This window comes from Miscanthus floridulus, chromosome 19, assembly GCF_019320115.1.
Source record: "Miscanthus floridulus cultivar M001 chromosome 19, ASM1932011v1, whole genome shotgun sequence".
NCBI lineage: Eukaryota > Viridiplantae > Streptophyta > Magnoliopsida > Poales > Poaceae > Miscanthus > Miscanthus floridulus.
This window is the reverse complement of record NC_089598.1, coordinates 12414107-12486195: the sequence shown is the minus strand read 5'-3', so window position 1 is coordinate 12486195 and position 72089 is coordinate 12414107. Positions and strand designations below refer to the sequence as shown.

Sequence of the window (72089 nt, the reverse complement as noted above, 5' to 3'; positions counted from 1 at the left end):
GTGGCAAAGCTTGCGTGAGGTGATGAGTAGAGCGTAGAGTAGTTTTTGTACATGCGGGTACCGGATTTTGGATTCTGACAGTACTTCGCTAATGTAGTATACGGGACGTTGCACTTTATACATGTGCCCTTGTTCTTCTCTTTCTATGACTATTGCCGTGCTGATTACGGTAGGAGTCGCCGCAATATATAGCATCATATCTTCATCTTTCTTTGGAGGGGTCAGGACAGGCGATGAGGTGAGGTATTCTTTAAGTTTTTTGAAAGCTTCGTCGGCCTCTATTGTCCACTCGAACTTGTCTGTCTTCTTTAGTAGTTTAAAGAAAGGTAACCCCTTTTCGCCGAGTCTTGATATCAAGCGGTTGAGGGCCGCCATGCATCCTGTTAGTTTCTGCACATCTTTGACACTTCTAGGTGGGCCCATTTCTGTTATAGCTCGAATTTGCTTGGTACTGGCTTCGACCCCGCGCTGACTGACCAAAAATCTGAGTAGTTGTCCTGAGGGAACTCCAAATACACATTTGTTTGGGTTCAATTTCCATCTCCATCTCTTCAAGTTTTTGAAGGTTTGCTTTAAATCTTCAATTAGGGTGTCTGGGTTCTTTGTTTTTACCACTACATCATCCACGTATGCCTCCACATTTTCACCGATTTGATTCCCAAGGCAAGTTTGGATAGCTCTTTGGTACGTGGCGCCAGCGTTCTTTAGTCCAAATGACATGGTCTTGTAGTAGTAAGCACCAAATGGGGTGATGAAAGATGTCTTGCTCTGGTCTTGTTCTTTTAGTGCGATCTGGTGATACCCTAAATAGCAATCGAGAAAAGATAATAGTGCAGATCCTGCTGTTGAGTCAACTATCTGGTCAATGCATGGTAGCCCGAACGGATCTTTTGGGCAATGTTTGTTGAGATCTGTGTAGTCGACGCACATGCGCCACTCGTCCATGTTTTTCTTCTGTACAAGGATCGGGTTTGCTAGCCAGTCTGGATGAAGGATTTCCCTGATGAATCCGGCTGCCATCAGTTTTGTTATTTCCTTTTTAATTGCTGCCTTTTTGTCGGGTGAGAATCGTCGTAGACGTTGCTTTATAGGCTTGGAGCTTTCATTAACATCAATTTTGTGCTCAGCCAACTCCCTTGGGACTCCTGGCATGTCGGCTGGCTTGCAGGCAAAGATATCTTTGTTGTCCCGAAGAAAGTTGGTGAGCGCGAGTTCCTATTTTGTCGAGAGGTGAGCACTGATGGTTGCTGTCTTGGAGGTATCACCTGTGCCTAAGTCGATTTGCTTGATGTCGGCTTCTTTTGGTGGTGCGATGATGCTGGGCTTTTTAGCCGGTATTTCTAATTCTTCTTGGCTTGTCTCTACAGCGATTGTGGCTATTTCTTTTCTTCCCTTGTCGGCTTGTGCCTTAGCTGCAATTTGGATCGCCTGAACATCGTAGTCAAAAGCACGCTTCAAATCGCTTCGAAGAGAAAGGATACCATTAGGTCCTGGCATCTTAAGCAGTAAGTATGGATAATGTGGTATTGCCATGAATTTGGCCAGTGCTGGACGTCCGAGGATTGCATGATATGATGAATCGAAGTCAGCGACCTCAAATTTGATAAACTCTGTTCGGTAATTTGAAGGAGTTCCAAAAGTAACGGGTAAAGTAATTTGTCCGAGTGGCATGGCTGCTTTGCCGGGTACTATTCCGTAAAAAGGTGTGCTTGTTGGCGTGATCATCCCAGCGAGTTGTAGTCCCATTTTCCTTAGAGTTTCTGAAAAGATGATGTTGAGTCCAGCTCCTCCATCGATTAGTACTTTGGTGACGGTCATACCAGCAATAGTTGGATCTAAAACCAGTGGATAATGGCCTGCGTTTCCCACGCTAGTCCATTGGTCTTCTCTGGTAAATTGGATAGGATATTGTGACCAATTGAGGTATCTTGGTGTAGCCGGTTCTGCTGTCATAATGGTCCATAGTGCTAGTTTTTCTTGATGTTTGCTTCTGCAATCCGGAGCCCCTGAGAAGATCACTGCTACCGTTCCCCTAGGTTTTTGGAATCCTTTGTCCTCGTGGTTGTCTTCATCTCTTTTCTGATTGTCCTCTTTGGTGTTTTCCTTACTATCTTTTTTTGTGTATCGATCATTGAAAGTGTAGCAATTTCCGATGGTGTGCCTCCCATTAGGGTGCAATGGGCAACGTATGTTTTCAATGTCATCATATCTTCTGGGTTTAGAAAACTTCTTTATTTTGTCGGCCATTGCCACAGTATTGTCTGGTCTACATTTTCTTTCTTGATGTCTGCTATTTCGGTGATTTTGCCTGTCCGAGTTGTCCTGGTTGCTTCTGTTCAGGAACCTCTCTCGTGTTTTTTCTTCTGCGGTAATCATATTTTCTACTGTTTGTCTGAATTCTTCGTTGTTTCTCGGATTTTCTTTGCAGAAGTCTTGAAATTGCCACCTAGCCATGATTCCGTGAGAGAAAGCTTCAATTACTTCTCGTTCGGTTATGTCATGCACTTGAGCTCGTAGTTCGCCGAATCGTCGATAGTAATTTCTGAGGCTTTCATCTCCCTTTTGCTTGAGTCCTTTTAGTTCTGCATGAGTGATTGGATGTGTAATGATTCCTGCGAAATTCTCACAAAAAGCTCTTTGCAAATCCTCCCAATTTCTGATGGATCCTGGATTCAGTTTGTCGAACCATTGGAGGGGCATGGCTTCTAGTGCCATGGGAAAGAACAGGGTTTTGATATCGTCATCTCCTTCGGCTAGTTCAATTGATTGTGAATATATTCTGAGCCATTGCCTTGGTTCAGTTTTGCCATCATACTTGGAGTGGTTAGACGGTTTGAATTTGTGAGGTAATCGTACCAATGCAAGCCTGTTCACGAAATAGGGGAATCTGTCGTGTGTCCTGGTTTCTTTGAATTCGGATTCGGCACCTTCTTCTGGCCAACTGTTGTTTTGATGGGAATAATCTTGCGAGGTTGTCTAGGTAGGCACCCTACTCTTGGTCTTCCTTGGTTGTTCAAATCGATGACCTTGGTTATGTTCCTTCCTACTTCCTCCGTCATGGCTTCCACCCGGCCCAAGTCTTTCGAAAGCAGATTTCCTTTGATTTTGATCTTCTTGCCGGTGGGTTGTTGATCTAGTGGGTAGTCTTGATCGAGCTCTCTCTTCATGCGTTCTCAGGATCGTCGAATGGAGCAAGTTCTGGAGCTGTTCATACTTCTCACCGGGGTGTGAAGTTGCTCCGAGTTCTTCTAATGCTTCTCGAATCTTATCGTAAGGCGTATTTGCCGTGCGTCTTCCTTTGACTTCTCGTTGCGATTTTCTTTTGTCGAACTCAGCCAACTCTGACTCATATCTGATCCAAGCTTCCCTGCGCTGCCTAGCACGGTGTTGGCGCCCTTGCTTCAACTTGTTTTTTCTTTCTCTAGCTTGTTTCTGACTCTTGGTTTCTCCATCGTAGCCCTGGGCAAAGGGTGATATGTTGGATTCTGATTCATCTGATGACCTAACATTGGGTGCTTCCAGGAGATTTAATGGTGACCGAGGACGTCGATCCATGAGCACTTCTCGCGTGTGAGCCATTCTGTTATTGGCGTTAGTTTTCATGCTGTCGGAGTCGCTGATAACTTTAGTGGATGCCTCGATGTCGCAGATCGAGTCTCCTTCTTGGTAAGGTAGAATAGCTGTTGTTGTTGTGCCGACTAGTTGGGTTCCACTATCTTCAGGAACGGAACCTGGCCAGTGGATGATACAGTCTTGCGATGTTATCGTTAGCACGAGACCCTCCTAGGCTCCTGTCAGTGGTATCCCAAACATTGGATTAAAGGATCTTTCGAACTGTCCCTGATAGGATTTTGCCATGTTGTTGATCCCAAATGGAAAAGGACTCGACTTCTTGAAGGAACTCTGAGGGTAATCCGAGTTGTTTTGGGTTGTGCTCTGGAATCTTGCCAAAAAAGAACTTAGTTTCTTGAAAGCACTCGGATAACACTTCGCCTTGGAACTTGAATTCGAATCGGATACGCGCGGCTGTGAAATCTGATTTGAATCGGATACTATGAGCTGTGCGAATCTTCTGGTGAGCTGATCTGTCATAGTTGTTGAAATAGGAAATTCTTTATGATGATCTGGATCTTTGAAGAGATGGCCCTGGAGCTTGCCGTTGTTGTCTGCCTCGCAGACCCATGAACCGAAGATGAAAGTTGATCCCGTCGGGAAGATTATGTTGTCGAGGTCCATCAAGCTCTTGGATGCAAAATCACCGAAAGCCCCTACCTGGCGCGCCAGCTGTCGATGTTTCACCACCGATAGCCTGCCACGGGAGTACCCGGGGCAGTATGTTCGGGCTTCGGCGTATGCTGAACTTGATGGTTAACGCAAGAGACAGTCGATTTATCCTGGTTCAGGCCCTCGATCGTAGATCGAGTAATAACCTTACGTCCAGTTGGCGTTAGCCTTTGCGTTGGATTGATCGTGATATGTTGTGTTGTACAATTGTCGTCTCTCTCTCTTAGGAGCCCTGCCCTCCTTTATATAGTCAGGAAGCCAGAGTCCTAGTCGGTTTGCAATGAGATTTCCTAGTAGGATTACTTAATAGTTCTACTACTAAGATTACATGGGAAGAATCCTAGTTGGATTAGATCTTCTCTCTCCCTTGCGGGGTATCCTATGGGTCCCGCATCGATATCTGTGATCTAACTACCATCCACAGCAACGGACGGTCCTCAACCAACATAGGCAGAACAAATGCAACCAGAGCCTCGCTCGATTGCCTAACCAAGTCCACATATGGTCCCGCCCGGTCTCCAATTATTGTCCATATATATATTCCATGTGATGGTAGTATGATAATAGTAACAATGATATCTTTTCCTATCTCTCGCGAGTGATAGGTAATCACTCAACTTCTATCGGGTCCTATAGCATAGCAATCTACACGATCCTAACATACTAGTAGGACTCATTGGATAAGGATATATATATATATATATATATATATATATATATATATGCAAGTGGACTTCATTCAACTCCTTTAAACTTAATGTACAAGCATAAAATAAAGTGTAGAATAATAGGGGTTATGAACCGAGGCTTGCCTGGGTAAGATATAACCAAAAGTTAGCACTCTATCATGGTGACACGATCATCAAGGCACCATCTTTTCTGCTACTCCGGTTGACTCCATGATCCATCATTATTCCTATTATGATGTACGTGGATGCAGCGCAGAGACGTAATTAATCAACGGCAACCGCAACTCTTAAAATACGTTTACGCCTCTCACGCTAACGAGCTAGCTCTAATGACTAACGTACTAGGCCACGTATCCATATTGTCGAATAAGGCATTATTTCCCAATAAGTGTTTTAGCTTTAGACTTTCAAGGTGTTTCTTTATTTCATTGATTATATATATATATTTGAACTAGGGCTCCTTAGCTATTTTAGCAAGCCACTTATTATGGAGCTACAAAAATTACAGTAAGCACCTAATAATATTAAGAATTTACTGTGAAATTTTTAGAGCCAAGCCTATTACCAATTTATTACAAAAAATTCTTACAAGTTTATATCTTAATAATATTAAGCATCTCAATTCAATTAGATAACTCCTAAAAAAACTATGAAATTATGTGAACAAGATATATTAACAGGTAGATCATGATTTTAGGAACCTAACAAAATTAGTTTCATAATTTTTGGCCAACTACACAAATTTATATTGAATTTACAAGTTTGCCTTAGAAACTAAATTATAAAATGCTTAGAGAAAGGAAAAGGGATAGCGGCAACCAATTCTGGCCCGGCAGCCTAGCGTGGGGCGCGGCCTCGCGCACAACGCGATGGACCAGCGACGGCCCAAACTGGGAGGCCCACGCGCGATGGCGGGTTTTGTAGAAACCCCCCCGAGCTTTTAGATATTAATACGACTACTATGCGCACTATTCTTACCGACAGCGGTTTCGCAACCTAGCCCCCGAACTATCCCGTCTTCACAATGGAATGGTCCCCGATGCCACCGCGCTCGTCGGCGCGGCCATGGTCGGCACTTCGTGGCTAAGTCGGCCAACTAAGGGCCTAATCGGCACATCTAACCAGCCGATGGGGACCTACAGGCCAACGTGCAGTGATGCGAAGAGGAAGGAAACTCGATGATGCATTGCCGAAGTCTATCCTCGACATCGGGCCAAACTATGCGGTGGCGCGACCGTTTCGACAACCTAGGACACTAATCGGAGAGTAGAGATGGCAGGGAAGCATTAGAGGCTCACTGGGGTCCGTGCTGAGGTGACGGTTGAAGTAGAGGAGGGTCGAGATGACCTGGCCACAGGCACGTGAGCCTAGCAATGACGCTTCGAGGCGGACACCGACATGTCACCACACCACCGACAAGTACCCTGGCCAAAATAGCGCAAGCACTAGATAGAGGGAGTCAAGGTGAGTTTGGGGTTATGAGCAATTGAACTACTATCAACCCTATGGGCCTTACCCCTAGACCTACCGGCTCGGCGGCACACATGACTGGTGGCGAGCAAAATGCCAAATTGTTGGTCGATAGTGCTCTATCGGGATTAATGGGAAAGAGATGGCTAGCTGACCTCCTAAGCTACCCACTGGAGCAAGGAATTTTGTGGCGAAGCTCGCTCATGCTAGGAGGAAACAAGGAGTGGTGGTCCCGTGCACGGTGCGGTCATGGAGAGGGCACACGAGCGAGCCCGAGCAGGTTAAGACAGGGCAGCTTTGATCAATGGCGGCAGCACAAGCACTTGCGCACAAATAATGAGACATGGAGGCTTGGCGCAAAATGCTTGGAATGTAGTGGTAGGACCCAAGTGGGGCTCATCGGTGTCGGCTAGCGGGGCAAGGCGAGGCAGAGAGGCATCACCATCGCCACCATGACAGGGGCCAGTCGACCTAGACACGGTGGGTTGTGGCGCATGCCTGAAGGCTCGACATGGTAGGTGAATTGGAGGGTGGAACGAGTGCCACGGTGGCCAAGTGAGGATAGCCGCAGCAGCAGCTCGCCCCTACATGTGGCACAACGGCCAGCCACTCAAGTGTAGCACGCACACTGAGCAATAGCAGGAGCCAGGCCATAGGCAGCCGAGACCTGCCAACGCAGGGCCAGGGACACCGCGTGGCACCAACCACGTGCGCGTGGCAGTGGCGGCCTTGATCCAAGCCAATAGTGGCATAGATGTGTAGAGAGAAGCACGGATGTGATGGTGAGGCAACGGCATCGGCACTGGCTGCATCGTGGCATGGGGCGGGTCGGTAGTGCGGTAGAGTGGGGGGCCGGTGGCAGCACCGCTTGGCTGTGCAAGCAGCGACAGCGACTCCATGCGTTAGAGGGCCAGTGGCAACCAGACCATAGCTGGGCTAGAGACAGCCACGGCCGGCCACCACGCGGTAGCGCGCGCGTGGCCAACACGTGGCGCCGGGTGGCCGGGCGTGGGTGATCACGCTCACCCAGCGAACCAGCCCAAGAATGTGTCGTGAACGAATTTTAAAGCGCCTATAAAAACTAAACGGTTGTTCTAGAAATCAACCCACCTTCATCATGCTCAAGAGGACTTATCAGGGGTACCAACTCAAGCTAAAACACGACACCATCCCTAACTCGATTTCATAAAATAAATTGCCAAATATGGCATTGTCTTGTTGTCTATAAACTTAAAAATATTCTAAGTCTTTGAGCTGAACTTGATTCCTAGTTGCATTTCTAGGCCATTAGAAGCATTAGCTAGCGAAGTTATTTTCCAACAGCAAGGATTTCATTGTCATCTATAAAGTCCATACTCCAAACTTATTGAAGTGTCACACACATGTTCTATAATGGTTTTGCTTAATAAAAATTGGTTTTCAACCCTACTTGATATACATGAGCTATTGAATCAACTTTCATTTAACATTTTTATTAGTCATTTTAGGTTACAAGAAATTGATCTACACACTTTATCACATGCTTTTTCACATAAACATGATGCTCATGACATGGTTTAGTGGTTTGTTTAGGGTGTAACACCGAGGGTGTTACATCGAAAATCCACATTTTTTATCAGGATAAAAAACGAGAGGATAAAGCTTACAACATTCCTAGTCATTTCTTACATCATTTTATTACAACATCAGAGTACTTGAACAAGTTGAATGCAATAGCAGAAAATTAAACATTTTACATGTAAGCGAGTTTATACATTCAGGTTCATAAGTTTTATCTTGCAGCGAAAAATAAACATATGATCAAAGTTACAGCGGAAACAAAGATTAATCTAATGACATGGTGAAGCATTAACGTAGTGCACATTTCTATAGAAGACATGCTAGCAGATTTTACATCTTTTCTTATAAAAACCTTTAGTGAGGGTTATAAATAAACACTTCGATCGTAGTATGAAAGGAATCCACTCTGAGCCCACCAGAAGGTTTCCACACACAAGAGTTGGCTCTAGTATCCACCTATCACCTACAACAGGGGAAATAAAACCCTGAGTACTTGATTGTACTCAGCAAGACTTGCCCAACAGGAGGGAAAATAAAAGACTCCAAGAATATGCAAGGCTTATTTGACTTGTTGGTTTATTGCATTTGCAGGAAGCATTACTAATGGTGCATCCTTATGTTCCAAGTTTTTAGAAGTTATTTTTAGTTAATTAGCTAATCATTATAAGTAAGCACCTAAGCTACTTTTCAAGCATGTGGTAAGCAATCAGAACCATTTTACCATCTCTTATATTTCAGTTCTTACTATGGTGCTAGACCATAGCTAAGTTGGCACTGTTCATAGAAACGACGATTCACGAATAAATGTATCCTGGTTGGGTACCCCAAAACACATGCCTCGCTTGTACCATAGGCACAAACAAGACCAACCCATTTCACTCCTGTCGAGGGGTCCAGGTCCCCGTCCAAACTTGGACTCCAAGCCCCCACACTTGAGACCTAGTCTCAGTGTGGTGCTTAGACCTCCACCTTTCTCCGCCTCCAATCAGTCAGTCTGAAAAGAGCCAGAACCTACGATAAGAGCGCAATGAGCCTTTCCGCTCCCATAAATAAGTATATGCTCAGGATAATAAGTCTATTGTCGATGTTTCACCACCGATAGCCTACCACGGGAGTACCCGGGGCAGTATGTTCGGGCTTCGGCGTATGCTGGAACTCGATGGTTAACGCAAGAGACAGTCGATTTATCCTGGTTCAGGCCCTCGATCGTAGATCGAGTAATAACCTTACGTCCAGTCAGCGTTAGCCTTTGCGTTGGATTGATCGTGATATATTGTGTTGTACAATTGTCGTCTCTCTCTCTCAGGAGCCCTGCCCTCCTTTATATAGTCAGGAAGCCAGAGTCCTAGTCGGTTTACAATGAGATTTCCTAGTAGGATTACTTAATAGTTCTACTACTAAGATTACATGGGAAGAATCCTAGTTGGATTAGATCTTCTCTCTCCCTTGCGGGGTATCCTATGGGTCCCGCATCGATAAGCCCCCGAGCACTTCATGGTTGAGCTCTGAAAGTCTCGCTTTGCTCCTTCAAGTCTTGTTGAGTAGGAACAAAATGTCATCCGAGTGCTTTCTAGGAGTGAAACCTTGTAGCGCTTCTTGGGATCTTCGAGTGGTGAGTGCTTTTTGAAGAAAAAGTACATCCATCTGGTTGTAGCCCCCGAGCCTCTTGCTATTTGGAACAAGGAGCTGGAGGATCTTGTCTTGAAGTTGCTCTTATTGTTCGTTGAAGTTTTATCAAAAAGAACTCGAATATGGCTTGTTCCGGGTTCTTTTTGTCGTAATGTCTTGAAGTGGTCTGCGTTGAGGGAAGTCTTTTGGTGACGTGCGCTTTTTCGAAGAAAAAGTGCACTCACTGAGTGTAGCCCCCGAGCCTCTTGCTATTTGGAACAAAAAGTTGGAGGGTCTTGATCCTTTATGTTGTTTGAAAATTTGTGTTCTTAAGTAGTCCCCGAGACTTGGATTATGTCATCATCCGAGTAGTTTTGCGGCATCTTTCCGTAGCGGCCCTTTAGTCTTGGATTAAACCATCATTCGAGTAGTTTTGCGGCATGTAGCCTCCGAGCTTATGTCCGGGTTCTTTTTGGGTGGGTGCATTTTTTGTAAAAATTGCACTTACTGAGTGTAGCCCCCGAGCCTCTTGCTTTTACTTGCAAAAGTTGGAGGGTCCAGGTTCTTGTCTTCAAAAAATTCTAGGGCTATGTGTCCCACAGCCCCGTGCTTTGTCCGAGTTCTTCCCTTTAGAAAAGAAGTCGGATGAAGAGTCTTGATGTGTCGTCGTCATTGTAGTCTTGAGTTTCTTGTATTCTTGGTCCTTTGTCTTTTGGTTCTGAGCCTTCGGGAGTAGTTGAAATGAAGGTCGAGCTCCCTAGCTTAGTGTTGATTAGGCTATGATGCTGGCCGAGCCCCCGAGCGTATATCCATGTTGTTTCGTTCACGAAGAACTCGGATGTGAGGTCTTGGCGCATTCTTTGATAGTCTGCTGTTGTCAGATGTAGTTGTATGGTGGTGGTTGAGTGTAAATGCTTTTTGTTCACGGGTTGTACTGTGCTGGTATATTCTTCCGAATATGCCTGTCTTCGAGTACTGCTTCCTCTCGCCTGAGTCATCCATTATTGAGTCCTGTCTTTTCACTGTGTCCTTTGTTAGGCTTATTTCATTGGTACTCCTAGTCCATGTGCGCCGCTCCTTTGGTCTATAAATACTATCCTGGAGTGCTTGTTTTCATCCATTGGACATTCTGTTGAAACCTTTGTGGTTATGAACATGGTAGTTTGTGAAGTAGAGCAGCCCCTGGGCATATTTTGTAGTTCTTGTGTGTCTTGTCATAGCTGGAGGAAGTCTTGTGATAGGGATTAGAGGTAGGCTAATCCCGCGACAGCATTGTGCCAGGATGTACGTGGTGGTAGTTGGAGGAAGTCTTATGATGTGGGCTTCGTTCCTTCATCCGGCAGTTCTGGGTTGATCCTCGTCGCCTGTCTTGAGACTGTCCGGTGCAGATCAACACCATATCCAGCATCACATCGGTCTTGGGTAGACAGATGCCTGCCGGCCTTCTCTGCTCCATGTTGCCCTACCGTGCTGCCGATTTCCACCTTGGATGCACTGCATCCGTCCTTTGAAGAAAACAGTGTAGCTAATGGTAGGTTTGTCCTTTCGAGTAGCAATTTAGGACACGTAGTCGTTCCAGAGCCTAGCCGTGTCTGTGTTCCTCTTTGCTACTTTGCTTTTCGTGGCGCCGAGTTCGTTGGGTCTTGTAAGATTTGTAATCTTTCATTTTTGAAGTTGCTTGTAATGTAACGAATCTTGTCTTCTGAGTTGTCTTTTACTTTTCTACTGTGATCTCTGTCGTTCATGAGGTTACCGAGTTCTTTCTCAAATAACCGGGTTACTTTGTTCCTTGCGAGGTAGCCCTTTCTTTCTTCTTGGCTTGATGAGTTGTTCTTGTAGTCATCTGATAACCCTGCCGTGGTGCTGTGCGGATAAGTATGAAATCTGCCTGTTGGTTTGTACCATTGTGTGGATTCGTGCCCTTCGTCGTTTTAGCTGCGTCGGTAAATGGACCGTTGTGTTCTCACACTGTGTTTTAATGGGCCTTGTGGACCGTTTTTGTTACCGAAAAATCTATTTAAAGACCTTTTATCTTCCTTTCCCTTGCTGCCTAGCTCTTGCCTTTAAACCCTAGCTTTCAGAAATCCGCCGCCGTCTTCATCGCCGTCACTCGATCACCTTCATTCCTAGCTTCATCTTCCCTAGTGCCTTCTTTGCTTCCGCCAGTTCATGGGAAAGAAGAAAACCGCAAGCAAGTCTCAGGCGACCTTCGTGGACGAGGAGTCGTCCCTTTCTTTGATCGAAAACCAGGAGTTCGTGGCCATGAGGGCTGCTCAGAAGGTTTGGCCGGCTCCAACAACAAGCGAAGACCAGCTGCGCGAGCTCGTTAGCGATGGCTTGATCCAAAGCAAAGTCATCGCTGAATGGAGAGTTCCAGGCGAGCATCGGGTTCTGGCTCTAGGTCCTGGTGAGATTGTCCTCTTTGTTTCCTTTGTCCGCGCCGGACTTTGTCTTCCTGCTTCCACCTTCCTTCATCAGTTTCTTGGTTATTTCGGGGTTAGTCTGAACCATCTAACCCCCAATGCCGTTCTCCATCTTTCTGTTTTTGTTCACCTTTGTGAAGCCTTCCTTGGGATCCCTCCTTCTCTATCTCTTTTTCGCTTTTTCTTTTGTCTGAAACCTCAACCCTCGCCGTGAAGAAACCAGTGTTCTTGGCGGTTGCGGGATTCAGTTTCGCCAGGGTCTCAAGATTAAGTTTTTTGACTATGACCTGGTCGACTCCATAAAAGATTGGCGTGCCGAGTGGTTTTACGCTGCCAATTTGATCCCTTCCCTCGTCGTCCACTCTGGATCTGGTCCTATGGTGAACGACCGATGGGACAAGAAGCTTGAGTCACCTGCTGAGATTCAAGTGATCCAGCTGCTCCTTGATAGGATTAGCATGCTGAAACAGCAGGGTTTGACCGGCTTCGGTATCGTTTCGAGCTTTCTTCGTCGCCGGGTTCAGCCTTTGAAGGAGCGGGAACATCTTGGCTTTGAGTATTCTGGGGCCGAGGATCCCTCACGCATGGTCCCAGCTCTTGAGCTGACCGGTGAGGAGGTACTCGAGCGCCTCTAGAAAATGCTGAAGGGAGTGAGCGTCATTCCTCCTGCCGTCTCCGAGTTCTCAGCCAACAACCCGCCCCCAGCTGTGAGTCATCTATCTTCTTGTTTGAGTGCTTTATGTACCCTTGCTGCATCCGTTCTTGCTTAGCCTTTCTTTGTCTCGGTGTTTTATTCTTTTTTGTAGGAGCTTGGGCGGAACTTTGTCGATCCGATCCCCCTTGATGCTCTCCCTGCCGTGGCGGAGACGAGGGATCGTCTAGCTAGAACTTCTGCAATTAGTAAGTCCCAAACCTCTACAGCCCTTCCTGGGGTTTCTTCTGGATTTGTTGATGTATATGAAGAATATGTTCCTCGTCTAGTCCCTCGCTGTCCTCGTAGTGTCCCGAAGAGGGGGCGAATGGATGGGTCTTCATCTGGCCTGCCTGTCTCCAAGAAGCCTCGCAAACCAAGTACTCCCTCAGGTACTCCAGTCGTTGCTAGCATGCTCTTAGGTGAGCACATTTAATACTCTTCGTTCCTTTATTTTCCTGTTTCTCTCTTGAACCGAGTAGTTTTTATCCTCTTTTCAGCAGGTAGCTCTGGTTTCCTTGGCTAAGGAAGAAGAGGATGATGAAGTACCCCTCGTTATGTGGCGGTGAGTTGTTTTTCATATTCCTGTTGTATTGAATTTCTCTTCTTTGTCTTGACTTTCATTCTTGAACTTTTTGAAGTAATCGGAGGTCGGGTGTGAGTTCTTTCCGAGGCTCCCACACTGACTTCTTCTGAAGCTCTGATGTCGAGTTCTTTGGTTGCCTCTGTCCCGAGCTCTACCGCTCCTCCAGTGCGGAGTTCTTTCACGGTTCCAGCCCCGGCTTCTTCTGCGGCTCCATTATCGGCTATCCCGCTCCCGTCGCCGGGTGGTGGGGACGTTTTCGCCGTCGTGGTTCCCCGTGCGAGGCCTTCTTTTGGCTTCGCGAAGAAGAAAGTAGTCGAGGTGAGTAAATTCTGGCTTTTATCCTTTTGGCTTCTTTCTTCCTTCTTCTGGTTCTTATCGGTGCTTCCTTTTGTCACTTTTCAGTGTTTCGTCTTCTCTCGTTTCTTCATCGACTTCTTCTCTGCCTCCCACCGTGCCAATGAGTTCCGAGCCTCTGGACTCACAACATTCTGTTGATGAAGTTGCCGCGGGAGCTTTAGAGCTACCTGGCAAAGTTGTGGATTTGGCCACTCCGGAGGTGACTGTGGCCGTCATGCTGGGTCCTTCTGAGGGTTTGGCTCTGGCTTCTCTGGAGGTTGCTTTGGTCGCTCCTTCTTCGCCCTAGCCGGCCTCTCCTTCCCCTTCTCTTGCTTCTAGCGGTCCCTCTTTTTCCGGTGGTGTGGTGCAACAGTTCGATGCCACTCATCGGTTATCGGAGCTGACCACAGCCTGGGGGAGCTTGTCGACCCTCGCGACTTCTTTTGGTGAAAAGCTCCAGGTAGGTTTTACTGCCGCTCTTTTTGTGTGCTTGTTTTTCTTCTGTTCTCACGCCTTGTTTCTCTTTGCCTCTTTTTGCTCAGTCTTTCTCTCATGATCATTCTGGCTTCTTTTTCTCATCTAAAAATGAGAGAAAGTTTTCTTCTAAGGTGGACGCTCTGAAAGCCGATCTCGACCTTCTCCGGGCTGAGTTGGAGACAGAGCGTCAAATGCATCGAAAGGAGGAGAAGACCCTTCGTGCCTGGGTAGTGGAGACGGAGAAGCAGAGAGATGCCGCGGTGGAGTCTGCAAAGGATGAATGCAAAGGTGCCGTGGGTTTTGCCTGTTTCTTCTTGTATTTTGACTTCTTTTTTCGCTGACTTGTTCTTGGATGTCTTGTCTAGTTCTCTGAGTTGAGAAGCAGAAGCTCTTGGAGAGTATCGATGAAATGAAGGCTCTTGTCCGCTCCAGTCATAATAAAGCTGAGGAGGTAATTACTCATGCTGAGGAAGAACTCGCCCTTGCTAAGCTGATTAGGCGCGGAGCTGACAGAGATCTTGTGCAGGCCCAAAAAACTATTGAAAGCTTGTCTGGGAAACTGGCGACGGCTACTGAAAATTGGAATGTTTTGTGGAAATCTTTTCGCTCAGTAGCCGATGTTCTCCGGACTCCAGTGGATGATGGGCAATCTTGGGCGCAGTTCATTCCCCAGATTTCGACTCGTTTCCAAGAGTTCGCGAAGAAGTGTGCTCAAGTATGTACCAAGAATGTGCTGGCCCAGGTCCGGGTCCTTGCTCCAGAGGCGCCTCTGTCCAAGATAGCAGAAGAAGCTGAAAGCCAAGAATACCTTGACGTCGTTGAGAGGATGGAACCTGAGGTCGAAGGTTTAGCCAGTAGGGTTGTAGATAGTCTAAATATTGACATTTCTCTTTCTGATGACAATGCCTGATTCGACTAAGCATCCCCTTGTAATATTACACTCCTCTTTAAATGAAGATTCTTTATTTTTGTTGATGTATTCTTTGCCTGGGTGCGGTTGAAGTTACTTGACTTGCTGAGTACTTTGTCCTGTTTTCGTCTCTGCTCCGCAAAACAACTCTGTGCGTTATTCTAACGAGACCCCTCAATTTGTCGAGTACTTCTCTTTTCTTCCCCATTTGTGATTCATCGAGTGCTTTGTCCACGCTATGACTTGTTAGATGTAGATCTTTGTGTTGATAACCTTTCGTCCGCGCTATGTAAAAATGACTCGGCATAGAATGTTGCCTTGATGAACTTGGTGCTTGTGCTTTTGTGAGGAAAAAGTATTCCTATCTGGATGTAGCCCCCGAGCCTCTTGCTTTTCAGAACTAAGAGCTAGAGGGTCTTTTGAAGTTCAATCTTGGTTGACTAGTTTTTAGCTTTTAGCTACCCTCATCGGCGGGCTCAAGCGTCTTTTCAGCTATTTTGCTCTCGGCCGAGATGCTCAGGTATGTTTTCAGCCATTTTCCTTTTTGTTTCGGGTGTTAGCTTTTAGCTACCCTCATCGGCGGGCTCAAGCGTGTTTTCAGCTATTTTGCTCTCGGCCGGGATGCTCAGGCATGTTTTCAGCCATTTTGCTTTTTGTTTCGGGTGTTAGCTTTTAGCTACCCTCATCGGCGAGCTCAAGCGTCTTTTCAGCTATTTTGCTCTCGGCCAGGATGCTCAGGCATGTTTTCAGCCATTTTGCTTTTTGTTTCGGGTGTTAGCTTTTAGCTACCCTCATCGGCGGGCTCAAGCGTCTTTTCAGCTATTTTGCTCTCGGCCGGGATGCTCAGGCATGTTTTCAGCCATTTTGCTTTTTGTTTCAGGTGTTAGCTTTTAGCTACCCTCATCGGCGGGCTCAAGCATCTTTTTAGCTATTTTGCTCTCGGTCGGGATGCTCAGGCATGTTTTCAGCCATTTTGCTTTTTGTTTCGGGTGTTAGCTTTTAGCTACCCTCATCGGCGGGCTCAAGCGTCTTTTCAGCTATTTTGCTCTCGGCCGGGATGCTCAGGCATGTTTTCAGCCATTTTGCTTTTTTGTTTTGGGTGTTAGCTTTTAGCTACCCTCATCGGCAGGCTCAAGCGTCTTTTCAGCTATTTTGCTCTCGGTCGGGATGCTCAGGCATGTTTTCAGCCATTTTGCTCTTTGTTTCGTGAAAACAACTCGTTGGAAGTCATGACAAGACGTGCTGTGGATGAATATCATCTTTATTGATCATTAATACATATGTTGTTGAAGAGTATTGTCTTTCATCGATTGTGAACGTTGGTCCCTTGTGGCTTGCATATTTGTTTTTTCTTGAGTTGTTTTTACGCATAGAATCTTCTTAGCTGGCTAATGTGCCATGTATTGCTGACTTCTTTTCCATCTTCGGTTATTAACTTGTATGTGCCTGGTCCGGTGACTTTTGTGACAATGAACGGACCTTCCCATGGACTGAGTAGCTTATGTCGTCCATCAGTCTTTTGTATCCTTCTTAGCACTAAGTCTCCGACTTGTAGCGATCGAGGTTGGGTACTCTTGTTGTAGTGCTGTCTTAAACCTTGTAGGTATCTAGCTGATTGGAGGGTAGCGTTTACTCTGACTTCTTCTGAGCTGTCGAGTTCTAATCTTCTTGTGTGTTCTGCTTCTCCTTCATCGTATTGTTCTATCTTTGGTGATGTCCAGATCAAGTCGGCGGGCAGTACGGCCTCTGACCCATAAACTAGGAAGAAGGGTGAGTAGCCTGTTGCTCTGCTTATTTGAGTTTGTAGCCCCCATACTACTTTCGGTAATTCTTCAATCCATTTGGACCCATAGTCCACTAGTTCTTCGTATAACCTTGGTTTTAATCCAGGCTAGTATGAGTCCATTAGCCCTTTCTACTTGTCCGTTGGCTTCTGGATGTGCAACAGACGCATAGTCTATACTGAAACCACAGTCTTGTGCCCAGCTCTTTGAATTCTGTAGCTATGAAGGGGGAGCCTAGATCTGTGATGATTCGATTGGGCATGCCGAAGCGGTGCAGTAATGTCTTGGATGAACTCGACTTGCTTTGGTTGCGCTGTATTTCACGAGTGGTTTGTATTCAATCCACTTGGTGAACTTGTCGATTGCTACAAAGATGTACTCGAAACCGCCTTTTGCTTTCTTCAGGGGTCCTACTTGATCCAGCCCCCAGCAGGAAAAAGGCCAAGCGGGTGGGATGCAAATAAGATTGTGAGCTGGCACATGGGCTTGTCTTGCGAACATTTGGCAACCTTTGTATTTTCTGACAAGTTCTTCTGCGTCTTTCAAAGCGGTCGGCCAGTAGAATCCAGTGCGAAATGCTTTGCCAACTAGTGTTCTTGAAGCGGCATGATTTCCACAGCAACCTGAGTGTATTTCATCTAGGATCTCTTTTCCTTCTTCAAATGAGATACATTTTAGGAGTACTCCTGATGATGCTCCTCTTCTATAAAGTCTATCTCCTACTAGAACGTAGTTTTTGCTTCTGCGAACCACTTGGGTGGCTTCTGCTTTATCTGCTGGCAATTTATTTTCTTTGATGTAGTCGATGAAAACTTGGCTCCATGAAGTATTGATTACCAAGATCTGAACGCCTTTAGCCTAAATTTCATGGGTTGTTTCACTGGATTGTTTGATAGAGGGAACTGATAGCTCTTCTATGAATACGCTGGGTGGAACCTTCGCGCTATCTGATCCAAGCTTGGCGAGGACGTCAGCTGCAATGTTGGAATCGCGCAGGACGTATAGAATTTCTAATCCTTGAAAATGTTTTTCGAGTTTCCGTATTTCAGCATAGTAAGCACTCATGTTTTCTTTGGTGCAATCCCAATCTTTATTGACTTGGTTGATGACTACTGCTGAATCGCCGTATACAAGTAATCTCTTTATTCCGAGAGTAATTGTCACTCGTAACCCGTGGATGAGGGCTTCATATTCTGCTTCGTTATTTGTAGCTTGCCATAATATTTGAAGGACGTACTTGAGTTGTTTTCCTTCTGGAGAAATGAGGAGAACGCCTGCACCGGCCCCGCCTAGTTTGAGTGATCCGTCAAAGTACATCTTCCAGTGGTCAAGGATTGTATCTGATGAAGGCTGTTGAATCTCTGTCCATTCGGCCACAAAATCGGCGAGGGCTTGAGATTTGATTGCTTTCCGTGGGGTGAAATCGATGTTAAGAGCTCCGATTTCAACTGCCCACTTGGATATGCGCCCCGTGGCATCTTTATTGTGTAGGATGTCTCCGAGTGGAAAATCTGTCACCACGGTAATCTTGTGGCTTTCGAAATAGTGGCAAAGCTTGCGTGAGGTGATGAGTAGAGCGTAGAGTAGTTTTTGTACATGCGGGTACCGGATTTTGGATTCTGACAGTACTTCGCTAATGTAGTATACGGGACGTTGCACTTTATACATGTGCCCTTGTTCTTCTCTTTCTATGACTATTGCCGTGCTGATTACGGTAGGAGTCGCCGCAATATATAGCATCATATCTTCATCTTTCTTTGGAGGGGTCAGGACAGGCGATGAGGTGAGGTATTCTTTAAGTTTTTTGAAAGCTTCGTCGGCCTCTATTGTCCACTCGAACTTGTCTGTCTTCTTTAGTAGTTTAAAGAAAGGTAACCCCTTTTCGCCGAGTCTTGATATCAAGCGGTTGAGGGCCGCCATGCATCCTGTTAGTTTCTGCACATCTTTGACACTTCTAGGTGGGCCCATTTCTGTTATAGCTCGAATTTGCTTGGTACTGGCTTCGATCCCCGCGCTGACTGACCAAAAATCTGAGTAGTTGTCCTGAGGGAACTCCAAATACACATTTGTTTGGGTTCAATTTCCATCTCCATCTCTTCAAGTTTTTGAAGGTTTGCTTTAAATCTTCAATTAGGGTGTCTGGGTTCTTTGTTTTTACCACTACATCATCCACGTATGCCTCCACATTTTCACCGATTTGATTCCCAAGGCAAGTTTGGATAGCTCTTTGGTACGTGGCGCCAGCGTTCTTTAGTCCAAATGACATGGTCTTGTAGTAGTAAGCACCAAATGGGGTGATGAAAGATGTCTTGCTCTGGTCTTGTTCTTTTAGTGCGATCTGGTGATACCCTAAATAGCAATCGAGAAAAGATAATAGTGCAGATCCTGCTGTTGAGTCAACTATCTGGTCAATGCATGGTAGCCCGAACGGATCTTTTGGGCAATGTTTGTTGAGATCTGTGTAGTCGACGCACATGCGCCACTCGTCCATGTTTTTCTTCTGTACAAGGATCGGGTTTGCTAGCCAGTCTGGATGAAGGATTTCCCTGATGAATCCGGCTGCCATCAGTTTTGTTATTTCCTTTTTAATTGCTGCCTTTTTGTCGGGTGAGAATCGTCGTAGCCGTTGCTTTATAGGCTTGGAGCTTTCATTAACATCAATTCTGTGCTCAGCCAACTCCCTTGGGACTCCTGGCATGTCGGCTGGCTTCCAGGCAAAGATATCTTTGTTGTCCCGAAGAAAGTTGGTGAGCGCGAGTTCCTATTTTGTCGAGAGGTGAGCACTGATGGTTGCTGTCTTGGAGGTATCAGCCTGTGCCTAAGTCGATTTGCTTGACGTCGGCTTCTTTTGGTGGTGCGATGATGCTGGGCTTTTTAGCCGGTATTTCTAATTCTTCTTGGCTTGTCTCTACAGCGATTGCTGGCTATTTCTTTTCTTCCCTTGTCGGCTTGTGCCTTAGCTGCAATTTGGATCGCCTGAACATCGTAGTCAAAAGCACGCTTCAAATCGCTTCGAAGAGAAAGGATACCATTAGGGTCCTGGCATCTTAAGCAGTAAGTATGGATAATGTGGTATTGCCATGAATTTGGCCAGTGCTGGACGTCCGAGGATTGCATGATATGATGAATCGAAGTCAGCGACCTCAAATTTGATAAACTCTGTTCGGTAATTTGAAGGAGTTCCAAAAGTAACGGGTAAAGTAATTTGTCCGAGTGGCATGGCTGCTTTGCCGGGTACTATTCCGTAAAAAGGTGTGCTTGTTGGCGTGATCATCCCAGCGAGTTGTAGTCCCATTTTCCTTAGAGTTTCTGAAAAGATGATGTTGAGTCCAGCTCCTCCATCGATTAGTACTTTGGTGACGGTCATACCAGCAATAGTTGGATCTAAAACCAGTGGATAATGGCCTGCGTTTCCCACGCTAGTCCATTGGTCTTCTCTGGTAAATTGGATAGGATATTGTGACCAATTGAGGTATCTTGGTGTAGCCGGTTCTGCTGTCATAATGGTCCATAGTGCTAGTTTTTCTTGATGTTTGCTTCTGCAATCCGGAGCCCCTGAGAAGATCACTGCTACCGTTCCCCTAGGTTTTTGGAATCCTTTGTCCTCGTGGTTGTCTTCATCTCTTTTCTGATTGTCCTCTTTGGTGTTTTCCTTACTATCTTTTCTTGTGTATCGATCATTGAAAGTGTAGCAATTTCCGATGGTGTGCCTCCCATTAGGGTGCAATGGGCAACGTATGTTTTCAATGTCATCATATCTTCTGGGTTTAGAAAACTTCTTTATTTTGTCGGCCATTGCCACAGTATTGTCTGGTCTACATTTTCTTTCTTGATGTCTGCTATTTCGGTGATTTTGCCTGTCCGAGTTGTCCTGGTTGCTTCTGTTCAGGAACCTCTCTCGTGTTTTTTCTTCTGCGGTAATCATATTTTCTACTGTTTGTCTGAATTCTTCGTTGTTTCTCGGATTTTCTTTGCAGAAGTCTTGAAATTGCCACCTAGCCATGATTCCGTGAGAGAAAGCTTCAATTACTTCTCGTTCGGTTATGTCATGCACTTGAGCTCGTAGTTCGCCGAATCGTCGATAGTAATTTCTGAGGCTTTCATCTCCCTTTTGCTTGAGTCCTTTTAGTTCTGCATGAGTGATTGGATGTGTAATGATTCCTGCGAAATTCTCACAAAAAGCTCTTTGCAAATCCTCCCAATTTCTGATGGATCCTGGATTCAGTTTGTCGAACCATTGGAGGGGCATGGCTTCTAGTGCCATGGGAAAGAACAGGGTTTTGATATCGTCATCTCCTTCGGCTAGTTCAATTGATTGTGAATATATTCTGAGCCATTGCCTTGGTTCAGTTTTGCCATCATACTTGGAGTGGTTAGACGGTTTGAATTTGTGAGGTAATCGTACCAATGCAAGCCTGTTCACGAAATAGGGGAATCTGTCGTGTGTCCTGGTTTCTTTGAATTCGGATTCGGCACCTTCTTCTGGCCAACTGTTGTTTTGATGGGAATAATCTTGCGAGGTTGTCTAGGTAGGCACCCTACTCTTGGTCTTCCTTGGTTGTTCAAATCGATGACCTTGGTTATGTTCCTTCCTACTTCCTCCGTCATGGCTTCCACCCGGCCCAAGTCTTTCGAAAGCAGATTTCCTTTGATTTTGATCTTCTTGCCGGTGGGTTGTTGATCTAGTGGGTAGTCTTGATCGAGCTCTCTCTTCATGCGTTCTCAGGATCGTCGAATGGAGCAAGTTCTGGAGCTGTTCATACTTCTCACCGGGGTGTGAAGTTGCTCCGAGTTCTTCTAATGCTTCTCGAATCTTATCGTAAGGCGTATTTGCCGTGCGTCTTCCTTTGACTTCTCGTTGCGATTTTCTTTTGTCGAACTCAGCCAACTCTGACTCATATCTGATCCAAGCTTCCCTGCGCTGCCTAGCACGGTGTTGGCGCCCTTGCTTCAACTTGTTTTTTCTTTCTCTAGCTTGTTTCTGACTCTTGGTTTCTCCATCGTAGCCCTGGGCAAAGGGTGATATGTTGGATTCTGATTCATCTGATGACCTAACATTGGGTGCTTCCAGGAGATTTAATGGTGACCGAGGACGTCGATCCATGAGCACTTCTCGCGTGTGAGCCATTCTGTTATTGGCGTTAGTTTTCATGCTGTCGGAGTCGCTGATAACTTTAGTGGATGCCTCGATGTCGCAGATCGAGTCTCCTTCTTGGTAAGGTAGAATAGCTGTTGTTGTTGTGCCGACTAGTTGGGTTCCACTATCTTCAGGAACGGAACCTGGCCAGTGGATGATACAGTCTTGCGATGTTATCGTTAGCACGAGACCCTCCTAGGCTCCTGTCAGTGGTATCCCAAACATTGGATTAAAGGATCTTTCGAACTGTCCCTGATAGGATTTTGCCATGTTGTTGATCCCAAATGGAAAAGGACTCGACTTCTTGAAGGAACTCTGAGGGTAATCCGAGTTGTTTTGGGTTGTGCTCTGGAATCTTGCCAAAAAAGAACTTAGTTTCTTGAAAGCACTCGGATAACACTTCGCCTTGGAACTTGAATTCGAATCGGATACGCGCGGCTGTGAAATCTGATTTGAATCGGATACTATGAGCTGTGCGAATCTTCTGGTGAGCTGATCTGTCATAGTTGTTGAAATAGGAAATTCTTTATGATGATCTGGATCTTTGAAGAGATGGCCCTGGAGCTTGCCGTTGTTGTCTGCCTCGCAGACCCATGAACCGAAGATGAAAGTTGATCCCGTCGGGAAGATTATGTTGTCGAGGTCCATCAAGCTCTTGGATGCAAAATCACCGAAAGCCCCTACCTGGCGCGCCAGCTGTCGATGTTTCACCACCGATAGCCTGCCACGGGAGTACCCGGGGCAGTATGTTCGGGCTTCGGCGTATGCTGAACTTGATGGTTAACGCAAGAGACAGTCGATTTATCCTGGTTCAGGCCCTCGATCGTAGATCGAGTAATAACCTTACGTCCAGTTGGCGTTAGCCTTTGCGTTGGATTGATCGTGATATGTTGTGTTGTACAATTGTCGTCTCTCTCTCTTAGGAGCCCTGCCCTCCTTTATATAGTCAGGAAGCCAGAGTCCTAGTCGGTTTGCAATGAGATTTCCTAGTAGGATTACTTAATAGTTCTACTACTAAGATTACATGGGAAGAATCCTAGTTGGATTAGATCTTCTCTCTCCCTTGCGGGGTATCCTATGGGTCCCGCATCGATATCTGTGATCTAACTACCATCCACAGCAACGGACGGTCCTCAACCAACATAGGCAGAACAAATGCAACCAGAGCCTCGCTCGATTGCCTAACCAAGTCCACATATGGTCCCGCCCGGTCTCCAATTATTGTCCATATATATATTCCATGTGATGGTAGTATGATAATAGTAACAATGATATCTTTTCCTATCTCTCGCGAGTGATAGGTAATCACTCAACTTCTATCGGGTCCTATAGCATAGCAATCTACACGATCCTAACATACTAGTAGGACTCATTGGATAAGGATATATATATATATATATATATATATATATATATATATGCAAGTGGACTTCATTCAACTCCTTTAAACTTAATGTACAAGCATAAAATAAAGTGTAGAATAATAGGGGTTATGAACCGAGGCTTGCCTGGGTAAGATATAACCAAAAGTTAGCACTCTATCATGGTGACACGATCATCAAGGCACCATCTTTTCTGCTACTCCGGTTGACTCCATGATCCATCATTATTCCTATTATGATGTACGTGGATGCAGCGCAGAGACGTAATTAATCAACGGCAACCGCAACTCTTAAAATACGTTTACGCCTCTCACGCTAACGAGCTAGCTCTAATGACTAACGTACTAGGCCACGTATCCATATTGTCGAATAAGGCATTATTTCCCAATAAGTGTTTTAGCTTTAGACTTTCAAGGTGTTTCTTTATTTCATTGATTATATATATATATTTGAACTAGGGCTCCTTAGCTATTTTAGCAAGCCACTTATTATGGAGCTACAAAAATTACAGTAAGCACCTAATAATATTAAGAATTTACTGTGAAATTTTTAGAGCCAAGCCTATTACCAATTTATTACAAAAAATTCTTACAAGTTTATATCTTAATAATATTAAGCATCTCAATTCAATTAGATAACTCCTAAAAAAACTATGAAATTATGTGAACAAGATATATTAACAGGTAGATCATGATTTTAGGAACCTAACAAAATTAGTTTCATAATTTTTGGCCAACTACACAAATTTATATTGAATTTACAAGTTTGCCTTAGAAACTAAATTATAAAATGCTTAGAGAAAGGAAAAGGGATAGCGGCAACCAATTCTGGCCCGGCAGCCTAGCGTGGGGCGCGGCCTCGCGCACAACGCGATGGACCAGCGACGGCCCAAACTGGGAGGCCCACGCGCGATGGCGGGTTTTGTAGAAACCCCCCCGAGCTTTTAGATATTAATACGACTACTATGCGCACTATTCTTACCGACAGCGGTTTCGCAACCTAGCCCCCGAACTATCCCGTCTTCACAATGGAATGGTCCCCGATGCCACCGCGCTCGTCGGCGCGGCCATGGTCGGCACTTCGTGGCTAAGTCGGCCAACTAAGGGCCTAATCGGCACATCTAACCAGCCGATGGGGACCTACAGGCCAACGTGCAGTGATGCGAAGAGGAAGGAAACTCGATGATGCATTGCCGAAGTCTATCCTCGACATCGGGCCAAACTATGCGGTGGCGCGACCGTTTCGACAACCTAGGACACTAATCGGAGAGTAGAGATGGCAGGGAAGCATTAGAGGCTCACTGGGGTCCGTGCTGAGGTGACGGTTGAAGTAGAGGAGGGTCGAGATGACCTGGCCACAGGCACGTGAGCCTAGCAATGACGCTTCGAGGCGGACACCGACATGTCACCACACCACCGACAAGTACCCTGGCCAAAATAGCGCAAGCACTAGATAGAGGGAGTCAAGGTGAGTTTGGGGTTATGAGCAATTGAACTACTATCAACCCTATGGGCCTTACCCCTAGACCTACCGGCTCGGCGGCACACATGACTGGTGGCGAGCAAAATGCCAAATTGTTGGTCGATAGTGCTCTATCGGGATTAATGGGAAAGAGATGGCTAGCTGACCTCCTAAGCTACCCACTGGAGCAAGGAATTTTGTGGCGAAGCTCGCTCATGCTAGGAGGAAACAAGGAGTGGTGGTCCCGTGCACGGTGCGGTCATGGAGAGGGCACACGAGCGAGCCCGAGCAGGTTAAGACAGGGCAGCTTTGATCAATGGCGGCAGCACAAGCACTTGCGCACAAATAATGAGACATGGAGGCTTGGCGCAAAATGCTTGGAATGTAGTGGTAGGACCCAAGTGGGGCTCATCGGTGTCGGCTAGCGGGGCAAGGCGAGGCAGAGAGGCATCACCATCGCCACCATGACAGGGGCCAGTCGACCTAGACACGGTGGGTTGTGGCGCATGCCTGAAGGCTCGACATGGTAGGTGAATTGGAGGGTGGAACGAGTGCCACGGTGGCCAAGTGAGGATAGCCGCAGCAGCAGCTCGCCCCTACATGTGGCACAACGGCCAGCCACTCAAGTGTAGCACGCACACTGAGCAATAGCAGGAGCCAGGCCATAGGCAGCCGAGACCTGCCAACGCAGGGCCAGGGACACCGCGTGGCACCAACCGGACGCGTGAGCTGGCCAGCGGCAATAGCCCGGCCACAGCTTGGGCTCAGCGCCAGCAGCGCCTGCGCACACGAGGTGACCGTGGACTCAGGCCGAACGACTACAATCGGTGTCATGCATGCATTTTAAAGCAAAGCAAAGGCTGCTGATCAGCACGACCAGGGTTCAATCAATTCCACTAACCTAAAGCCGATACTAACAGCGACCTAGCAAAGCAATCGTCATGACCAGAGAGTAACCAGAGAGGGAGATAAAATGATGCCAGCATGAGTTCGTCACGCTAGACGCCGGTTCACGAACAGAGCGCTAACAACATGGTCTACAGCTCGTTTCAACGAAGTTTGGGCAATTTTTGCAACACCGACGCAAAACCAAACTAGTCCATGAACTACACCATGTCAAGGTACTCGTTATGGTGCAACAAATAGTACCAAAATATGGATCTAGTGTTTAAGAAATTTAATCAAAATTTAAATGCCAAAATGGCATCGTCATTAGGTTTTTAGACTTAGGTCATTTTAGTTCTAGAAGATGAAATTGAATTCCACATTCAATTCTCGAGCTATCAAAAATACTATTGAAAAAATTTTATTCACCAAAACAAAAGTTGCATTTTCATCTACCAAACTTGTACTTCAAATTTTATTTAAGTACTAAATACAAGTTATATTTTATTTTTGTTTATAAAAATTATTTTTCATGCTTAATCAAATAGGACAAGCCACTCACTATTTATTTGCTAGAATTGCTATCAGGCATTTTAAGCACTTTCTTCATACTTTTTCAAAACAAACCCTAAACAACTTTTGTTCCCAAGATTATTTAAAAGCTTTCAAGTACCAAAGAAAAAATGATTAGCAACACTTGTTTGATTCTTTTATTCACAAAAGTAAGTCACACCAGGTTCACCTTACCATTTCATGTGAGAATTTATTTTAAAATCCTAGAAAACGTATACGCTAGGGTTTATTAGGCCTTAACCTTAGTGCTAACTAAGTCCGTAACACCAGGGGTGTTACAATGCTCTTGTTGAATCCAATGCCACACATATCACCATAGCTTCTTTTGTTGCTCAACATGTGCTCGAAGGTGATTTTGGTGTTGTAGCACCTCTCTAACTTGTTGCTCAATTTCTTTACTTCTCTTTTGAGCTCATTGTTCTCCTTTAAAATGTTAGTCTCATAAGACATAGAAGTAGAACAAGCATCTATATGTGAAGAACATGTCATATCTAATAAATCATCACAAGAGGTGGATACATGCTTCTTCCCTACATCACAAGAGTTAGTCACATGTTGCAATTGATCACTTGACTCATGTGATGAGTTCTCATTCTTTTTAATTTTCTTTGTAAATACTTTAATGAGAGAAGTATGTTGTTCTAATAATTCTTCATGAGATGCAAGTAGTGTCTCATAAGTCAATTTTAGCTCACCGTGTGAAGATTTAAGAGCATCAAGTAAGTGCTTATGTTCTTCACATGAGTTCTTTAGAAATGAGTTTTCATTTCCAATTTCAATGTTTTAGCTTTCTCATTTTCTAAAGACATGGTCATGCTAGCAAGTCTACTAACAAGTTCATCATATGAATCAACATGACCAACCACATTAGCATTTGATACCTTGGTGTCACCTTGTGACATGAAGCAATGTGGTGTAGTGGATGGGCTTGTAGTAGCAATGTCATCCGAGCATGAACCATCATCATCACCATCAAGTGTGCATGGAGTAGCATCATCATTTGCATCACTTGAGGCATCATCATCAATCTTGTCAAGTGAACTTATAGTGGATCGATCATCATCATCACTTGACCAAGAGGTGGAGCAATCTTCCACAATCACCAAATTATGGTCATGCTCAACACACTCACGCGTCTCCACCTTGGGCTCATCCTCCTTCTTGAACTTGCCATCATCCCATGTGGAGTCACTGAAGGTGTGCTTGATTGATTCCCACAACTCATGGGCAGTTCCTTTGTGGTTCACCTTGTAAAATAACTCAAAGCTCAAAGCATCCATTAGAAATAAATAAGCATCAGAATCAAGTTCAAAGAGAACCTTTTGAGCTTTGGTTAGATTTTTATGGTCTAAGACATGGGTGAGACCACTTGTGACAATCCATCAAAACTTAGGTCCCTTTGCACAAAAATGATCAAGCATATGGTGTTTCTACCATGCAAAGTGTGTGCCATAAAAAAAGTGTGTCACACTCATCTATCCTACTAGACGTCATCCTCTTAGGTCGGTGAAGACCACAAAAGAGAGACCAAGCTCTGATACCACGTGTAGGGTCGGTATGGCGGACTAGAGGGGGGTGAATAGTCCTTTTTAAAATCTAATCGCGCCAGCTAACCAAAACAAATATGGAATTAAAACTATCGGTCTAGCCAAGACTACACCCCTCTACCTAGGTTCACAAGCACCTTATCAAGATCCTAATTAGGCAACAAAGGTGCCAGGCTAGCTAGTGCTCATCTAAACAATTCTAGCGCAAGGTCACACAAACCTAAGCACTAGTACTTCAAGCAAGGGGGGAGCTCCTACACAATTCTAGTAAGCAAAAGCACAAAGCTCCTAAGCTCACTAGCAATGCTCAATAACAAGGCTACACAAGCCAAATTATAGAGCGCAAATTACTTAGCTACATAAACTAAGCAATATGACTAACAAGGTTACTAAAACCAAATTAGCCACGCAAGGGAGCTACTTCTATGCTACACAAGCAAGAAGGTAACTAGCAAGCTACACAAGCCAACTAATTACAAGAGCAACTACACAAGCACAATGTATGTGAAAGTAAATACAAGCTTGTGTAATGGGGATGCAAACCAATGGGAAGACAAGGTTGACACGATGATTTTCTCCCAAGGTTCACTTGGTTTCCACAAAGCAATGTCCCCGTTGTGTTGACCGCTCACTTGGTGTTTCAGCGGCTAAGAGGTGTTGCACGAACCTCGTCCACACGTTGGACACCGGAAGAACCTCACAAGCCAAGTGAGGGTAGCTCAATGACATGCTCGACTAGAGTTGCTCTTCACAATCCTCGTGGGGTGAGCACAATCCCCCTGACAAATCCTCCTCCGGAGCACCACACAATCTTCTCGCGTGCTTCAACGGAGTCACAAGCCACCAAGCCATCTAGGAGGTGGCAACCTCCAAGAGTAACAAGCACCATCAGCTTGCAACTCGATCACCTAGTGCCACTCAATGCAACCTCACGATGCAATCGCACTAGAATCATTCACTCACTTGATTGGATGATCACTATCAAGCTCAAGTGAGTTAGAGGGCTCCCAAGCACTCCCCAAGCATGGACACTCAGTCCCAAGGGTGCTCAACTAGCCAAATGCCCTGGCTCCACCTCTATTTATAGCCCCCAAGCCAAATAGAGCCGTTGGAGCAAAGCTGCCCTTTCTGCGAGGGCACCGAACACGGCGGTGTGGTCACCAGACATAGGGTGGCAGTGCCCCTAACGGTCGAATTCTAACAGCTATTTCAACAAGTCATTGCACTGGACAAGGCACGGCGGTGCACTGCCCAGGGGTGGTGGTGCCACCGGACAAGGCACGGCGGTGCCAGCCCCCAACACCCTGCTCTCGGCCATGGCCAGCCGGGCACCACCACAGGGGTGGCGGTGCACCAGAAAGGGGGTGGTAGTGCCCCTAGGGCACCTCTCTGAGCTTGGTTTCACCTCCTTTTCTTCACTAACTTCTTCACCTTTGTAAATGTGCTAACACCACCAAGTGATCACCACCTTGTGCATGTGTGTTAGCTTTTCACAAACATTTTTCCAAAGGATTAGCACTCAATTCACCACGCCACTCGATCCGAACATGTATGCAAAGTTAGATTGCTCAAGTGGCACTATATGACCGATATGCAAACAAGTTTGCCCCTCTTAATAGTATGGCCATCTATCCTAAACCCAGTCATAAACTTCTCTACACACCTATGACCGGTGAAATGAAATGCCCTACAAATATACCTTTGCCTTGCGCATTCCATTCCATCTCCTCCATCGTTGATGCAACACATGCACCAACCAATCACCAAATGATATGATCCACTTCATATCATCACATGACCGTATTGGTTCATCGATCTTAACTTCACTTGCTCTTCACCGTTGCCTTGGTCCATCGGTGCCAAGTCATCACTCAACTTGCCCTTCACACTTGCAACCGGTCCGTCAAGCCAAATCTTATCTTGATCTTCTCCACCTTGATCACATGACTCCATGTCATGTCTCATAATGAGCTCCTTCATCACATGTGTGAACCTTGCAACAAATCCAAGCCATCTTCACCGTCATGCCATGAGTTGCTCACACACATATACTTGTGGACTAATCACCTGTGTATCTCACTCAAACACATATTAGTCCACCTAAGGTTGTCACTCAATTACCAAAACCAAACAAGGACCTTTCGGTCATGAGCCCACAAGAGCCCGCTCGCAACCCATCTGAGGTTCCCCATGCGCGCCGCCACTAGATCCATTCCCGACACGTGTGAGGCCGCTGGTTGAGGCCTCCCATGCGCAAGCCCGCCAGATCTGGACTCCTTATGCCTCTTGGATCTCGCTTGTCATTGCTGTCATCGTTGATCTATGAGGGAGGGAGGGTGAGGGACAGATCTGCTCAAGATCTAAGAGACGAGAGACATGATGAGGGGCATACCTCCTCTGTCGGGCCATGCATCCACTGCCGCTGGGGCACCGAGCAACCTCCGTTGGATCCACATTGCTAGAGCGCGCGGCCACCATGTTGGGCCCTCCACGCTGCCAGCCAGGGTGCACGGCAACCGGCACCGGGTCCTCCACTCCACCGGGGTGCATGACTCTCCATGCTGCCAGGCCCTTTGCCGCGTGTGACGGAGAGAGGGGAGTGTGTGGGGGAGGCGTGAGACAGAGGGAGGCGCATGTGGGAAGCATGAGAGAAAGGGAGGTGTGAGAGAGAGGGAGGAGTTCTCGGTTGAGGAGAGAAAGGGCTGAGTGCTGGTTCGAAACCCTAACTCTGTATTATATATGTGACTGTCGTATTGGGCCTGTTGGTGGGCTTCGGGCCTATTTTCAGAGGCGGGCCTCTTAATTAAGAGGTTCACCTCCGAAAATGGCCTGATTTTTAGAGGTGGACCTCTTAGGAGGCCCACCTCTATAAATTGATTTTACGATGCGGTCGATCTCTTGACCGCCTCCGTAAATTGGTTAACAGATGCGGACATTTTTTACCGCCTCCGTAAATCATTTTATCGAGGCAGGCAATCTTGACTGCCTCGGTAAATATAATGTCTGCCTCCGTAAATGCATTTTGTGAGATAGTTAATTGTGACCACCTCCGTAAATAAAAATGTCCGCATCCGAAAAACCCCAGGCATTTTAGGAGACGGTTGGTTTTTGTGACCGCCTCGGCTAATAAAAGGGCACCGCCTCACAAAATTATTTTTGTAGTAGTGAGAGAATATATGGTAAAACAAGTCATTGTTAACTCCATGCTTAGACCATGGTAGGGATCAAGCAAAGAATTAATAAAATAAAAATAAACTTATCTTTCTCATCTTTATAAGAACACAGGTATTCTCTCAAAAAGGATACAACATTGCTTTTCATTCCTACACATAGCTATTTAACAAGACACTCTCTCTCAACAATACGACATTGACCAGCTAGTTTTTCCATTATGGTGGTAGACTATCAATAAAGAATAAACCATAAATAAATAAATATGATGCTCTTTTGAATTTAAGTAAACTTCAAACCCTTACCTTGTTTCGTAAAGATTTTTTTTCAAAAACTAAAACATATCTAACAAAGTGAATTCTCTTGAAAAAAAATCTTGGAAACACTCAATCTCATCAAGTCACTCAATCTTATACTAAATTTTTCTCAACCTATTCCACTCGTATATGAAAGTGGAAGGTTTATGTGGAGCTTGTAAGGTAAAAACCGTAGCAAAGCATTATACCAGAAATATTGTCAAGCTAAAAGAAAGATCATTGGGAATTACTAACACATCTCAAAAACACCATGGAAAAATAATGTTGGCATATGGAGAGAGAGAGAGAGAGAGATTTTAGATAAGTGAACATGTGTAAGAGGCAAAGGGTGATCACAGGGCACAAGTGAAAGTCCTCGTTAACGGATTGCACTACATAGTTGGAAGGATATGAGTTTTAGCCAAAAGAATGCACTTACTTGACCAATGGTTTATGCACAATCCTTCTTTTGAATCACTATTCTTGTCACTTCACTTGATATATCTTCATAGCATGAGCACCTTACAACTTTTTTTCAGCTCATCAAAGAACTTTTAGAGATAATCTCTCCCCCATGCTTGAACAATGTCATCCTCGATCAAGGAAAGCAAGGTTAAACTCCAATTATTCTTTTTTATTTCTAGAGGATCTCTCTGTCCTCTTTTTTAAGAGATGTCTCTACAAAAATTCCTTATTTTGATGCAAGCCTCTATCTTTAGCAAGATTTGTTGATGATTTGTGAATAAATTCATGGATAAAATGCAATGGATCAATGAGAAACTCATGTCATAGGTTGTGGTCAAGGAATGGATAACTCAAAAGATGTTTGGGGTTTAGGGAGGATATCCAACAAGGTTTGTAAGTCTTCCAATGTGTAAAATTACTATGCAATAGCTTCTAAGTTTCAAACCACAAAAACAATCTTAATCCAACTCACTAGAATAAAAGTTTGTATACTAAAGGTTTCATCATGAATATATATAGGTAGTTGTAGGACAAAACTTAGCAAGAGATTCACAAATTTAGACAACATAAGGATAAGTTTTATAAAAACAAGACATATAATTGGATTATCAGAAAACTTAAATCAAAGAGCAACACAAAGTAAATCTGATGTGGGACTAAACCTAAAAGTCTTTAGGGTGGTCTCTACAACAAATATTGTAATGAGCATCTTTAATTACTACATGTTCCCTTGTCAGCATATTGATGGTGGCGTATCCTCAATATAGATAGCAATTTTAGGTCTTCTTTGATTCAATTAAACTCATTTATCACCCTTGATGACTTCAAATCATTTATATTTCAAATATTCATATTGTCTATTAAGGTTAAGCCTAGTGTGTATATAACAAAACTTGGTAGTTAACCTAAAGATAATAGCTAAGGTTGAGTTACTAAACTCAAATCATTCTTGACAATTCAGGCAAAGTGAATAAGGGCCAATGAGCAAGAGACACTATCTACTCCATGGTCACTTGTTTAAATATGTCAATCCATATATATGTTCATGGAGGCATTATTTAACCTTTTTTGTGACCATTCAAGTGATGAAGCATATTTGTTGTGGTAGTTGAGTTGTGTGCCTGACTCCTCGTGTATTATGGATGAGATCATTGTGTGGACACATGTTTAAATATGCCTTACTCATAATGTTTAGTTATTCTTATACTAATGTTAACTTTCATTGTTCCAAATTCAAAAAAACTAAACAACCAAAAGATTCATTTACTTTTTAATCATACACATGGATAATCCTTCCTGAATTACCAGGACATAATTCTACCATCATTTCTAATAGTTCCATGGATTATCTTTATTTATGAATGCATTACAACCATTGCTTTAGTGTGATCTTTAGTTAAAAGAGGAATTTGGCTATTTTTTATTATGCTTCTCTTTTCTTCTATAGGTACCCTACTTGGACTCAATCTATCATCAGGTTCTTAGCTGGACTCACTACACAAGTAAGTGTCTGGCATGACCTATCGAGAAGAATTGCAGAAATCAACTCAAGACTTGAAGATATCATCATAAATAAGGAGAAATACAATGTGGAAGTTGAGTCTAACAAATCTGCAGTGTTGTGGAAAACTTCTACAAACATCTCAACTGTTGCCACTAATTTGTAAGTATACATGATCATGCATTTCATATATTTTTTACATGCAATTTTTTTATTTCTATCATTATATTACTCATTGCACTCAATCAATCTCTACATATGTTAAGAAATCCATAGAATTGTCTTAACATATTCCCTTCTACATATTAGTACCTTTTTATTTTACCAAAATAAATTCAAGAGATAAAAAAGAATAGAACTAAATTATATATAGAACGACAACATCATCTCTAATTCTAAAATATGGTCCATGTTAGTGATGACTTTATTTCATACAAAGAATTATGGAATCGAAGGGAGTAAGCTGCTAATAATGTAAAAGTGCAAACCAAAAGGGCATTACATTCATGAAGACACAGAACAATGATGTCATGCCAACATAAGTACGAAAGCTACATCAACTTTAATTTGTGGCACGACCCATGCCCTGATTTATCTTTAATCCTTTATTAACCAAGTCTTAATCATTAATAAATGACCTCTTAGATAAGACCCTCTCCAAATTTTTTTAAGAAAGTTAAGTGGTCTTCTTGATCGAGTACGATGGTACCATGAGCTATCCTTTTGTCTTACTCCATGAAGACACAGAACAATGATGTCATGCCAACATAAGTACGAAAGCTACATCAACTTTAATTTGTGGCACGACCCATGCCCTGATTTATCTTTAATCCTTTATTAACCAAGTCTTAATCATTAATAAATGACCTCTTAGATAAGACCCTCTCCAAATTTTTTTAAGAAAGTTAAGTGGTCTTCTTGATCGAGTACGATGGTACCATGAGCTATCCTTTTGTCTTACTCAACCTTTATCAAGCCTTAGCTATGTTCAGTTGCCCCCTGTGTCAATGGTTGAGCCATTCACATCTCATGAGTCACCCCTTATTGAGCTTTGGTTTGTTCATGGCAAATCCTCACTTCACAATGACCTTCTCAGGCTTAGTACTTCTCTCGCAATTGTCCTCACGGGGGAGTGTATTGTCCCATGAGCCATTTCTCCATTGCCACTTCTTTTACCAGCCTCATAAATTTTTATCGAATCCATCTTTAGGCGCCTAGCCCTCCATGCTCATGAATTCTCTAGCTTATGATCCTTAACTATATCTTCACCTTGAGGTTTCCTTTATTGATCAGTCCACCCAGGTATATTGGAAGACGACACTACCCATGAGCCCTTGACCTAAGTAAGTCCACCTTAGGTTACCAAGTACCACCTTGACCATGCCTCATGAGTTGGTGCACCTACTAGTTGGAGCCATGTCCCTCTTCATCTCCACAAGTCAAGCTCATTATCTTAGAACTTGGTCCCTTTAAGCCTAGCACATCCCAGTAAAAATTCCAATGTTAGATCGTCTGACCTTTACCATGTTAGCAATTCAACTGGTCAATTAGTAGAGTCAAACATGGTCTTTTGACTATCTGGCACCTCATATCGGCTGATAGAATTGTAGTGACTCAGCCACATGCAAACTGTGAAGTGTCCACTCCTCACTTATCTGGCTATCCTAGCCCCACCTGTCGGCTTGTCTACCATTAATTCAGAAACACCCCTCCCCTCGCTTCTCTCCTAAACGCTCTCCATGCTTCATCAACCTATTCATCTTTACCTCTACCTTGGTGGATCATGGAGGTTCATTTCCTCCCATGGGTGTGGGGACTCTGTGGGAGGTTAAGTTGAAGCTCCCATTCTCACATGTGGTATCTCTAAATTCTAAGTTGTAGGATCAAGGGGCCGACTAAGGGGTGTGAGGGGTAAATAGTCATTTCTAAAACTAATTATGAATCCTAGCAGAAACAAATGCAAGGTTAAGCTAATGACCAGATAACAACTTCACCCCAACTAAAACAACCTTAGCACCCTATGCACAAGATAAGAAATGCAGTAACTAGGGTACTAACAAGAGCTCCTACATAAGTCTAGTATGCAAGGTCAATCAACCTAAGAAACTCGAACAAGAAGTAAAGCAATAGATCTCTTGCTTATGCTAGTGATCAAAGGTAAGCAACAAGGTTACACTAGTACAAGGAACTACACTAGCAAGAGATAGACCATGTAAAGAGCTACTGTACAAGATGCAAACCAGAATGGAGTGGTGACACATGATTTTTCTCCTAGGGTTTGGTGGCTTGCCACCCACCTACTCCCCATTGAGGCGAGTCCAAGGATCATCTGCTCCTCTGCTAGTTTACCAAGCCCACATGCTTGGCATACCCCTGCAAGGGTAGGCAGTAGGCTCTAATGTGGGCACTAGACTTTGAGCCAATCTACAAGGCATTTCACAACTCGATCTACTAGAGTTGCTCTTCGTCTTCCTCCAGCGGGGACTACCACAAGAGCCTCGAACAAATCCTCCTCTGGAGCTACCACACAATCTCCACGCGGTTCTTCATGGAGTCACCACCAAGCCATTTAGGAGGTGGCAACCTCCAAGACTACCAAGCACAATCTTCTTGCAAATTGATCTCCTAGTGCTACATGATCACTCTCTCAAAGCATCGCACTAGAGTCACTCCGCACCTCTCCAAATCATGCCTCACATGCAATGGTATGAGAGTGGGAGTAGGGATGGAGCTCTCTTCATGCATACAACATGCCTAATGCATAAAGAGAGTTCCCACAACCGGTTACTCCTCTATATATAGAGGGAGCCCCTTAATGCAGTCGTTGGAAGGCTGATCACGTGCCTCTGCTCCTTTGACGGATGACCACAAGCCCGAGCAGTCAGACTGGCCAGCCCCAACAGCTACTCCAATGGTTTGAAATCAGCACAGTGCAAACCTCTTGTGAGAACACTGATGACACCTTGCACTCTGTGGTACCATGCTAGACTAACTCTCTAGTGCCCTACTCTCCCGTGCTACCAGAAGTTAATGTGCCATGATTCAAACTTCTCGCATGTGCTGCTATTCCTAGACATGGTTGGCAGTTAGACCGCCCAAGGTGGCGGCTAGACCGCTAGGTTCTTTTCAGTGGTAAAACAGCCATACTCTTAGTTCCAAAGTCCAAAAATTGCGATCTTAGATGATTTGGAAAGATTATTCAGAGGGCTACAATCCCACCTGAAAACTGGACCCAAAACATAATGGATCAACATATAATTCCAATTCCAATAACCACCACATAGTTAGGTGCACACCGAAAAACCTTTTTCAAAGCATGCCAACTCCAAGTGATCTCCCTTGGGACGATCAACACTTTTAAGCCTTAGTTAGCATTTTCAAACAATTTTTAAAAAGGTTTTTATCTCAACTTAAAAACCGTCACTCATCTCCAAATGCAATGCATGCTAGACCTCTCAAGTGGCACTAGATAACCAATATGCAAAACGAATTTGCCCCTCTTGATATTATGTCTATCTATTCTAAACAAGGATAATGCTCTTCTCTAAACACCTTAGGCCAATGAAATGAAATACCCTACAAGTCATACATTTGTCTTGCTCATTTCCATTTCATCTCCAATGTGATGCCCGCAAGCATCCACTTCTCATCATCATCAACACTATCTTGATGTCCAGTGGTCATCACCATATTTGGCCAACCATGCCACTTGACCATTGTCTATGCAATGAAGCTCCTCCATATTCACTCCATCAAGCCACTTGATATCTTCACATATAATCTTCACTTGGCTTGATCTTCATGAAACGATATGGTCCTCTTCATAGCTTCACATGGACTTCATAGTCCATCAAGCATAGCCTTGCCCGCTTTTCTTCATTGCCTTGGTCCATCGGCACCAAGCCCTCTACTCGTGCTTCACCTGCCTCGACAATCTATCATGTCCTGAGTTCCAGCTTTCCCTTCACCCTTGCACATGGTCCATCGTAGCCAAGCCTTACCTTGATCTTCACCATCTTGCCATATGAGACTATGTCATGCCCCATATTGAATATGCTTCTCCTCTAATATTGATCTTCTCATCCTCCTCATCTTCAACTCTTCACTAGTTGAGCACTTGCATCACATGCACATGCCATCTCTCCTCCATGGCCTTCATGTTTTTCTCAACTAGCTTGTGGACAATGCATCACCTATTCATCTCAACATAAAAATCATTAGTCCACCTAAGTTTGTCACTCAATTACCAAAATCAAACCAGGACTTTCATAAATCCCCTTGGGTAAGCTTCCATTCTCACATGTGGTTCAATCTTTAGCTAGCGACTCTTTGGTGTCCTTGTCACCTACAGCTACCAAACCCTGACCTAGGTCAACATGGCTTTTCCACACAATAAGTTGCTAGAGATGAACACCTAGATGTGATAGTGAGTTGTTGAGTTAAGCTGCAACACAAGTGCACAAATCCTTCGCCACTAGCAAGATTGCAACACAAGTGCATGGCCATCTAGGCCGCAACAAAACAATGATTTGATTTAAGATTTATGGTTACATATTTTTCACTTAGGTGTCCTCTCCATAAAAAAAGGTGAATTCTGCTTAGTAAAAGTTGGGTGTGTGATTGATCAAGTATGCTTAGTTAAAATGAATTAGATTCGTATTTCTAATGTTGTTATACTATGTAGTTATGAGAGATATATTCGGGGGGGGGGGGGGGGGGGAGGGCAACGTCAACATTTGAAAACCAAGCCAAAATTTATAAAAAAAACACACAATCTGCAATCAGATATTACTTGTTGAGGGACAATTTATCGGACCCTACTATTAGAGTTATATATGTCATCAGATTCAGAAACAATATATATATGATGTATTTTTGCTATTGTTAAACTTTTCTTCTTGTATAATGATTAGTAACTAGACTTATTACGTATACAGGGAAAATGTTCGTCCAACTCTGATCCAACGAGACGAGCTAGTAGGGAATCTTGAAAAGGCACTTCACAATGAAAATAAGCATCTGTCTGTGATATATGTTATAGGGCAAAGTGGTGCGGGGAAGACAACTCTAGTCAGAGACATATATGAAAGTGAAAAGAACCAAAAAATCTTTTGCTGTCAAAGTTTGGCAAACCTTCCCCGCATTAATGAATTCTTCCACTATCCTACAACTAATCAATCAGCAGTTGGACGAAAGGGATATTTTGTGTTCCAGAAAAAGGTATCGATGTGTTGGTGCAGAACCATTTGACGAAAAAGTTCTTGGTGGTCATAGATGGTGAACTGAGAAATTCAGACTGGAATACCATTCTTTCTGCGTTACCAGATAAAAGCAACGGTAGCAGGGTTATTCGCATTGCACAAGGTACACATAAGCAACGGCGGAGCCACGTGTTGGCCATAGAGGGCTCCGGCCCCCCCTTGCCCCGATATATGCTGCGGATCGGTCGCCGCATCGTCGCCACTCACCACACTTCTCCCGTTCTCTGTTCTCCCCACCACGCCGACACAGGCCCCAACGGCGCAGCCCGTACCCTGCAGCAAGCCAGCAACGCTAGCACTAGCAGTAGCAGGACTGCACTCTGAATGACAGCAGGAGCACTGCTAGCCTACAGGTTATTTCTTCAATCTCCAATCTTTTGCTCTATTTCTTTTCATGTTTAGTTTTGCTAGATTCAGATTGAAATTGAATAGATGTAATTTCTTAATTAGGTAGCAAAACAATGGTTCGTCTGAAAACTCCTTCGAGATCAAGATGAATCAGATGTTGGGGAAGAGGAAGAAAATCGTCTACGTTTGAGAAATTGAATCAGATGTTGAGATCAGTAGCTGCTGTTATTCCGTTAAGTGGCTAATATGTCAGACATGTGTGTTGGGGAAGAGGAAGAAAATCGTCTACGTTTGAGAAATTGAATCAGATGTCGAGATCAATAGCTGCTGTTATTCTGTTAAGTGGCTAATATGTCAGACATGTGCTTTTAGAGGTCACGATGAGACACCTCAGTCAAAAAAAGAAGAAGAAGAAAAAAACAGAGGTAACTTTGTTGAATAGACAATTTGCACCCACCCCCACCCCCACCCCCCCCCCCCCCCCCCCCCCCGCCACTGCACATAAGGCAATAAGTGCTGGCGGTGATGAAATCATTCCAGTGGAACCATTTGAAATGGACACAGCCATTGATCTATTCAACCAAATGGTTCACATGGATAAACATTTCGAGGATGAACGGACTACGAGATTATCTGACAACAGCACAAACATTGATGAGACAGCTGAGAGGGAAAAGAACAAAGAGCAGAATGATCTAACAAAAAGGTTTGGTGATGATATATGGGCTATAACAAGAGGCCTTCCACTTGCAGTTGTGCTCCTATCTGGCCTCCTAAAGACAAGGGAATATCCTAATGAGTGGGAAGCCGTTTTCAAACACCTCAAGTCCAAGCAATCAAAGAGGCTTGGTACTTTACTCACCACGTGCTTCGATGATCTCCCACAAGACTTAAAATCTTGCTTCCTCTACTTTGCAGCATTTCCTATGAACACACCTATCGAGGCTCGCAAGTTGGTACGCTTGTGGATGGCGGAGGGGTTCTTAAGACCCAGAGATGGGAACACCATGGAGAATGTAGGACGAATCTATTTGAACGAGCTGAATTCAAGGAATCTTGTGCAGTTTGTGAAGTTAGATAACATAAATGGAGATGACGAACTAGCAGGCACGGAGCCAGCGGTGGGGCTAGGGGGGCTCCAGCCCCCTCTACCGTTCGCGAGCAAGCGAAGCACCGTAGAGCCGCCGTCTAAAATTTCAGCTGTAGATGTACATGTAGGAGGCGCTGGGATTTTCTGAACCTCTTTTCTTGCTAATTGCCGTTGTTTAGCCCCTCCTAAATTTTTTCCTAGCTTCGTCCCTGCGAACTAGTGTCCGTCCACCATGAAGTGCATCATTTTGTACAGCTTGAAGCACAAGAGGCTAACTTTGTGGATATCCATAATGGCTATGATATCCCTTATTTAACATCTGCTCGCCGTCTCTCTCTACAGAATTACACAAACAAATATGCTGCTTTGGCAAACTCTATGCCAAAACTACGGTCTATCTTGTCCAACTTCATTGAAGAGGATGAAGAAGATACCAGGGGAAGTGTACAGGAAATGGTGCAACAGACGAAGGAATATGATAAGAGCGTTTGGATGGAAATGGAGAAGAGCAGAACATAGAGGTAGATGGGGAGGAAGATGACAGTATAGAGAACGTGACAGATGGGTTGAGGAAACTAAAGGATCCTGATGATGGCAACATAAGTATTAAGCAACAAGGAAAGCAAAATGAAATCAGTGAGCAAGCAAAAAGGGATGTGAAGCAAAGCAAAAAGCCATGGTTAGGCCCATGGTCAGGCCTGCTTAGCTACTGGGGAAATGGGAAGAAACGCCAAGACTACATCAAGTCATATATAAGTGAGACGTTGCAAGTTTCCAAGTTCCTACGTGTCGTCAAACTGCAAGGAATTGAGTTTGGCGAGAAGTTGCCAGCGACAATTGGTAATGCTGTACACCTGCAATACCTTGGTGTCACTGGTTGTTCCTTGAAATGGATCCCGTCAGCAGTGGGCAAACTGAAACATCTTCAGACATTGGATGTTCAGGATACATATGTCCAGGAGCTTCCACAAGCATTTTGGAGGATTAGAGCACTACGACATGTGTCGGGCACTAGCATTTACTTGCCCAAGAGGGTGGGAAACTTGAAGCATCTACACACACTTGTGAAGGTGCTTCCTATTCCTAATCCTAATCATAATTGTTGGGATTCCAAGACATTTGAAAGAATGTTACGTCTTCAATCGCTAAATATTGTGGATTCTTCAAAAGATGCTGAAAATTTGAACGAACTGTTCGCTGCTATTGAAAAACCCAATATCCTGGAATATCTTCAAACACTAGTTCTACAAGCTAATAAGTTTCCGATGTGTATATTCACTAGCTCTTCCCAGAGGAGACTCCGTGCTCTTGAACTATATGGCAAGTTGGACGTGACGATGCTGTCATCTGAAAAAGGAAAGGAAGAAACAAATATCTGTCTCCCTAACCTGACTACTCTATCACTGGAAGATACAGAGGTGACACAGGACTTCATGAACTATCTTGCCAACTTTCCATTGCTAGCGAACCTGACACTGAAACAAAACTCTTACAAGGACGCCAAATGTAAACTTGTTTTCAATTCTGGTGGATATAAATGTCTAACAAAGATGACACTTTGCGATTTGGAAGATTTGGAAGTTCAAATAATGAAATCTGGGCTTACAGTACTCACAGATTTGGTCATTTCACAGAGCACCCAAACCCAACTGACCCAAGTCAAACTCGTTGTCTATGGTAAGCATGAATTTTTGAAGACACTTCAACATGAGAAAATTGAACTTCATGCTGAAGCCCCTTAAAGTTCTATTGTTCAAAAGGATCAAGTTACACAGCATCATCCAGGGTGCTGTTGGTGTAAGACCACAGCTAAATTAAAAGGTCCATATCATGTACCAAACCATCATGTCAGAGTTACTATTTCAGTGTGCCTGTAAAATATTTTGCAGTGCTTGACACTTGCCATCATGTGCTTTATACACCGCTATGCATATTTGCAATGATGTCTGTGATAAGTGCTAATTTTATGAACTTTTTTATTAAAATGAGAGGATGACCCATGGAATCTAGGAAAACATGCCAAGCCTCAGATTATAATGAATGAACAATACTGAAAGAGATAAATTACCATCATCTTAAATAAAAATAAGCAGTGACTCTTTTTAAAAAAAAAATCTTTGAGACATCATGTTTCCTCTCTCTGAGTCAGAAATTCAGTACGGTATACCATGTATTTATGTACTGTTATGAAGAACAATACAACAATGATGATGCAAAGGAAGTTCTACAGAATCAACCAATTGTATGGCATTGCTTACAAGTTCCACCATTAATTCAACATCAAACCTGTAGTCCTAATTTTTTTTCATGAACATGCAGGAGAGCTGTGTATCTTTATATTAAGAAAAGAAATAAATAGACTAAAAGAGGCAAGGGAGCCCTTATAACACACACCCCACACCTGCTTTCTGTTGCTTCAACCGAAATTGGTCCCCCTGGTTTGCTGCAGTTTCTTCACACTTTCTTTGTTTTTGTGAAGTCATGCTCCATATAAATTATTATTAACCTATTGTTCATGACTTGTGTCACTCATGATTTATACTGCGTTATTGACTAACTGAATTTCTGGTACCTAGCTTGTTATATAACCCATATCATCGCATCATTTGTGTGTGTATGGTAATAGTTACTCCCATCACAACACGAGATGCAACTCCACCCCTAAGACAACTCAGTTACCTATACTGGTTGCCAACATCTGGCCCTTGCCCAAACAACTCCCGTGGATCAGGACTTGCCCAGAACACACCCAAAAGCTACTTTGTATTGAATCAATCGAGACCATACTCGACATAAATGGTTCAACAGAGACAGTCTATCAATGCCATACATACCCTTGTAGCATTTATGCGTGTTTTGTCTTACTAGAGCCACGCCTAAGTCCAACCATCTTGAGCTACTATATGTCAGATAGTCCTAAAAGAAACTTACACCATGAGTAAGAGTTGAGTTTAGAGGAAACTGAACATGAATTTTGACAGCAATCATTGTTGGATATAAGTGTCGCTGGGATTTGTTTGCATGTCAAGGTAATCAAATTATTCAATACACCAATAGTGAAAGAGTTTTACTTCTTCGAAACAGACGACGAAGGCATTATAGCTTTGTAACAAATCTAAGAAACCGACCAATTTTTTGATAGGAAAGTATAGGTCTAATTTATAGCGTGGATTATAATGTTTTGTCTATTCAGATACTTACAAAAATTCTAATACTTAAAACAACGTGTCAGTGAAAATATTGCTCGTGCTCAGTGTGTAAGGGAAACATACATGTGAAAATATTGCTCGTGCTTGAATGAATGTGTGGCTGCCATAGCATAGCACTGCTCGTGGATAAAGTGTGCTTTTATTAAACTAGTAATTTGCGCGCGCCCATGCGCACGTGATAACATCTTTGCGATTTTGTTTGAGAAATGAAATAATGCTGAGATAACAAATTATTTTATCTGGCAACCCAAACAGTATATAAAAAGATCGCCACAAAAATATAGCACAGAACGCAATCACAAACCAAGGAAAAATGACCAAAAAAATAGAAGCCAGTCGCTGAATCGCAGGAAGATTCATTGTTTTCCCACCATACATAATGTCAGCCGCAAGTGTATTTCTTACAAGACCATCTGAACCGCAGGGTCCATAGTTTTCCCCAGCCACAAGTCTATTAAACGGGATAATCTAGCCAACACTGCAGTATTGGGGGGAAATCATATAAGCAGAGGTGAACACGGGAGCAGTTAAATAAGACATCAACGCAGTCATTAGCCCATTATGCACAAACATAGGAGCAGCTAAATAACACTGAAAAATGTTGTAGGAAAGATTTCCTCTTATCACTTTAAGGCCACAGGTTAATTTTGGTTGCATGATGCACCAGACATCTCTCGGACCCATTTTCATTTGTATTATTTGAATGGAAGCTAAAAATAAATGTTTTGTACAAAGCAGAAGGTGCAACAGGCAACCAGACATACTGGCCAATCTAATGCTACTCTCCGAGAAATACTGAACAGAATAGTTGCTAAAGTAAAAAAAGCATGGAATGCAATAGAGGATAATTTGAGAACAACGATCACCTCGTGGAGACTGTCCTCCATCAACTTCAAGGTCCATAACACCTCCTTCTCTAGGATCTGCAACCATCAAAAGCGAACTTTTTAGCCTTCATGTATATAGCTAAAGGACTATAAAAATTTATCAACAAATTTGAAACAGAACTGCATTTGTAGCATGTGTTGAAGGACATCCGTACAAACTTTAAAATTACTAACCAAGGCTTAACAAATACCTGGATTCCTCGGTTGAACTACTTTACAACTGTAGCTCCATTTTGAAACAACGAAAGAACTTAGCAAACTTATATTAAGAAAAATTGGTTTCGAGCACGCAGCAACAATTTAAATGTAACTGAAAACAGTGGAACACACTATACTGACATTTCATCAAACAGTTCAACGAATCTAAACTGTTTGATGACAAATTGTCTAGGAAATAGCATATGCTACCTTTGGGTCAGGAACACATTCTTGCTAAGGCAAGATAACTTATAGGGGAGAGGCACAGGTGGTACCTTGAGCTGCAAATGGTGGTCGACTGCAAGTCACCACTTTCGATGCCGGGTCGCATAGGCACTGGAGTGATTGGTATTGGTATTACATAGTTCCTCCATGCATAAAGATTAGAAATCAATAAAAGATTTTTTTTATCTATCAAAGGAGAGCAATCAATTAATCTTACAGCCTTTCTGTGTTGTATAAAGCGAAGCTTGGAACAAACAAACTGAAAATTGCCTACATCTGTACAACTCGGATTTCGTGTGAGGAACGCAACAGTCAATGTAACATTTGATGGGACAAAACTCCTGGCAAGGCAAACCACAGTTTCCATCCATTTGAACAATCCAAGAGAAAAGAAATCGCAATGTATCTTTATTTTAGTAAGGAAAACATATGTTATATGACATAGAATAACTTTATTGGCAGGTAGGCAACATTTCTAAAATAATGTCTAGATATGCTTCTGCAAGAGAATTAAAATTTGAATTTGAATTCACCTTTTCACAGCAAGAAACTAAAGCTAATCCTTGTTCAGACAAAACAATAAAGTTCATCCTACGGATTCACACTTCTAAACCAACAAAAGGGAATAAAGTTCCTCCCTTTAGCTCATTAGGCTGCAAAATTGAAACAAAAAGAAAGAGGTGATATTAGCAGTCACCTAATCTCTTCAAATTTAGAGGAACAGTGTTAGCTGGAAGTCTCATCGCCTGTTTTTTTCTGTATTGCTTCATTGCTGTCATTCACCTATGGTTATAAATATTATTTAGAAATGGAAAGTAATTTCATAAATTGACAAACCAGCAAGCCAACTCCTAAAGTGCGACCAACAAAAAGCTAGTAAGAAATCCACTATGGTCATGCACAGAGGCTTTTCTTCCATAGGTGCCCAGTCAATGCAAAAAAAAAATGGATGCAACAAGCATGAGATTAGGCTGGTAAGAAATCAAGCGTGGTCCAAATTAATAATTGCTCCCAAAAGCATCATTAGCATAAACCATACCAGTCCACGAAGCATGGCACACAACCTGTAGCCAAATTGCAGGCGAAGCCTTTCTGCCTATGCATCAGGGCAAAGAAGCTTTAGCCGTATACATGAAAAAAAGTAAAATCAAAATACCTTGATATGGCAACAGCACTGCTACGCAGGCAGCGTCCATCAATTCGTCTGCCTAGCTTCTTCCTTGCCATGGCTTGCAAGCGTGCCTCCACAGCTAGCTACTCACCAACTGGGGCCAGATCGCGTACAACCCCACAGCTCGAATCTTGGATTAGCAAACCTCACAGCCTGGGTGTGCCCACCGCTGCACGGGGGGCGCCTTGGCCCTAGTCGACCATGGAAGACCGCCGGAGGCCGACCGCCGCCCCGATGCTCCGCCGGGCCAGGGGGTGCCTCGCCGGGTCTTGGTCGCACAATACAGATCTGGCGTCCTCCTTACCCCCAACAGCTACAGACGCCCCACGGAGAAGCAGGCCACCAGTGAGCTGCAGCAGATAGGCGGGAAATGAATGGAAAAGTAAGGATGGAGAGAGGGCGGGCGGCTCACCTGGCGCAGCCAGCAGAACGGCAAGGAAGACGGAACGGAGGGGCCGCTCGAGCCGAGGCTGTCCGCGCTGGTGCGCCACCGCGCTAGGATCCCAACAAGGCAACATCGCCCTCGTGCTGGAGGCCTCCCATGTTGGAGAACAGATCCGCTCGGGCCAGTGCGGCGCCGCGCCGGAGGCCTCCCGCGCTGGTCGCCACCCGCTACAGGGCGCCGATGCGCTAGGGTTCTCTCGCTGGAACTGTCTGTGCCGGGGCGCCGCCGTGCTAGGGATGTCGTGCGACTGTGCCACTGCGCCGCAGGCCACGGCGCCAGAGCCGCCGACGCCGTGGCAGCTCCACACGGGGCTCGGAGGCCACGGCGCCAGAGCCGCCGACACCGCGCCAGCTCCACATGAGGCCCGGAGGCCACGGTGCCGGAGCCGCCGCGCCTGGGCCCTCCTGTGCCGCCGCGCCAGCTGCACGAAGCCGCACGCGTGGAGGCCACTGCACTGGGGCCACCAGCGCCGCCGCTCGAGCCCTGGCTCGGGAGTCGGGCCTCCCCAGCCCCAGCTGCCGCTGAGAGAGGAGCGAGAGGGAGGAGAAGTGGATTTGGAATGTGGAGCTAGGGTTTCAGCCGGTATATATTTGGCATGGGAAGAACAGCAGCACCGTTGGATTGAGGATCTGACGCTCAGGAAAATTTTGAACGACGTGGCCACCTTGAGGCCGCGCCGTGGCCACAACAAATTTACTCTTTAAATTTCAAGCACTTTACATCAAGATGATACAAAAACTTGAAAAGCATTTCTGGACAATATATTAATACAAATTGATCCACGTCGATCCTCCATCAGTCATAACGAACACAAGGCTCCGCTGAATGAGAACACAAACGGAATAGCTAGCTGGCAAAAGTTGAACAACTACTCGGACAATGAGTTCAGGTTATAACATTTAGTGACAAGATCTGTAAACAACTATATTATATGTGTGAGCAAAGTGGAGAACGGATGACTGATCAGATGCGGTTATCTCACGGCAATGCTGAGTTGCTGACCTGCCGAAATATTAATACAAAATCCTTTTTTGCAAACTCATGCGATTCTTGCTGATATATTCCTACAGCCGGGTGTAAAACAAACCCACCTGACATATTGCCGTCCCTACTAGTTAATTCTTTATGCAACATGGGATTATATTCAGTATCGTTCCAATAGGTCATGGCTGCCATTATACTTTACCGAGTCCTAACCCATCACTGATCTCAGGTTACAAGGATACAGGATAGTACCTGGAAGAAACGAGCTTTCAGACTTGAGATTTGAGAATAGCCATAACCACCAGAAATACTCCGTTTCCATGTCCAGTGTGACAGAATGCAGTTCCCAGATCATCAGTCAATGCTCCATTTGGTTGCTGCTGGTGGCCTGTTTGAAGGTTCTGGAAGGAAAATATTCAGTGTTTCAGACCCGCTTCACATTTAGATGTTTTGTTTCCAACACCTGCGCAGTCCATTTCTTCATTCCGTGTCAGAGTTCGATCCAACCAAATATCAGATCGATTACATGGGGTCAAGCCCGTCAGTATTCTAAAAAATCTTCAGAGGTCAGAGGAAAGTGTATACTGCTCATTTTTCAGTGTATATAACCATGCGAAAAATGGAAAGTGTAGGGCCATGTTTTTTTTTTTTTTTGAGGACCAAGGCCATGTTAGTTTATCGTACTAGGCCATAGGGTTTCATAATATTTGAAATCAGATGCATTTGTTTCGGGTTCTGTCTTGTTCTGAATTCTTTAACTTCCACGTGTTCTGAACTCTGAACTGGCTTGTTCTAAAGTCTGAACGTTCTCTTGTTCTGTACTCTGGAATGTGTGGTTGGGCAGCTTTCAGGCGAGAATGGAGAACAGGGTACTTCAAGCAAAGTGATGATGTCTGTGATGAGTGCTAATTTACAAACTTCTTGCTTACAATGAGATGACGACTTATGGAACGTAGGGAAAAACATGTCAAGCCTCAGAATATTATGAATGAATACATTGCAATGAGCTATAATTCTGGGACATCCAATTTCTTCCCTAGAGTCGAAATTCAATGTACCAAATAAATAGCTTTTGCAGGACCTCAAGTACACTAATTACATGTCTTCCCTATACTGAGATGGAAAACAATATAACAATGAGGGTCCACATGAAGTTGTACCAAAATTAACCAATTTTATGGCATTGCTCATGACTCATGAGTTCCACCATTCAACATCACACACTGTACTATTGCTTCAACTGAAATTAGTCCCTGGTTTTCCATTGCTCTTAGTTTGCTTTTGTGGAAAATGTCATACTCATTCAATGTGCATTCTAGTTAACCCTACTGTTAACTAACTGAAATTTTGGTATATGGCTTGCTATATAACCCCATGCCATTGCCGCATTTGTGTGTTTTGCAGTGCTAGTTACTTCCACAACGACATAAGATACAACTCCACTCTCACTGCTATTTCATTTGGTCCCAAAACAAACTTACACCACGAGTTAGGTGAGGTTACACCACTTACACCATAAGTGAGGTTACAGCACTTACACCATGAGTTTGAGGCGAAAACTTACACCATGAGTTTGAGGCGAGGTTACACATGAGTTTGAGTTGAGATTTTAGAGGAAACTGAGATTGGATGGTGCTAATGAGTAGTAGCATTTTTGGATTGCCACATCGATTGTCGGTTGTGATTGTTTACATGTCCGGGTTTCTAATGTTGCGGAAGTTACACCTGGGCTATACACAGGGCAGATGTACATAGCACTCCAGATTTTAGAAGTAGCTATGATTTAGCTAGGCTCTAAACCAAAACAAGGCAACTCTACATGTTTAATTGTTTTAACTCTTTTCTCAACTACTAGATCAAGCAAAGATGAGAAAGATAAATGCATTTGAACAGAAATATTAGAGTGATTTTTCAAAAACTTTTTATGTCAAATGCGCAATACCACATTGTTTTTTTTCCTGCAATGACATAATTTTTTTGTCATATTAGCCATTGTTTTATCCCCAAAGACAAACTATATTTGTTTTTCCCCAAAGACAAACTGAATACATGATTCTTTCGTGGTCATATTTACATGCATCATCAATCACAACAAACACAATCTCTACTAAATAAAAACAAAATATCTACACAAATGAACAACCAAAAATACAAAAACTATTGTCTGTTCAATAAGCTTTGACCATGAATATGGGTTACAAATGGAGTAACACACAGCTTCTAACAATCTCAATAAAGATGCTATGAACAACTATATAATCTTTGTGAGCAAAGTGAACAATGGATAACTGAGGTCACCATGGCAATGGTGAACAACTGAGTATTCCTAAAAATCTTCTCTACAAAACCATGCACCTCTCTTGTGTCTAGATTGTATCAATCGGTTTGAGTCCAGGAGCTAGTATGAGCTAAATGTCCCTTAAGATGGGCCATCCTTTCTTTGTGACCTCATCAATCTTGGAGTTAATTCTCTTTTGGGTATTCGCAGGACAGAGCTCAGCGGCATATGCATTCAGTTTTGCAGCTAGTGTTGATGTCAGGAGCTCCTCCTCCGGCAAATTCCCAATCAATTGCAAGAGGAATGGTTTGCGCTTCAGTTCAAATTTCTAGCATAGAAATTCAGCTCATATAAATGCAAATAGGAAATAAAAAGCAGCATAATGAATTGCATTTGGATCATCAAAGGGAAGTATAGTGGAATTGCTACCTGATGTTCTGATTCAGCAGGATGAAACACCCCCAATGGTTGGATCTCTGTGGTAATAACGCTGCTACGATCTTTAGCTTGTTCTTTTTCTTTGCTAAGAGCAGCCAATCTGGCCCCAATGGTTCCATTAGTGAAGATAACAGACCTGCAACCACATCAGTGACTCCACAATTATGTTCATGTCTTTTGAACCTATCCAATCACATAACAGCCATAATGTTCATTCACAATTCATGAAAATCGTTTGCTTAAAATACGAGTGGCATGATACATCTACATCATAACGTAAAAGATGCATGCTAGCCCAATCTATTATAAATCCAGATACCATGAATTGAAGTAGAAATGGTGACTTTTTAATCTGATAAAAGCATCATGCAATCACTGTAACTGAAATTCGCCTAACATGAACTGGGCACAGAACGCTTGTCAATCAAATTTATTATCAGTTTCAAAATAACATGATTGAAGGAAAAACATCATGGCTTTAGTCTGACGATGGCACAGGACACAAGTACAGATTATCACAAACTTACTAGACAAAAGGGCCACCGCAAGTCATGCAAGAAAAAAAAAAGACCACTTTTGCCAGACGGAGATGACAACTCAATTACCTATATTGGTTGCCAACATCTGGCCCTTGCCCAAACACCTCCCGTGGGTCATGACTTGCCCAGAACACATCCAAAAGCTGCCTGTAGTGAATCAACCGGGGATCATACTCAACCTAATTGGTTTAAGAGAGACAGTCCGTCAGTGCCAATCATCATTGCTCAGGGAACACTTCAGTGCACAATACTTCCAAACTAAATCAATAAACAAAAATGAAGCATGAATGCACGATAAAGCAAGCCAACACGCCAAGACCAGTGTTGATGCAAAAGTGGATCTGCAAACACAAAGGGCTAATACCCGAATCGATATCCAAAGCGTGCCAGTCGATTTGACCTGTTAATCGACAAGGATGAAGATACGAGCACTTTGGTCCTGACAACAGCGATACGCCCGGAAGTCACGGCCAAGAGGTACTCACGCGGAACTCGAGAATCGCCGAAGGTCGCACTGAAGCGATGCAACTCGCCGAATCAATGAGAACTCGTAAAAAGGAAAAATATGCAAATTGATGAAGTCGCCGAAAAGTAAGTAGATGCAAATAGGAGTAAAAATTGGTTTTGATATTGATTGATATATATTACATTGCCCCTCAATCTATATTTATACCCTGATCTAAAGAGACATAACCAAATACGACTAGGACACCAAGTCCATATCTAAGGAAACATGTAACTCTTACATGAATCATACTCTAACAAATATAGAAAAGGAAATCAACTCCTATCTATTTCCCTGTCCGCCTCAATTACGATGGAATTCTCACCGACCTCCTTTCCATCGGCATACTTCCTGTTTCATCGGCAGTAGTTTTCAAGCCTTCCTTCATCGGCATCGACAATAACATCTCCAACCTTATCGGCAACGCCCGAGTTTAAATCAACCTTTCCATCGATCACCACCATTCATCGGCAACCATCTTTACAAGCTGATTTTCATCGGCTGTCAGCGTATACAGTAACTTTCCTCCTGCTGATTAGCCCACTCTGATCATTTTGACACGTGCAAAAAACGGTGTCAACACATGCCCCCCAATTTCGGAGTATAAAACCATTAATGCTCCAAAATTTACTTCAGATAACGTTTGCCTTCGCCCAATTACCGTAACTCATCCTCCAAGCCAAAACTTGATCTGTTATCAAATCTAATCAAATCTAGTCCTGATTCACGCACCTCAGTAAATATCGCACAATTTCCAACCACTCTTGCCCTGATTATGGTTAAGATACCGAAACAATAATCCATCGGCAAGATCCTAACATAATAATGCCGCCATTTTTAGAATTAAAATATCCTGTACCGAGATCTCTTCCAAGTCATGATTACTTGCCATCAAATCATCTATACAATCCCTTGATTATCGTGCGAACAGTTACCATATCCATCTGAACCACCTCGACCCACATGCGCGCGGCATAGAGATAAGTCCAAAATACCCCTACTCCGAGCGGCTTATAAATAGATTTCTCCGGAACGCTCGTCTTCTACCCTCAGACTCCAATCTTTGGCATTCTCTCTTTCCGGCGGCGACTCCGACGAACAACTGCGCGACCTCAACCAACAAGAACTTTTCTCCAGCGTCAACCTTGAGTCTCCAGCTCGTGCCCCCATCTACCTCAAGATAATGGCAATCAACTTCGACGTCCCTGCGGTTCGTTCCACTTCCGTTACTTTTTACCTCGATTCCTTTGGTCTTTGCGAGTTCATACAGTTGGTAATTTTTCTCTTTTTCTTTGTTCTTCGGATCCTCTAAACTTAGGAACTTCGCAACAAATTAGTTATTCCAACTGATCAGCCGCATTTCCAATGCCTAGGACCAATGGGCAACCCAGATCCAACTGATCTGATTAATGCAGAGGTTAACAGAATCCCTTTTAGAGCCCAAAATTTCTCTCTGAATTTATGGAAAGATACATTCCGATCTTGGCCCAAAACCACCAAAGGGTGGAAAGATTGGTACTTGAGGGTCAACAGGTCGATGCAAGTACACTGGGCAGAACGGAAGCTAGACCAATGCATTAGGCTATCCATTGCCGATATGCAAAAGAACGAGTCAATGATGATTGCAGCTGCTTACTTCTGGTCAGACACAACAAACACTTTTATGTTTGGACATGGCCCAGCTACTCCCACACTTGCCGATGTCTACATGCTCACTGGCTTAGACATTTCAACTGCCGATGAAGGCTCCATCTATGGCAGAAAATCTGAATATAGGGTGAATACCCGCAACATCGGCGGTTGGACGGGATATATTCAAGAATGCCAGAGGACCGGGACAGTTAACCAGAAGGAACATGCCACATTCTTGAATATGTGGTTAGAAAAATTTATCTTCTGTGGTCGATCAGTAGGACCAACCAACGCCTTCCCCCGCGGCTGAACTCTTGGCCAATGGTGTAAGGTTCCCTCTTGGCCGATACCTTCTGAGCTCCACTTATCATCTTCTTCATCAAGTGTCTCAGAAACTTTTGCTTGGCGAACCCATCGGCAACTTAGGAGGCCCGTGGTGGTTTATCAACATGTGGCTGAATGCCCATATGCACAAATGTTTGCAATGGAACTTCTTTGCCCAACAATTCCCACGAGAAATTGCTGAAGACCACGTGCTTGGGGATGAGGAATCAACAACACGCTCACCCCTCAATTTTGGTGAAGCCATAATTATCCTCCCTAGAACAGAGGCCAATGAAGACCAGATCGGCAGATTCTTCCAAAGCTTCTACAATGGTCTTTCTCGTGATCATAGGGCCTGGGTACCTTATATTGACGAAGAAAACAGATTCCCCCTTCTTTTCAACTTTGCCGATGACACTCTGAATCAGGATAATGAACTCATGATGGCCATCATTACTCCCAGGGCAATCCCAGTAAACACATTCGGTAGCGGGAAAAACACCAATATCACGTATGAATTTTACAATCCATCGGTAGTATCCCGTCAATTGGCTTTTGGGCAACTGCCAATCAAACTTTGTTTTGCCGATGTGATCAAACCCAGAGAAACAATCACCTACGGAATAGATTAGAGTAGGGTAGTGCGACTTTCCCCCGATGCCGATACTACAGATATCGATATATCCATCTGGACGCCAGCATCTTTCGTCACCGAATCATATAAGCAATGGTGGCGAGAGTGGAGGGAAACAACTGTTTGCAACATCTGCTCACACATATCGGCACATGATTGACCCTGAATACACCATCCTCGATGACGCAGTAAGTTTCTTTTAACTCCCTTCTGCTTTTTCCTTTCATATATCGGTAACTAACTTTCTCATGACAGGTTAACAACCCAGCACCATCTATGAGCAAAAGTGGGAAACCCTTCGATCTTCGGCCTATTTCCCCGATATCACCGATCGGCTACAACGCCCCCACCTTAGCTGCTTTGACTCACCAGAAGACCCGTGCCAAGACCATCACCTCCAAGTCCAAATTGGCTACAGCTAGGGCCACTCCATTGGCTGCTGCTACAACCCTGATCAAGGCATTCAAGGTAACAACCCTGTTTATTTCTACTCATGCCGATCACAAACTGTATTAACATTAATCATCAAGGTGTAAAAGCAGCTGCTGGATCGTCATCGGCAATTCCTCCGACATCAAGCACCACTACCTCTGACAAACCTTCAGAGGTATTCCTTTGATTTTACATTTTATCTATTAAATATCATACCTTACACTTGTTTTGCAGCAACAAATGGGTACATCAGCAAGCGTACCAGATGTTCAAGCTCCACAACCAATAAGTGCCGATGCCCCCTAGCCAACCATTGCTAAGGCCCAAGCAAAGCGCAAAGCCTTAACAGATGCCGAGGCACAGCCAAAACGACAGAAGTCCATGCCGATCCCCACATCTGCCCCAATGTCTGTAAGCCGGCCAGAATCAATCGATGCAACTGAGCAAGCAGTTAATCCTCTTGTACAGGACATACCATCAGTCATCATACCCCAAGGGCCAACCACCGATGAGGCCACAGAGGATATCCTATCGGCAAGCTCAGCCGATCCTCCACATGGCATACTCCAGGCTGCTTCCTCCAGCCAAGTATAGGAAATTGCCTTGAAACAGGTAAGCCGATTGACCTAGTCGATTTATAATATTCATACTTATCCTTAACTGACCTCTTTTTCTTTTTCTCAGGAACAAGACTCCCCAAACAGCCTATTTTCCTTTGCCATTGACATTTCTGACGATGATGGAGAGGAAACAAGTTCTTCCCTTGCACTGGGAACAATATCGGTAGAAATTAAGTCCAAGTTGGAAGCTCTCCTGGACTTGTTACAGCAGGATACTGCCCAACTGGTAGATGACTCGGACCCCGCAAAGGCAATTTTCAAAATAATCCGTGGCCAGGTCCCTGCCGATGCTGAAGAAGCACTCTTCCCAGCAGCCCATTTAGAAAGCCGCCAACTGCAATATCAACGGGCTGCTCAACGCATTGCCGATAGAGCAGCTCAGGCTCAACTCAAAGAAGAGATGCTACAACTGAAACAGATTGCCGATGAGAAGCACAAGGGCATCGGCAACTTGCAGACTTCGGGCGCTGAACTTAAGCAGAAAATCTTAGATTTATCGGCAAAGAGGATGGCTCTATTGGCTGAATTGAAAGAAGTCGAGGCAGCCTTAACTCATACCCAACAAGAAGAAAGCCAGCTACCCGATGCCATCAAAGCCCTTCAGCAAGAAAGAGACATCCAGGCTCACAAAGCCTTGGCCATGAAGAAAAAACTCAAGCCTGTGGAGGGTGCTGCCGATGAAGACATCAAAGAAATGAAGGAAGCTGACCAGATTCGCCTGCGTGCGATATTGGCTATCCAATCCTTGTTAAACATTGTAAATCTTGTCTATTGCATCGGCACTTTATGAAACATTGACATCCTTGTATAATTTTAGCCGATAGGACTGTTATCGGCACTTATACTTTTATGCATCCATCCAGATACTAGGGTAATATTTTTTTAAATATTTTCCATTTAATGCTCTGGGAAACACAACCCCTTCGAGGGTTTCTAGAATATATGCGTTACCAGGAACAGACTGATTTATCCGATATGGACCTTCCCAATTAGGAGACAACTTTCCAAACTTTGAACTTTTAGTCCCAATCGGTAAAATCAATTTCCAGACCAGATCTCCATCGGCAAACTCCTTTACCTTCACCTTCTTGTCATACCATCTGGCTACTCTTTTCTTATTTTCTTCGATGCTAACTAAAGCCCTTAACCGATGACCCGCCATATCTTCCAACTCATCCTTCACAAGAGTATCATAATCATCGGCTGTCAGCTGATTTTGACAACATATTCGCCTAGAGCCAATTTTAATTTCCTAAGGCAATACTGCGCCGTGTCCATATACTAACTGATAAGGCGTTACTTTGGTTGCACCATGACATGACATCCGATATGACCACAAGGCTTCATTTAATACTGTATGCCACCTCTTAGGATTTTCTTTAATTTTGCGCTTAATGAGTTTGATGATCCCTTTGTTAGAAGCCTCAGCCTGACCATTAGCTTGAGCATAATATGGAGAAGAATTTAAAACTTTAATTCCCATACCTACAACAAACTCATCAAATTCTTCCGATGTAAACATAGTACCCTGATCGGTAGTGATAGTTTGAGGAATATCAAATCGGTAAACAATATGCTCTTTCACAAAATCGATCATATTAGTCGATATCACCTTTTTTAAAGGAATTGCCTCAACCCATTTTGTGAAATAATCGATAGCAACCAGAATAAATTTATGTCCTTTGCTCGATGGCGGATAAATCTGACCGATGAGATCGATAGCCCATCCCCGGAACGGCCAAGGTTTAATTATAGGGTTCATAGCCGATGCAGGCGCTCTTTGAATATTACCAAACTTTTGACACCCCTGACATCCTTTAAAATATTTAAAATAATCTTCAAGAATAGTCGGCCAATAGTATTCATTCCTTCTGATCATCCACTTCATCTTGAAAGCCGATTGATGCGCTCCACACACTCCTTCATGAATTTCACCCATCAAGCTTTTCGATTCATCACTGCTAACACATCTGAGTAAAACTCCATCTATAGTTCGATAATATAATTCATCATCGAGGAGCACATACTTGGTAGCTTGGAACCTTATACGTCTTTCAACCTTTTTATATGGATCCTTTAAATAATCGACAATCTCCTTTCTCCAGTCATCGGTATCGACTGCCGATGTTAGCACTTCCTGAATAGGCTGATACCCTGAAGCATGCTGAGCTAGTCAATTAGCCTCTTCATTATGCAGTCGAGAAATATGTTCAAGACGAAAATCTCTAAACCCTTTCAACAATTGCAAACATCTTTCATAATACGAAATTAAAACTTCACTTCGGCATTCATAAATCCCAGCCAATTGATTTATAACTAGCATAGAATCACCAAAGATTTCAACAGTATCGGCACATATCTCCTTCAGCAATTCTAACCCTTTTATCAAGGCTTGGTATTAGCCTGATTGTTTGTCGATGTAGCAACAATCAGCAATGAAAACTCATACTTCCTTCCTTGAGGTGAAATCAACACAATGCCGATACCTGCTCCTTCACCACATGTGGACCCATCGAAGAAAAGTGTCCAAGGACCAACCTCTAGAGAGTCCACTGTATTACAATGCTGAGTGATAAAATCAGCCATAACCTGCCCCTTAACTGCCTTAGTTGATTCGTAACGTAGTTCAAATTCTAATAATGCTAAAATCCACTTGCTAATTCTACCACTTAATATCGGCATCAACAGCATATACTTGACTACGTCGTCTTTGCATATGACCGTACATTCGGCAGATAACAAATAATGTCTTAATTTGACACAAGAAAAGTATAAACACAGACATAATTTTTCGATGGCCGAATACCATGTCTCAGCATCCACTAATCTTCTGCTCAAATAATAAATAACACGTTCTTTCCCTTCAAATTCTTGAATAAGAGTTGAACCGATAACGGTATCATCAGTTGACAAATACAACCTGAAAGGTTTCCCGTGTTGAGGTGGAACTAGCACTGGAGGATTTGTTAAATATTTCTTAATTTCATCTAGGGCTAACTGCTGCTCAGCTCCCCATACAAATTCCTGATCGGCTTTCAATTTAAGTAATGGACTGAAAGCCTTGATCTTACCCGACAGATTAGATATGAATCTTCTAATGAAATTAATCTTACCGATCAAAGATTGTAATTCAGTTTTATTGGTAGGAGCAACCACCTTGTTAATTGCATCAATAGACTTCCTACTGATTTTCGATGCCCCGCTGATGCACCATAAAACCCAAGAATTGACCTGCCGATACACCAAATGCACATTTATTAGGATTCATCTTCAATCCATACTTCCTTGTGCACTCCAGTATCTTTCGTAGATCGGCTAGATGTTTTGTGATATCTCCAGACTTAATCACTACATCATCAATGTAGATCTCCACTAATGTGCCGATGTATTCATGAAAAATAAAGTTCATAGCTCTTTGATAAGTAGCGCCGGCATTTTTCAAACCAAACGTCATGACTATCCACTCAAACAACCCTACATGACCTGGACATCTGAAAGCAGTCTTGGGAATATCTTCTTCAGCCATGAATATTTGATTGTAACCTGCATTACCATCCATGAAGCTGATAATTTGATGTCCGGCTGCAGCATCAATCAACAAATCAGTAATCGGCATTGGATAGCCATCCATCGGTGTGGCTTTGTTGAGATTCCTGAATTCAATACAAACACGAAGTTTTCCATTTTTCTTATAAACAGGAACCACATTAGAGATCCACTCTGCATATCGACACTGCCGAATAAACTTTGCCTCAATTAATTTAGTTATTTCGGCCTTAATGTCAGGAAGTATATTAGGGTTGCATCGGCGCGCTAGGCTGCTGATGTGGCCGAAATCCAGATTTGATAGGTAACCGATGTTCAACTATCGATCGGTCTAATCCAGGCATCTCAGTATAATCCCAAGCAAAACAATCTTTATACTCTTTTAACAAATCAGTTATTTGCTGCTTACACTTGGAATCTAACTTAGCACTAATAAAAGTAGGTCTTGGCCTATCGCCATCACCAATATCTACTTCTACTAAATCATCTGCCGATGTGAACCCTTGACCTAATTTTCCATCATCGGCAAACCTATCCATTAAAACTCTTCTTCAGAACCGACTGCTTGGATCGGTGGAATTTCATAATCAGCAACTCTAAGGAACTCTTTTTCCCAAACTTCTCCTGATATGCATTTAGTTCGCTCATAAGTATCTGATTCTGCCGATGCGATGATATAAGAAGAATCACCAGGGACAAACTCAATCTTATCCCCAATCCACTGTACGAGGCATTGATGCATTGTAGAAGGAACACAACAATTAGCATGAATCCAATCCCTCCCTAGAAGCAGATTATATGCACCCTTGCCATTAATAACAAAGAACGTCGTCGGCAAGGTTTTGCTGCCGATGGTCAATTCAACGCATACTGACCCTTTAGCCGGTGACACATTGCCTTCAAAATCCTTCAGCATCATATCGGTTTTGGTCAAGTCTTGATCTCCCTTACCAAGTTTTCGATACATCACATAAGGCATAATATTAATCGCAGCCCCTCCGTCGATAAGTATCTTAGATACAGGCTGCCCATCAACTCTGCCTTTCACAAACAAAGCCTTAAGATGCTGTCTCTCGTCATCGGTAGGTTTCTCAAAAACAGCCATCATTGGATCTAGTGTCAACTGAGCTACTTGATCAGAGAGAACAACTTCTTCCTCATTATCAGATAGTGCCAAAAACTCCATCGGCAACATGAATACCATATTAACTATCTGCCGATGGACCCTTATTTTTGTGTTTTACCTACCACTGCTGATGACCGGACCTCTCATTGGAGGAATTTTCCTCTCGGTATAAATCCTCCTGATGCTCACGTTGCATCCTCCTTTTCTGTGTCTTTGTCAGACCCTCCGGGCACCATCGAGGAAACTTGGTTTTCCAAACCGGCTGATAACAGGTCCCAGTTGATTCTACACGGCGTATATTAGGGTCCCTGTAGAATATTTCTTCATCGGGAACTCTTGCGTTTGCCATCTCCTCAAGCTCCTCTTGATTCCTTGGAAAATATCCAGCGCGTTTACCAAGCCTTTCATGTACACTAAGTCTGCCCCCCAGCCGATCATGCACTGATGCTCTGCCTCTGATCGGCTCATTGATAAATAAACCCTGATTGCCAGGTTGAAACCTCCTTTCTGACCGATTGACCCCATAATAACCATTGCACTCAGGGCAATTTTCAACAGTTGGCAATTTAATACCTTCTTCCCAGCAATGGATGAAAAACGGGCACCTCCAATGATCTTTATGCCGATACCATTCTTCCCGACGTCTCTCTTCTTGCTGTTGTCGATATCGGTCCTTACGCTGACTGCCAACCCTCCTGCTGCCTTCGATGGGTAATCACAATGCCAGGTCGAGGAGGGTTTTTGGAACTACTGCTTTCTCCCAGCAAACCCTTACTTTTTGCATCATCGGTAGTTATCCGATGTTGGGGATCCACTGATGCGTTTTTCTCAGCAGCCTCTGACTGTCAATACCTTGGTCTTCCCTTTGGCCTCCAACATATTTGCTGGAAAAGGGTGTTGATCAATTTTCATCGGCTTCTAGGCCTTGGAAGTACCAAACTTAATTCTCCTAGATTCAATAGCCGATTGTAACTGTTGCCTGAACACCTTGCACTCATTTGTACTGTGTGAAGTTGCATTGTGCCATTTGCAGTACAAGATCTTCTTCAACTCTTCTGCCGATGGGATCACATGATTAGGTGACAGCTTAATTTGGCCCTCTTGAAGCAGAAGATCAAATATCTTGTCGGCCTTGGTGATATCAAAGGTAAACTTTTCTGGCTCTTTCTGACCAAAGGGACAAGATATCGGCTTTTTATTCTTAACCCACTCAGCTAAGCCGATAACTGGTTCTTCATCAGAATCAGAATCTCCTACTTCTTCAACAAATGATACTTTTTTACTCCAATTCTTTTTAGGTTCAAAAACCCTAGTATCTTGATCAGAGATCCTTTGCACAAGATGACTGAGGCTTTCAAACTCCTGAGAAGCATATCTGTCTTTAAGATGTGGCAATAACCCTTGGAAAGCCAGATCGGCAAGCTGCCGATCATCCAGCACCAGGCTGTAGCACTTATTTTTTACATCTCGTAGCCTTTGCACAAAGCTTTCTACCGATTCATCATTACGCTGTCTCAATTTTACTAAATCGGTAAGCTTCTTTTCATGGATTCCAGCAAAGAAATACTTATGAAATTGTTTTTCTAGATCAGCCCAAGTAATAATAGAATTTGGTGGTAATGAAATGAACCATGTAAATGCCGATCCAGACAAAGATGATGAAAATAATCGAACTCTTAATTCATCTCTGCTAGCTGCCTCTCCACATTGAATAATGAAGCGATTGACGTGTTCCATTGTTGATGTATCATCTTGCCCAGAGAATTTAGTGAAATCTGGTACCTTGTACCGATTTGGGAGAGGAATTAAATCATATGCAGGAGGGTATGGAGTCCGATAAGAATAAGTATTGACCTTGGGCTTTATCCCAAACTGATCCTTCATAATTTCTGCTATCTTATCGGCCCAAAAAGCATCAGCCTCCTGCTGACGAACTGGCTGAAATTTCTACAGGAGGTGCCTGCTGATATCCCTCCACATATCTTTGTGGCCCACGATCTCCAGCAATCGGCATATTTGCCGTTACTTGTGGTCCATTAACCTGTTGGAAAGGATTCATCGGCTGAGCTGCCGATGCTTGATTCTAGAAACCAGCTTGCATATGACCTTGTTGAATCCCTGCAACCTGCTGATTTTGCTGAACTGTATGTTGAACAGGTAACTGTCCTGACCAACCATTATTAGAACTCATCGGTACAAAACTTACCGATGGCTGGTAATTTGCTGACATTGTTGGATAATTATAACCAGCTTGAGGCATGAACTGAACCCTAGTTTGACTCATAGCAGGGGCTTTCTGCTGCATCGGCAGTAAGCTTGCCGATGGACTTGAATTGGGTGTTTGAACCAAAGGCATCTGGAAACCTCCTAGGAGTTGGTTGCACAGTAGTTGCTAGTGGCATATTGAGGCACTTGAGCCATCGGCGAAACAGCCGATGGTATAGGAGCTTTTCCTACTGCATCAAACACTTGAGGTAACCTAGGATTGAAAGCAGATGACTCCTGGAGGCATACCATATCCCCACCAATTAGCAGGAATCTGGCTATTCTGAGACACAGGGCCTGACATAGCTGATGCCGATAGATCTGTATTAAGCTGAACTCGTCCTCCTGGTAGTACCGGATCTGATCGTATCGGTGTAGATTGAATATTAGGTAAGCCTACCGATACTGGAGGAGAAGTAACTTCTGTACCCACAACGGCCGAGGGAGCCGATGGAGTATTGACAGATGCCGGCTCTAGGTTGGTGATAGGCAGGCCCAACGTAATGCGGTGACGCTTGTCCTTCTTTGAGAGTTCGAACCACAGCATTATGAACAGTATTGGACAGCACATTGGAATGATTAATCAAAGCATGATTTACTGCAGAATTAACCATCTCTTGAAGTTTACCAGGATTGGAGTCAAAGGTAACCTGCCGAGGCAACGGACAAATCTTGCTTCTGGATGACTTGTCCACTCTTGTTCAGGCTAAACGATTTCAGACAAAGCTGCCTGTATTCTTCTACAGCCTTTTCCATAGCCTGCCTCTGCTCTTCCTTAAGATCTTCTTCTGATACCGCGATAATGTTCCCTGAATCGATCTCGGGATTGAACATATTGATCGGATTGATTTGTCCCACCGGGCGTGCCAAAAGATGTGTTGATGCAAAAGTGGATCTGCAAACACAAAGGGCTAATACCCGAATCGATATCCAAAGCGTGCCAGTCGATTTGACCTGTTAATCGACAAGGATGAAGATACGAGCACTTTGGTCCTGACAACAGCGATACGCCCGGAAGTCACGGCCAAGAGGTACTCACGCGGAACTCGAGAATCGCCGAAGGTCGCACTGAAGCGATGCAACTCGCCGAATCAATGAGAACTCGTAAAAAGGAAAAATATGCAAATTGACGAAGTCGCCGAAAAGTAAGTAGATGCAAATAGGAGTAAAAATTGGTTTTGATATTGATTGATATATATTACATTGCCCCTCAATCTATATTTATACCCTGATCTAAAGAGACATAACCAAATACGACTAGGACACCAAGTCCATATCTAAGGAAACACGTGACTCTTACATGAATCATACTCTAACAAATATAGAAAAGGAAATCAACTCCTATCTATTTCCCTGTCCGCCTCAATTACGATGGAATTCTCACCGACCTCCTTTCCATCGGCATACTTCCTGTTTCATCGGCAGTAGTTTTCAAGCCTTCCTTCATCGGCATCGACAATAACATCTCCAACCTTATCGGCAACGCCCGAGTCTAAATCAACCTTTCCATCGATCACCACCATTCATCGGCAACCATCTTTACAAGCTGATTTTCATCGGCTGTCAGCGTATACAGTAACTTTCCTCCTGCCGATTAGCCCACTCTGATCATTTTGACACGTGCAAAAAACGGTGTCAACAACCAGACATGTCCCAATTTCTTCAAGCACACGGCTACACTACACATGAAGCTCCTTGGACGGCACCTTGACGCACTCGGCGTGGTCGGCGAGGTTGCGGTACTCGGGGTTGGCCTTGGAGCCGCCAGCGTAGCCAACGGAGGTACGGATCACGCCGGGGAGGCACCCGAACGCCGCCTCCGACCGCCAGAAGCTGCCCAGCGTGAACACCGCCGTGGCCGGCGCTCCCCCGCGCGGCAGCGCCGCGACCCGGACGGCGCCGCCGTGACCCAGGAGGCGCGCGCCGAGGCCTCCGCGGCAAGGAGGACGAGCACCCCTATGACGGCCACGACGGCGACGGCGGAGGGCGCTGCCATGGCGTCGGCCGGAGATCTGGATCGGGCAGGTGCGTGACCAACCAGTGGTGTGGGACTACTCGGAGGGTCGGACGGTTGGTGGTGGTGGGCTGGTAGGCAGTTGGGCCGTATGGATCGAACAAGTGGTCCCACTAATGGGCTTGAGGGCCACGTTTGGGCCTAATAAAGATAAAGAGAGACCTCTTCTGTTGAACAGTTAAAACAGCTCCAAATGTTTGCAAAAGCTAGATGTACCAGTGTTTTTTTTTTGACTGAATCAGGGGTCCCCTACCTATTTTTTTCTTTTCCATTAAATGAAAGAATGGTATTTACATGGAGGAAAGACAAAGAAAAGCACAAGGCATCCATGCCCAAAAGAAAAAAAAAGGAAGCTATAACATATAACTATCTGTCCAATTATGTAGGGATGACTCTATAGCTGGTTTGGCATTAGTACACACTTGGCCAAGTTCCTCTTTAAACTGCCTTTTCCACATATTGAGATCAGCTTGTTCATTATCAAAGATAAGTACTAGTGTTTTTTTATGCTTCATCAAATACTTCAAGTATCAAGTACAAGCTCACAAACTCACACCACAAGCACGCCCACGCACTGTGTATATAAGCTAGGCCTACTGCACCATACCTAAAGATACCTCCAAGCGTGACGGGCACATACGCGACTGAGAGGTACTTGAAGATTACTAGACTCTAAGCGGGCACAATATCTTGAACATTGTGAAACATCCGCTCTTGAGGCTACAGAAAAATAAGAAAAAACCCGATGTAAAGCCTATATCGAGTGGGCTCAAACCCAGACCGTGCATGCTCCACTAAGCAAGCCCCACCACTGAGCCATTGGCTCGTTTGCGGGATGTACCAGAGTGTTGATACTTCATGTGTCTCTCATATTTAATTATCCTCCTTGACACATAATAAATGAACTAAGTCTTCTTAGATTAAAATACACATTACCTCCTATCATAAAACATGGAACTTCTAAATGCCATTATGACATTATATAACTCTAGAGGTCAACCAGTCACTGCTCATATTGTATACTAGTGATTAGTGTGTGCCCTTGCGCGCGGGTTGGCACCACAGAACACACAGGTCATATCTAACTTGAACTCAACTCAACCACACATCAGAATGCATTAAAAATTAATAAATATATATGCCCACTGAGCCATAGGGACGACATTATCTAATATATGTAATGTTCTTATAAATTTGTATAGGGTAAACGGTACAGATCTAAAAGCCAACTCTAATATCTTCCCTTAATACAGAGGATATTAGAAGTTGTCCCACTTTGGTTTTACTCTACACTAAATTAGCTAGCATATAACAAATAATAATCTCTAACCTACAATGCAATCAAAAGATGATGAAAAATAACTACCAGGTACTTTTATGATGCCGGCCAAAAATTACCAAGATAAACCTAATGCAACATGCTCTTGTTGGCATTCCTCTATACCAATTGTTCATATCAAAGTATATTCTTGTGCCAGCCTGCAACAAAGTATTAGACAATAGTGAGACTCCTTTCCAAAATACTTTGCATATGCATAAGCAAATAGTAACGATACTAATCAACTTAGTAGTAATGCCTGCCACAGTTTGACGGATTAGACAAATCAAATGCACATAACGTGCTTTTGCAGCTATGCAGTCCATGTCACTAAAAAAGCTATAATGCCTTGCACACATATGAACCATGTAAACGTAGCACAGTGCAAAGCCAGGGCCCAATCAGTTTGGAACCATGATGAATGAGGGGAATGCACACATTCATCATCACAACCTGATTTCTGAAATAAACACAACAATTCAGACCAGGAATCAACGATGTAACATCAACCGATTGCAACAAGACACGAGCATCAGCACTCATGTTAGGCAACAACAAAGAATTAGACAGCCCACACCACAAATGTAGCGATGGACACCCAAATTGAATGATCAATTAAACCAATCAAGAATAATATAAGGATGTAGGGAACAAAAATTGCAAAAAGTGCTACAAACTGAAGAGGATCAAGGTAAATAATGATTAAAGAAATCAAAACTTCTACTTCTCGCTGAAAAGCATGCCATCACAATCTCTAATTTGTTGGTCACTGACAATGACACCTGATTATGACACATCTATGTCGTACTTTGAACCTAAAAATCTGAGATCAAGACAATAGAGTTGGAGACTCAGCTATCAGCCTGTTACACGGGGGCGAAGGGTCTCAGCATTTTTTGCCTGAATTATTGTTTTAAAAGACTTAAAAACCTAGGTGACTTTTAAGGACAGGATTGGCAACCAGATTTTTTTTGTTTGCAGAGGGGAACGTTCTTTTTGACCTAAATAAATCACCAAAAATATATTAAGCCTAAGGGCAATGCTAGAGAGCCTTAAAGCAAAACAGATGCTTCTGGAAGTAGGATGAAACTTTAAATTCTGACTACGGACATGATAGCGCCCGGACGTCCGATCCGGGGCGATAGCGTCGGACAGTACCCATCCGCTTTAGACTTGCGAGCGAGCGCCCTAGCAATGGGCCCACCCCCGCCTCGGACGTCACCCACGCCGCCAGACCGCGCGTGGGGGACCGCTCGTGCCCCCTCCCGCTTTCCACGCGCATCACATGTACAATTGAAATATTAAGATGCAACACTTGCAACAGTAACACCCTAAAATTTGCATCATTTTTAAATAGGTGAATTGGATTTATTTATGCATTAGTGTGTGCATGCCACATAGAAAAATAATAAATTTTATCAAATTAAAATCAAATATAAGGTTTACCTACGTGTCTATGCATTCATGCTGCTGCATATTATTTTTGAATTGTGTGGTCTGAAATCAAACTTTAAATTGATTTAAATTTGTATTTTAAAATTGGTTTGGAAAAAATTAGAAAAGAAAATGAGAGAATTTTTTTTTTCCCTCCCCTTCTCATTCTCGGCCGGCACGCAATGGTCGGCAATTTCTGAGTGGCGGAGTCAAGACGGTCGTCGTTTGTGGAAAACTGTTGGCAACTTGGCATCTCTAATTTGTTGGTGACTGACAATGACACCTGATTATGACACATCTATGTCGTACTTTGAACCTAAAAATCTGAGATCAAGACAATAGAGTTGGACACTCAGCTATCAGCCTGTTACACGGGGGCGAAGGGTCTCAGCATTTTTTGCCTGAATTATTGTTTTAAAAGACTTAAAAACCTAGGTGACTTTTAAGGACAGGATTGGCAACCAGAATTTTTTTTTTTTTTTTTTTGCAGAGGGGAACGTTCTTTTTCACCTAAATAAATCTCCAAAAATATATTAAGCCTAAGGACAACGCTAGAGAGCCTTAAAGCAAAACATATGCTTCTGGAAGTAGGATGAAACTTTAAATTCTGACTACGGACATGATAGCGCCCGGACGTCCGATCCGGGACGATAGCGTCGGACAGCACCCATCCGCTTTAGACTTGCGAGCAAGCGCCCTAGCAAGGGGCCCGCCCCGCCTCGGACGTCACCCACGCCGCCAGACCGCGCGCGGGGGACCGCTCGCGCCCCCTCCCGCTTCCCACGTGCATCACATGTACAATACTCTGATCTACTTTTGAAATATTAAGATGCAACACTTGCAACATGTAACACCCTAAAATTTGCATCATTTTTAAATAGGTGAATTGGATTTATTTATGCATTAGTGTGTGCATGCCACATAGAAAAATAATAAAGTTTATCAAATTAAAATCAAATATAAGATTTACCTACATGTCTATGCATTCATGCTGCTGCATATTATTTTTGAATTGTGTGGTCTGAAATCAAACTTCAAATTGATTTAAATTTGTATTTCAAAATTAGTTTGAAAAAATTAGAAAAGAAAAAGAGAAATGATTTTTCCCCTTCCCTTCTCATTCTCGGCCTGTTAGCCTAGTCGCCGGCCTGTTCTCTCTCCTCCGCAGGCCCAGCCATTCCCCTCTCCCACTCTTGGGCCGCCCCGCTTCCCTTGTTTTTTTCACGCGGCCCGCTTAGCCCGGCAGCCCAGCGTAGCTGCCTCTCCTCTCCTCTCTCCCATCTCTCGCTGACGAGCTGGTCCCGCCTGTCAGTCGCCTTTCCCCCGTCGTGTCCGCGCCGGACTCTGCTCCGCCACTGGGAGATCCACCTCCGCAACGCCATGTCCTGGCGTGCGCTCCACGCATGGCCCTCCCATAAATACTGAGCCCTGCATCCCGCCGCCTCCTCGTCTAGCTTTGGAAGCAAGCCATAGCCGCTCCGTGCCCTAAAATGGCACCGCCGCGAGCTCAGAGATCTGCCACCGTCGTCAGTTTGCCGCAGCCGCGAGACTCATCCAACCACTGCCTCGTTGACTCATCGAGCTATCTGCTACGCATTGGGACAAGGTAACGATGCCTCTAGTCTTTGTCGTGCCCCCTCTCTCGTTGCCTTTTCTTCTAGCCGCATTGCCGAAGTGTCACCGGAGCTCCAAGCCGCCCAACCAAGCCCGAGGTCACCACCTTGCCATCGTATCTCCCTTCAAACCCTCCATCGAGCTCGCCTCGAGCTTCTCTTGTTTCCCGTGGTCCTCGTGTGCTTAGTGGTGGCCGAAAACATCGAAGTCAACGCCGCCGAAGAGGTCCGGTCATGGCGCCGCCGCGCTCGGCCCTGTTGCTGACCCGCCATCCTTTCTCTTCCCCTGCCATCTAATCCGGACCACTCGAGTTTGATCCAACGATCTAGATCCAACCGTATCCCTTCGCCTGTCATTTTTGCAAAAAGGCCCTTATAATTATTTGGATCTCAACCTGCCGTCCTTGCTTTTATTCTAAAGAGCCCCTGCCTTTCTTTAAATTGTATCCACAGTCCTTAGGCAAATTTAAAATCAAAATTTAATTATTTTAAATTCAAAAATCAAATTTCATCTATTTACAGTTTTGCCACTAATCTTGTTTTAGCCATAAAATCTTCGTTTTAACTCTGATTTGATCCGTTCAAGTTGTGTGAGGTTCGTAATTAAGTAATCTACATGTTCATACTACTGTTAAGTATGTTTTCAACTTTTAAAATTTGAGGTTAGATTTAATCTATTATTTTAATAAAGGAAATCTTGTTTAATACATAACTTCTCTGTTTTAGCTCCGATTTTTGTGATCTTCACGTCTGTGTGTTCGTAGTGAGACGTAGATTTATTTTGCAAACTTTTCATCTTGATTTTATAGTATTAGTGTACTATTCTAATCTATAGCTTTTGTTTGCTATGCATGATTGCTTCTGGATGATTGTATGTTGCTGTGATTATCGACTATAGACGGTGAGCAATTCTTGGGTGAACAAAAGTACTACTTTCATGAGCAGGATTAGCAGGAGCACTTTGTTCAAGGCAAGTATAGCATGGGATTATTCTTGTTTCCTATCAACTTTAATACATTTAATTCATATTGCATGTATCACCTTGATAGGGATTCCTTAAAATTGAACTTATACCTTGACTCCTATGGGATATGCATTGGGTAGCTTTGCTAGTGCTCAACTAAATCATGATCTTGTAACTTAACTAATGGTATATGCAATAAATATTAAAATATGACTTTTTAGCAACTTGAAAACAGGGGGTTGGAGTGTTTAGCTCATTTCTAAATACTTCAGATTCCTCTCTCTAAGGACTTATCTGTAAGTGATCATCCGGGACTTACAGTACAGTTGTGAGGGCTACATGGCTCTAGCTTTAGCTCAGTATGAGGACCTTTTCTAGCTTGTTTGAGGTTACCTTTATTGGCGTAAGAATGGCTTGCCGAATCGGGTATAGGACAGCCTCTACTCTTATGTGTATAGCAATGATAGAATCATGCCATTCAACAGGGGGTTCCTACATCTGTTTGTCGAGTGAATCTAATGGCCCTAACTTATTAGAAGAACCTTTGAAAGGCTTTATAGTGACCCTTGCCTGCTCACCTTGGAAGTGTTTTGGGAGTAATTAACCCGGGCATATGGGTATCACGACTCACAGTGAAAGTGTACAACCTCTACAGAGTGTAAAACTAGTATATCAGTCGTGCTCATGGTCACGAGCGGCCTTAGAACATTTATGGAATAGATGATCACTAAGAATTATCTGTTTATACTATTCATTATTCATGTTTACATTGATCATGTGTTTTACTTTGGGATTGAAACAACTTGTTGCTACTCTTATGCTAAAATGGTGACAACTAAAACCTAAATGTTGTTAAACCTGTGTCAAGCCTTTTGAGCCTCATGAACCCCATGTTACACTTGTTGAGTACGACACGTACTTACACTTGTTTATTTTCATTATTTGGATAAAAATTCTGGATGGATAACAGATGGCTATGGTAATGACGACTTTCCTGAGGATTACTAGACTTGTGGTCAACCAGTTGACGTCCCTGTGATATGGAGCTTCCATAAGAGATTTTTCTTTGTACTTTCACTACATTTATGTGAAGACTGTGTCTCAATATTCGTGATGTAATAAACACTTGTGATGATACTATTTATAGTTTGTCGGCTTATGTGTGTGACTGATCTCTGGGCGCACATAAAATTTTGCATCCTATTTTATCCTTAAAATCGGGTGTGACAGATTGATATCAGAGTCGTGTTTACTATAGGACGCAAGCCTAGTTAGAAATGGTCGTTTTAGCCTCTTTTGCTTCACTCATTTCATGCTTCCCATCTCACCCTTGTTATTTGCTAAATTTTATGCTTCTTTTGCCTTACTCTATTGTGAAAATTATTGCTTCTAATCTGACTAAATCTAATTATATAGATGCCTTGTGCCAATAAGACCGCTCGCATCAACACCGGAGGCTACTACCTGCCTCGTGGCTTGTATGAGTCCATAGAGCCACATGAGGAGGAGGAACCCCAGGAGCAAGAAGTTGATTCGTCAGCACCTACACCCTATGCCGGAGCCATTCCAGGAAGAACCTAAAGAAGAAGAACCCAAAGAAGTAGAGGTCGTTGTATTGTCTGATGATGAGGAGGAGGAGGACGCCGTTCAAGAGGATGAGCCGATCCCTCCCCTAGGATGGACTACGAAGGTCTAGTACAAGTCAGGGTATGAATCTTCATTTCGCACCACCGACTTATGGGGATTCCTTAGACCTACTATGTTGATTGGGATGCAGCTGTGGAGTATGTCTGCAATGAGCATACGCACCCTCTGGAGGACACTTATTGAAAGACTAGGGTGTGCATCTCCATCCAGGATGAACAGAAGGAAGCATACCAGCTGGACTCGAACTATGCGCATCACGCTCACTGTGCCACCATAGAAGATAGCATAGAAGATGCAGCCACTGTAGCCTGCATGGGTCTCCGTGGTCGCCCGCTTTGATGATATGAAGGAAGATCAATATCGTTTCCTCCCTCGCCAACACCCTGACTTGGGATGGGCAATAATGCCTGTGAATTAGTAGACAAGAATTGACGGCTAGAAGATCAGTTGAAGGCACAGGAAGCGACCCTTAAGAGATACCAATAAGTGATAAACGAGCCAAGGATGTGCCTTAACCTACCAAGGATCTATGAGGAGCTTCCCCATGAATTTCTCCCATAGGTGTTGGAGTCCCTTCTATGTAATAATATGTTAGTAGCATGGGTCAAGTTGAGTCAAGTCGAGTCTAGTAGTGCGGTGTGAACTTTGGTGTGTCTAGTTGAATTATTATTATGTTTATGTGTGAGTTGGATTTTTGTAATGAGTGCTGGAACTTTGTGGGCATGTCCACAAGTTCCATAGTTAAGAATATTAAAGTTGAGTCAAAAAATAAATAGTTGGGTTGGGTACATCATATTCTCTCGGATCTGTTTTTCGGAGCAGTCTGCACTTATCTTAATGCCAATCTAAATCTCCTCAACTAAAAATTATGAAATTTTTATGGAAGCAACTAGACTTAAGTATCTTTCTAATGCTTCTAGAATCACCCCTATACCTGATCTGATTTGAGAGATATAGTTGTTTTAAGTTAAAGTTTCTGCGCAGTCTGGAGTCTGGGACAGTTTCTGTTGTATCCTGTTTTTGAGTAACCTAACGACAGAATCTGGACATGTGGTCTGAATAAAAGTTGTATATAATTTCTTAAGCTTTCCAACCATGTAAAGCACGCCACTTTTGGATGTCTGGAACGTGAGATGTGACTGTTTTACGGAGCGCTGATGTTGGAACTTGTCCAGAAAATTTTTAGAATGTATTCTATATCTCTATAAGTGTATATAACATGGAAATCACTAAATTTTGAATATTTGTGTTGGATGTCAGATGTCTAGAAGAGGAAGAGGCCGAGGTCATGGAGGTGTTCCCCCACATCCACCACCACCACCACCACCACCTACTATTGAGCAGCTCCTGACAGTGCAGACACAGCTTATGCAAGATCTGGTGCAGAGTCAGCAGAATCAACTAATTGGTGGAGCACCGCGTGACAAGCATGGTGAATTCTTGAAGGGCTGCCCCCGGTGTTTTCTCTTGCCACTGATCCACTAGAAGCAAATGATTGGCTTCGTGCAGTGGAATAGCAACTCAACATAGCGCAATGCGATGACCAGCAGAAGGTGTTGTACGTGTCAAGACAACTCCAGGGAGAAGCTCAAGACTGGTGGGAGGCATTCGAGTATGGACGTCCCCCTAATGCTCCTCTTATCACCTGTCAGGAATTTAGAGAGAATTTTAGATCCTACCACATACCTGAAGGATTGATAGAGCTC

General features: G+C 43.7%; 1 protein-coding gene, 1 long non-coding RNA gene and 2 pseudogenes across 3 annotated transcripts; 2 read left to right on the top strand and 2 right to left on the bottom strand.

The window, feature by feature from the left end:
• Positions 1-39438: 39438 nt before the first annotated feature.
• LOC136525561 (putative disease resistance RPP13-like protein 3) lies at positions 39439-41677 on the top strand. The gene is made up of 3 exons (XM_066518503.1): positions 39439-39952; positions 40156-40391; positions 40448-41677. The coding sequence occupies exons 1-3, from the start codon at positions 39439-39441 to the stop codon at positions 41675-41677; spliced, it is 1980 nt and encodes a 659-aa protein (XP_066374600.1).
• A 1747-nt stretch (positions 41678-43424) lies between these two features.
• LOC136529769 (uncharacterized) lies at positions 43425-45335 on the bottom strand. Of its 2 annotated transcripts, none has more exons than XR_010777409.1 (3): positions 45152-45335; positions 44505-44597; positions 43425-44067 (listed from the first exon to the last, which is right to left on the bottom strand). It is a non-coding gene; the product is annotated as an uncharacterized lncRNA (long non-coding RNA). The 2 variants fall into 2 exon arrangements; XR_010777408.1 differs by lacking the exon at positions 45152-45335 and adding an exon at positions 44988-45145 and having other exon boundaries at positions 43426-44067.
• A 3744-nt stretch (positions 45336-49079) lies between these two features.
• On the bottom strand, positions 49080-63389 carry LOC136529293 (peptide methionine sulfoxide reductase A5-like; annotated as a pseudogene).
• Positions 63390-70288: 6899 nt separating this feature from the next.
• Positions 70289-72089, top strand: part of LOC136525560 (receptor-like protein EIX2) — a 13186-nt pseudogene continuing 11385 nt past the window's right edge.

Excerpts from the sequence above, each read along its gene's own strand:
- LOC136525561 (XM_066518503.1), top strand. The coding sequence starts at position 39,439 with ATGGATAAACATTTCGAGGATGAACGGACTACGAGATTATCTGACAAC. Across the intron at positions 39,953-40,155 it reads TGGAGATGACGAACTAGCAG|TGTCCGTCCACCATGAAGTG; the intron begins GCACGGAGCCAG and ends CCTGCGAACTAG. Across the intron at positions 40,392-40,447 it reads GGGGAAGTGTACAGGAAATG|AACATAGAGGTAGATGGGGA; the intron begins GTGCAACAGACG and ends GGAGAAGAGCAG.